Source organism: Notechis scutatus, chromosome Z (genome assembly GCF_049901735.1).
Source record: "Notechis scutatus isolate UNSWTSFEM ecotype Mainland chromosome Z, rNotScu1.2, whole genome shotgun sequence".
NCBI lineage: Eukaryota > Metazoa > Chordata > Lepidosauria > Squamata > Elapidae > Notechis > Notechis scutatus.
The window spans coordinates 139,940,914-140,013,002 of NC_142025.1; the positions used below are offsets into that span (position 1 = coordinate 139,940,914).

The 72,089-nt window shown below is 38.5% G+C and overlaps 3 protein-coding genes across 3 annotated transcripts; all 3 read right to left on the reverse strand.

The window, feature by feature from the left end:
- Nucleotides 1-1,081: 1,081 nt before the first annotated feature.
- Nucleotides 1,082-10,075, reverse strand: LOC148129339 (vomeronasal type-2 receptor 26-like). Its single transcript, XM_087947282.1, has 4 exons — nt 9,995-10,075; nt 9,480-9,704; nt 2,429-2,555; nt 1,082-1,986 (listed from the first exon to the last, which is right to left on the reverse strand). Exons 1-4 carry the CDS (start codon nt 10,073-10,075, stop codon nt 1,082-1,084), a joined length of 1,338 nt encoding a protein of 445 aa, XP_087803408.1.
- Nucleotides 10,076-10,083: 8 nt separating this feature from the next.
- Nucleotides 10,084-14,151, reverse strand: LOC148129340 (vomeronasal type-2 receptor 26-like). Its single transcript, XM_087947921.1, has 3 exons — nt 13,809-14,151; nt 12,830-13,121; nt 10,084-11,148 (listed from the first exon to the last, which is right to left on the reverse strand). Exons 1-3 carry the CDS (start codon nt 14,024-14,026, stop codon nt 10,282-10,284), a joined length of 1,377 nt encoding a protein of 458 aa, XP_087804047.1. The 5' UTR covers nt 14,027-14,151; the 3' UTR covers nt 10,084-10,281.
- Nucleotides 14,152-43,301: 29,150 nt separating this feature from the next.
- On the reverse strand, nt 43,302-55,097 carry LOC113426573 (vomeronasal type-2 receptor 26-like). The gene is made up of 6 exons (XM_026688952.2): nt 54,750-55,097; nt 53,251-53,542; nt 51,098-51,952; nt 50,285-50,512; nt 46,785-46,911; nt 43,302-44,206 (listed from the first exon to the last, which is right to left on the reverse strand). Exons 1-6 carry the CDS (start codon nt 54,965-54,967, stop codon nt 43,302-43,304), a joined length of 2,625 nt encoding a protein of 874 aa, XP_026544737.2. The 5' UTR covers nt 54,968-55,097.
- Between the last annotated feature and the right edge of the window lie 16,992 nt (nt 55,098-72,089).

Sequence of the window (72,089 nt, forward strand, 5' to 3'; positions counted from 1 at the left end):
TATTCTATTCTATTCTATTCTATTCTATTCTATTCTATTCTATTCTATTCTATTCTATTCTAAAAAATGAAATATAGATGTGATAAAATTATAATCTTATATCATAGGTATATGGGGCTAAAAGCCATATGATTGCTAATAGAATTATATACTGCTTCACAGAGCTTTACAGCCCTCTCTTAGTGGTTTACTGAATCAGCATATTGCCCCCACAATCTGGGTCCTCATTTTACTCACTTCAGACGGATGGAAGGCTGAGTTAACCTTGAGCTGGTGAGATTCGAACTGCCAAATTGCAATCAGCTGGCAATCAGCAGAAGTAGCCTGCAGTCCCGCATTCTAACCACGGCACCCTGTGGTTAGTAATATATGTTGAAGATGATCATTGTTAGTGAAGACAGCATATGTCCCTTCAGCTATACTGCTAGGGATAAGAATTAATCAAGACCTTAAGAACTTGGAAATGCTGATAAGAATGAACAAACATAAATGGAATAATAAATCAACACTTATAAAGAAAAAAGATGGGTTGCCAACTTGAATTACTAATTTTTATTTATTTATTCTTTTTTTCCCAAGAAAGAACCAGCAAAAGATGACTTTTTGGTCAACATTTTGGTCATTAAAAAAAAACTTTGTTGTTATAATTTATACAATTTCTGAGATTTTCCATGCCCACTTTTCTTAACATTTTTATCTTATATCAGATTATTAATAGCATTGTATGAATACAAAAATTCCTATCTCTTTAATTTAATAAAGAAACATTTTAAAAATGATATTTTACTGCATGCAAATAGCTATATCTGTGCATGTCCTTTGGGTGAAGTGTTTTGTACTGTGGAGGATAAATGGGACAAACTTCTTCTTACAATTAGCCGTCTTTAACCTTACATGTCTCTGTCATGGGCTGCTATCCCCTTATGCCATTTTGCTGCATATTTCTCGTAGTGAACTGAAGCAGCAATACCTACACATGGAAACCAGAAGTGCAGCTGTTAATAAAGCAGTCTTCAGATTCTGGAGAAAGATGACATTGTTTTCATAATTAAAAACTGCACAAGGACATTACAGATCAAAATCAGAATTGTTTTCTCTTCATTAAATTTTCTCTGTTGTTCAAGTCAGGCCTTACAACAATGATATAACATTTGGGAAGAAAGATGCAGCCCAGCAAACCAGCACTAGAGGCTAAGATGGAAAATATCTCCACTGCCACCATGTACTTCCCCTTGGTGCTCAAATAGGTTGGGACAAAAGATATCCAAACACTGCAGAAGAGCAACATGCTGAAAGTGATGAATTTGGCTTCATTGAATGTATCAGGTAATTTCCTGGCCATGAAGGCAACTATGAAACTAATAACAGCCAAGAAGCCCAAATAGCTTAGGACACTGTAGAACATAGTCACAGAGCCTTGATTGCACTGCAGAATAATTTCTTCGACTACTGAATCCATATCTTTGTCTGGGAAAGGGGGAGAAGTTGTTATCCATATCATGCAAATACCTATTTGAATAAGAGAACAAGAAATGACAATGGAGTTGGACAGTCTCTTTCCCACAAGCATTCTCATCTTGGATCCTGGCTTGGTGGCCTGGAAAGCTAGAACCACCGTGACAGTTTTTGCCAGCACTGAAGAAACTGCCATTGCAAAGACAATCCCAAAAGTTGCTTGTTGCAGGAGACATACCATCTTCTCAGGATGACCAATGAATAGGAATGCAGACAGGAAGCAGAGCAGGAGGGAGATGAGGAGAATGTAAGTGAGGTCTCGGTTATTGGCAATGATGATAGGAGAATTGTGGTTCTTTACAAATATTCCAAGCACCATCACCAAGAGCAAAGAAAACAAAATAACAAAGAAAACCAAACTGATTCCCAAAGGTTCCTCATAAGACAAAAATGTTGAAGTTTTAGGAATACAGGAATCCTGATTGTTGCTTGGATAGCTTCCTTCTGGACACAAGTAACAATCGTTTGTATCTGAAAAATAAAATGATTTGAGGAACATTTGTAGAATATAAAGTGTATCTTAATAATGTCCTTTACATATTATAAGTATAGTTAGAATGTTTTTATTTCCAGTTCATTAAACAATTGAATAGATTGTAGATTTCAGAAATGCTCCAACTCTTTAAATAATCTGTTTAATGGTGGTGATATTGTATTTTAATTTCAAAACTTTGATATATAAAAGATCTTTAGAATTTTAATTCTTTATATAATAATATAATTCTTTATATAATCCATGTTTTTGAACCAAATAGGATAGTAATGGTCACCTAATTTGTCTTAAGCAAGCCCTAAAGCTGCCAATTCAAAATATTGGACAAATACTTGGCAAAAAAGAATCTTCAGCTATACAAGTTTGCATTTGTTAACTGGTACCATTGTGTGAGATAAATCCCAACATAACATTTCTTACCCTCATTTTCTGAAATCTTCCCATGTGGGCATGAAATGCAGTCATAGCAACAAAAGGGCTGCCCTTCCTTCATTTTCTTGCTGGAACCAGGATTGCAACTCCCAGTGCATAATGAAACAGGCTGGGACTGAAGTAGAAACAACAAACAAACAAACAGACAAGAACAATGATGATATTAGTCTGAGTTAAGATATAGTTAATAATAAGTTACTAAATTTGTTTGCTATCCAAGTCAATTGCTCTTAACAATCAAACAAATGAATTACAATAAAGCTGATGATATTGATGATGATGATCTTGATGATGATGAAGAAGATCATGTTAATTTAGTTTTTCTGATGTCTCTTTTGGATGACTACCCAGATTCTCCTCAGATGTCAGCTCAGGGGAGGATGAGCCCATTCCTGGCATGTCAGGAACTGAGTTGATTGATGGCTCTGAATGGCCATCCAGAAACAATTCGGAGGAGGCTTCAACTGGGGAAAACTTGCAGTGGCAGACAGCCAGTGAAGAGGAAGAGGAACTGACTTCTGCTCTGATCTGAGAACATATATAGCAGAGAAAAGACAGGAACAGCAGAGGTCAGCCAGACTACTCAAGAGGAGAAAGCCTCACCCATCTTGATGGTCTGGAAGCTGGCTATTAATCACAGCAGACAGATGAAGGCATTGCTGGGAACAACATGTTTTGCTTTGGTCATCGTGTTTCCTGCTTCATTCTGGATTGACACTGTGTGTGGAATTGATTTGTGCCTTAGAGACACTGGACTTTTCTTACCTCATAAGATCTCTTGTGCATGGATTTAAGTTTTGCCTGGTGGATTTAAGTTTGTCTGGTGGAGTAATTTTGTTAGAGCAAATTTCAAGTGCTTTGTGGCCATTGTTCTGTGGACTAAACTTGGTCTGCTTGTGCTGGGACTTAATGGGGCAGTTGTTGGGTTTTGGTGAAGAGAATTGCTATGGAATATTAATAAACTCACTAAGCTACAATTACGTGAGTGTATGAGAGAGCAAAGCAGCATAATTATGTCCAAATCTGATTGATTTTTTTGGCCAGATCTTTCCACATCTTCTGACCTTGCACTACTTCTTTGAATTGTTTTATGCTCCAGCAGGTGTCAGTTATGATGGTGTCTAGTTACCATGTTGTTTGGCGGCTTGGTTTCCTTTTACTGCTAATTTTTCCAAGCATAATTGCTTTCTATAAAGTTGTTTAAATGCTGTGTTCTACTTATGAGGGCACTGGCCTACTTCCAGGGGTGGGATTCCAAATTTTTTTACAACTGGTTCTGTGGGCGTGGCTTAGGTGGTGGGCCTGGCTTGGTGGTCATGTGACTGGGTGGACATGGTTTGGTGGTCATGTTATTGGCTGGGTTTGGCCAACTCAATATCACTCACACTGAAGCACGCATCTCCTCACCTGGCCTCTCATGACTGTGGGGATGCTGCAAAAGTCGTAAGTGTGAAAAATGGTCATAAGTCACTTTTTTCAGTGCCATTGTAACTTTGAATGGTCACTCCACACAAGCAAAGTACCAGCAAAGGAGAGGAAAAAAACTCCAGAGACATTCCTGAGACAGGAAGTCTTGTCCTGCCAAGAATGTAATAAGGGTTAATAGAGAGGCAGTTTCTGTAAGCAACACCAAAATGTTTCCTTCCTGCCTTTCTTACAGGATTAGGCCAGTAATTTCTTTTAACAACCAGTTCTCCGAACTGCTTAGAATGTTAACAACTGGTTCTAGCGAATAGGTGCGAACTGGAAGAATCCCACCACCGCCTACTTCTACAATATTGTCTATGGAAACATGCATCATCTATGGCAGATGTGTCAAGGCCCAGGTGCCAGATTCAGGCTATGGGCTGCTTAGATCTGGCCCATGAGACCATTCTGGAAACAGTGAAGGAATGACTGCGAAAGACTATGTCTCTGCCAACAAAAATGGAGCTCACAAGGACTATGTGCAGCCCTCCTGATCTCAATTTTTGCTGGCAGAGGGTTGCAGTAGGCTGTCCCAGCCAAAAACAGAGCTCATGAAGGCCGCGCACAGTCCCCTGAGCTCCGTTTTCACTGATAGAAGGTTGCAGGAGGCTATCTCAACTGAAAGCAGAGCTCGGTAGCCCATTTTCGCTGGCAGAGCACTCAGAACACCACAGGCTCCTCCCTGACATCAGTGATGCCATACTGGCCATGCCCATCCTGGCCACATACATCCCAAGGTCAAACACAACCCTGATGCAGCCCTCAATTAAATTGACTTTGACATCCCTGATCTATGGTGTTCCACTTTACAACTACCGTATTTGCCGGCGTATAAGATGACTTTTTTGCCCTGAAAAACATGCCTCCAAGTGGGGGTCGTCTTATACGCCGGTAAATACGTTGTCACTCGGTGCAAGAGCGACGGGGCGGAGCTCCGCAACTGGCGGAGCTCCGCAACCTGCGAAGCCCCTTCAAGCCCAGCCGGAGTCTCTCTTCCTCCTCCTCCCCCCCCCCTCACCCTCCGCCCGGCTCGGGCGCATGGAGGCCAATCTGGAGGTGGGGTGGGGGTGGAGCGGGAGGGTCTCTGGTGGGCCGCTTCGCCCAGCCAGCCCCGAGCCGCGTAATGGCCTGGGGAGTGGGGGGAGAAGGTGGTGGGGTGGACTGTGGCACCCCTCCTTCTGGGCAGCGGGGCGGTGGGCGGCAATTTGCTCCTCCCACTTCTCCCTCCCTCTTTGAAAGACCGGGAGGGCTGTGCTTGGGGCGAGGGGGGTGTCCTCGGGAAGTTCCTGATGGGACCCCGCTGGGCAGGGCCACCCGGCTCCCGAGCTGCTTTCCAGGGTCCCCTTGGGAAGAAAAGGGTCCGGTGGGTGGTGGAAGAAGGTGAGGGACCTCCTCCCGCCCCTGTCCCGTCCCGTCCCTCCTCTTGTCCCCTCTTCCCCTCCCGCTTAAGAGAGAAAGATCCGCCTCCCGGCACCGAGCTGCCACCCGGCGCCGCGTCTCCCGGCCAGCGTGCGCTTGCGACTTGGGAACCGGCCAAGCCACTTTAAAACCGAGCGGAGGCCAGAGATAGCCGGAATTACCCTCCACACCACACACACACACACACACACAGAGAGAGAGAGAGAGAGAGTTGGCAGCTGTCTATCCCCCACCCTTGGAGTCCCGATGGCACGCACGCGGGGGCTGTCACAAAGAAAGGAGAGAAATTGAGTGCCAGCCTGAGAAAGGCGAAGCTGCCTCTCTAAAGCATTTTGGTGGCTTTGTAAGTTTGGGGGAAAGGGGCGGGGTGTCAATCAAGAATTATATCCAGAATACCCCAAGTGTTACAACTCACCGTATTTGCCGGCATATGAGATGACTTTTTGCCCTGAAAAACATGCCTCCAAGTGGGGGGTCGTCTTATACGGCGAGTATATAACAAACTCTATATTTTGAGTGAAAATGTTGGGGGCTCGTCTTATACGCCCAGTCGTCTTATACGCCGGCAAATACGGTATTTGTAAAGAGGAACTGCAGCATCCATTCTTGAATCTGATCATTTTTGGTTTCATAAAAATAATGTTTAACCCATTATATACAAAACTTCAATACTATACCTATTGTTACAGTGAGAAAAATATAAGCACTGTTAATATCCTTGACCTACAACCATTTGTTTAATGACTGTTTGAAGTTATGATGCTGCTGACAAAAGTAACTCGGCTAGAACAGAGTTCTCTCTCCCTGTGTCTGATCCTTTCAGCATTAGTTTGAAAGTGTGAAGAAAAAACCCAGACTGGATCCTGCAACATTATCCTGAGATAGTGACACTTACATTCACCTCCATTTGTGAAAGTGACTTATGGTCAATCCTTACACTGTCACAGCATTCTCATTAAACTTTGACCTATTCTTCAAAGCAGGACAGGACAAGAATTAAGGGATGGAAGATTCCTTAATTACCTAGAATTAAGAATAAATTTCCTGATAGTTTCCTGATAGACAATTATTAAAAGGAATGAGGTTGTGGTCGCTCTATCACTGGAGGTTTTTAAAAAGAGCCTGGACCATTTGTTTGGAATGGTAGCAAGCAGGGGGTTGGATTACAAGACCTTTAAGGTCACTTCCAGCTCTGTTATTCAATATTCTCAGAGAGCTATTTGCTTTCACAGGCAGTGACTTAATGCTTTCACAGCTTTTCGTGATAACTTTACCAAACTTCTCATTTATTGCTAATTTGTTTTTTCTCTACAGTCAATGCCCACATTTTTTCTCCTATGTATTCTTTCTCTTAGAGTGATATGGGGATCCAATAGCAATAGCAATAGCACCTAGACTTATATACCACCTTATAGTGCCTTACAGCCCTCTCTAAGCAGTTTACAGAGTCAGCATATTGCCCCCAACAATCTGGATCATTTTACCCACCTCAGAAGGATGGAAGGCTGAGTCAAGCTTGAGCCTGGGATTTGATCTGCCAAATTGCAGGAAGCTGGCTGTCAGCAGAAGTAGTTTGCAGTACTGCACTCTAACCACTGCGCCACCAGGGGAGTTTTTCATTCTTTGAATGTTTGAGGAAGCATTTTGTTGAAGGGTTCCTATATGATATCTTGATGCATTGCTACTAACCAGTTTTACAATTTTCAAAAATTTTCTTTCCATGTACATAACATTTATTTAAGAGTTATTGTGGAGTTGTCCAGGAGCAGTGATGGTTTTTTTCCCTGAAATCTTCTTCTAGGTTTCATTTTTTATATCTTACCTTGCTATAGTATGTATCCAATCCTCATTTTACTTTAATAAGTCTAATCATGATTCTTTCTAAATAGTTGGAATAATAGTTGGAGTAATAATTTTGGTATTGATTGATATGGTTTTGGCTTTTTTCAAAAACCTCTGATGGAGTGCTATTGTTGTGATGTGATGAGTTTTTAATCTGGGACATCCCACAACTACCTTACAGACTGCTAATGGAAGCATATGCAACTAGGTAGGACTTGCAAAAAATCTTCATTGATGAAGAATTACTTATGTAGATCAATGTAGAAGAATTACTTATGTAGATCAATGAACCTCCATTTCAGGTTATCTTTCATGTGATCATATCCCACATCCAAAGTCTCCTTGGGGATAAGATCACGTTGTACCATATTTTGCTGAGACCTAATTTCCTGGGTGTAAGAAAGGAATCAACCAGAATCAGTGAGGCCAAGCTCTGATGTAGGAAATTCAAGTTTATACATATTAAACAATCTCATTCACCAAAATTTTAAGTTTGGGCAGATTTGTTCCAGGCAGAGTCTTGGAGATGTACAGCATTTTTCTTTCAGACTTTTCTTACATCTGGATTGTATAATCTCAAATAGAGATGGGCTGTTTGTTTCAGCCTTCTGGGTTGCATGAAGAAAATGAGCCATTAAATTTGCTTTGAATTAATATCCAAAAATAGTTAAAGCAGACCTCATTGCTCAATTTCTGTCTAACAATTTAGTTCAGAAATTTGGGTTAAGAACCATTTTGTACAGTTGAAATTTAATTGTAAGAGTTGAGCCAGAAAGAACTTTTTGTAAAGTGTGATATTGAAATAGCCAAAAATCAGATTCAAATAAGATTAATCAAATCACTCTGTTCATTCACTCTATAATTTATACATTAAAATTTGAAGAAAAGGAGGTACAACAGACCTACAGTTATGCAATACAATCTTTAAAAAGCAAAACTTCAACTATCTGGATCGGGGCGGGATTCAAGTTTTTTAACAACCGGTTTGTGGGCATGGCCAGGTGGGCAAAGCCCTGTGACTGGGTGGGTGTAGCCTCTGTTTTTTGCACCACCACCCTGGTTTTTGGGCCACCTGGGCCTCAGGGGAGCCTCCTGGGGGCATTTTTCCTCCCAGAAGGCTTCCTTGGAGCCCAGGAAGCCAAAAAATGGAGTCGAGGGGGCATGCAGCACCCCCCCCACACACTCCATTTTTGGGCTTCCTGAGCCTTAGGGAAGCCTCCTGGGGGGTGTTTTTGCTCCCAGGAAGCTTCCCTGGGATCCAGGAAGGCAAAAAATTGAGCGGGGGCGCAGCTCCCCCGCATCCCTTTTTGCTTCCTGGGCCTCAGGGCAAAGCAGTAAGACAGCAGGGGGATCCCGGCACAGTTGATCATTGGGGAAAGAAATACCTTAAGGAGTGACTGGGCAAGGGAGAATGCAGTCAGTGATGTTGGGCATGCATGCGAAGTAGCGCATGCACGACAAGGACTAACTGGGCAGGGAGGGGAGGGGCAGGTGGAGAGGGAGGAGCCAGCCAGGTTCTCTGAACTGTGCAGAATAATAACAACCAGTTCCATATAACTGGTCCGAACTGGTAGAATCCTACCCCTGATTTGGCTTTCCTTTTAAATGAACTGTCATAATAATGATGAATTGTTCTAAATAAGCATGAACTATGCAATAGAAATTTATATCTCTAGAAAATTGAGTTCTAGGTTTTTTTAAAGAATATGAAATATCAATTTGTTTGTCTATCCATTAGACCTTGAGTGGCTTACAACAACAACAACAAAATCATAAACAAGTTACAATTATAAATATAAAATCAGATTAAAATTACAGAAATCAAACTAAAAACAACAAGGGATTGGAGGGTGAAGGTAGGGGTACCTTCTCTGTTAGTGCATCAACCACCTCCGGCCAACAGCTTCTCCTTCAGGAGCCCATGCTAGCCAGTACAACCAGATTTTAAAGCGTTTCCTAAAGGCTAAATGAGAGAGGGCAGATCTTATCTCCTTTGGCAAAATGTTCTAAAGGGCAGAAAAGGCTCTTCTGATGAGTCCCACCGGCTGAAGTTCCTTTGCCGATGTGATCTGAAGTAGGCCCATTCTGCCAGCACAAATGAGGTAGGCCAATCCAATTAGGGGAAGGCAATTCCACATATATCATATCAGATATTTTCTTTCATCATTCTAACTAAGGAATTCATAAAAAGCCCAACTGAAGCAGCAACATAGTTGCATTATAGTACAAGTTCTTATTTGATCAGGTCTGAATTATTCATTTTATGCATCTAGCTACAAAATAGATTTGGTATAAATTCCCAGGATCCCACCTGGTTAAACCAGCGGTGCCAGGTTATTACATCTTCATTTATAGTGAATATTTGGTCTGAAGCTTCAGGGTTTACCCTCCCAACTTTAACGCTAATGAAAGTTTCGTTAGAAGAAACAATCCAGTTCAGTATATCATATCCAGCTATTAACTCTCCATTGTAGTCAATAGAAATCAGATTCCCAGCACAATTATTAAATGAGAGGCCTTTTAAAAAGGTGTGCAGCTAGATGAAAAAGAAAAGATAAAAATTAGAAAGTGGGGTTTAATTTTTTTTGGGGGGGGGACCTAAGAAGAATTTGGTGCAGTGAAAGTCACAGAATAAAATAGAATGGAATACTTTATTTTGTCAAATATAATTAGACACACAAGGAAATTGTCTTTGTTGCAGAAGCTCTTAGTATACAGAGCAACAATAATCATCATAATAATACTAATAAGAGACAGTAGTGGGAAAGATGAGAAGGATAACAACAATGCTGTCATACCACATAGATAAATATACATGGACAGTACTGTGTGAATTAGGTGTTCAGCAGAGTGATGGCTGAGCGAGGGAAAAATGTCTCTGTGTCTAGTTGTTTTGAACTGAAGCATCCTGAGGACAGGAGTTGAAACAGTTTATGTCTAGGATGTGAGGGGTTAATAATCAAGATGTGAGGGGTTAATTAATCATGATGGGATGTGACTAATCAAACCAGAGACTCTTATGTTCCTTTCCAGTGATGGGAAAAGAAATCAAAATTTATTCCTATAATTGATGTTATGGAGCTCATTTTCCTTTATACAAATAAAGATGATGCTCAATCCATTACCTGCCATGAATCCTGATTCTGAAACACCAACTTCACATTATTTGCCCCTGATCGCTGGGCAAATCTGGATGAAATCAGGGCATGCAATGCATGGGCAACTGCATAGACAGAATTATAAATACTGTAGCTAAGACCAGTCATACTCTTTTCAAAAAAAGTTACAGGAAGATCTTCCAATTTCTCTTCTCCTGTGCAAATATCACCAACTACTTCACCTACATTTGAAGTTTTGAATGCACAAACAAAGGATTGCTGCCAAAAATCCTTGATAAATCCATCTTCTCTCATGGAAGGATGTCTACTTTCAGAAAATGACTGGAATCCTGGTGGGTCATTGGCATGAATAGTGAAGGATAGAGCACCATTCATCGTGTCAGTATCCCAATTTCTTTGATATACATGTGAATTGAGCTCCATTTGTGCTGTTAATATCCACACTTTACCTTTGACAATATCTGTTGTGTTTTTTCTTGATAAATATGCTAGCCATCTCACTCTTACCATAATATCAGACTCTCCATAAAATATCAGAACATTAGCCTTGCTATCCATAATTTTATCATGTATTTCTGCACCTTCATTGAACAAGTCATATATTTCATTAGGAGTTGTTAATTCACTGAGTCTCCCTATATATGAAAAGCAGATGTTGTGTTGGGACAATAATGGAACAATCTTTTCTATAATCCTTTCTCCATTATCATTGGCCATCACAACTATCCCAACCCATGACCATCTGAAATGGAGAAGCAGAGACAGAATCCCTTCATATTGAAGTCTTTCCAGTGGGCTCATCTGCAAGAAAAGAAGACCTGGTGTTTTATAATTCATGATGGGGCTAGAGCCATAGACAATCTGCATAGGATTGAGTGCAAAGGAAAGAGATGGAGAGAGAGTCACATTTAATTGTCATTGTCAAGTTTTTTTTAATAAAACATGTCATATATTTATATAGCAATATCAGAATTGCTTATGTAAATGCATAAAACCTAACATTGCTGAAGTTAGAATGAAAGGATAGAAAAGAGAGATAAAGCAAAGACCTCTGTGAGAGAGACAGGAGAAGGCCACCCTACTTAATAGGAAAAATTGAGAAAATGAAGGAAATATTCAGCGAAAATTCTCATTGTCTCTTTGAGGAGACTAGGTTCACCCAAACTAACATCTTCTTTCACATATAAGCATATTCTGAGCAATTTTAAATGCAGTGAAGTGCTATGAATTGAATGAATTAATGAATGAATTATATTTTATAATAGGTATCTATGTCTATTAGATTTAGGCCTTAAGAGAAGTACTTCAGGAAATGTGATATGATTATCACATTTGTGATAATCATATTGTACTGTTGTATTGTTCGTATGCCAGAAATATGTGAGAGAGTTTTGTGTGCAACTAAGGGTAGTTGTAAGAATTATTGTTGTGCAGAACAGATCCCTTCCCTTTTTGTTATCGTGAATCTGGTTTGCACATTCACGTCCATGAAGGACTTAAAATAGGGAGAATCCTGAGTTGAATTGAATCTTAAAGTGGCCCTTGTTCCTGCAAAACTCTTTGCAGGTCTTTCAAAAGGTCTTGGACTTTAAATTGTTTTGGACAGCTAACATCAGCAGTGCTAGTAAGGAGTTAATCTTTTAACTCCAGGGTTAACTTCAGACCATAATGAAGTAAGCAATATCCCAGTCAAAAGCTATCTGTAAACAGCCCAACCAAAGCATTTCTGAAACCACCCACTGATACAGGCGATACAGGCGGGCAAGATACCAGAATATAAACAGATAGCAAACAGCATTCCTTACTAGAACTGATAATGTTACCTAATTAAGGTAATGAAATGTCTGCAAGAAAAGAAGCAAACTCAGAGAGCACCAAAGACCCATCATTTCAACCATGAGCTACAAATATTGTCCTTTATTGGAGCCTTTCCCATGCTTGATTTCCTATTTCCATTTTCCTTTATCATTTCTTCTTTCCATTGGTGTATTACTTGCATTTTTACTACTTATACAATGCATACTAAACATTTTCTACATATGTCTCCAAGAGTAGTTTTGATTGTGGTTGCTTAAAATACATTTAATCAATAAAATATTTATGTACTGCAGGAACAATAGTTGATGTATACTGGACTTTTCCCCCATTCACCTTTTCTGTAACCTCTTTTGTATTTAATTTGTTTACTCATGTCTAAAATTATCTAATGTACTTAACCAAATTTAATGTGACAATATTTTGAGAGACTAAACTATGTTAGAAGACTTTTTGGTATTTAAGATATAGATTTCTAACATGACTGTGGAAATACTTCTAGGTCATTTAATCAGATTGCATATTTTCCAGTCATACTATAGAAGTTTCTTAGGTTAAGATTCTCTAGCTTGTCATTGTCCTTTAAAAAAAAAAGTGGGGTAAAAAGACTTTAACAGAGAAGAAGCACATCAGGTATGATGTTATTTAGAATAATCCCAATTTCTGCCTCTAATCTACCAAATGAAATCTAGAAGTTCTAAAAAGTCAGGTATCCTCTGAATTTTACCTGTGGGGTCTTATAGATATCCAAGAGATTAGCAATGTCAATGGAAGTTTTGGTGTCTAGTCCCCCAATCACTGAAGTCAGATGATTCTGGATACCACAGATATAATTAGGAAAAAAGTTTTTCATGCTGTAAATCAGTAACATTGTAGCATGGTATGTTTTCTGTGCACTGAAGTGACTGTCATAGATGTTGAAACCAAGAGTGATATTGGATAAGATCTCTGGGTTTTTATTGATCTCCTTGACTGCAAATACCAGGGCCACAATATTTTGGTAGTATTTAGGTACTAATCTGAAATAGAAGAAAAGTTAAATCATCAATAAATATTTAAAATATTTTTTTAAAAGAAAAAGTACTAATTTTGCAATTCATGTTATAATCTTAGAATATTGTTATTAGTAAGTATGTGAAATGAAAGCAATGATGGTCCTCATAAACTAATTATTTCATATATATGGAAACTTAAAAATAGTATTTTGTACATGTCTACTTATTTGTGCAAAACATCAACTTTACAACTTTTAAAATATCTACGACATCCATACATTTGTATTCTTCCTTTATTTTTGGAAATAACTCTGTGGTTCTTAGATATGGAATAATATTTTCATAATGTATAAATAACAGTTATACACATCATTAAAAGTATGAACAAATGCCACATTTTATAACAATTATCTCAATGGTATATAAATCAAAATTAAGAAAACGATAAGGAAGAATGTGTAAAATTATCAGAGTAGATGCAGACTATTAAACTTTTCCAGGAATATCTATATAGAACAATAAAGATTTTAATGAAGTTTTTTCCTTAATATTCTGGCCCAGACTTATCATTAAACTTTGGTTTACTGGCTGGGTAAAATAGTCAAAATTTACAAATATCCAATGCCTTGATACCACATTAAACAGAGTAGACTAATTGAATTACGATCTAATAGCAGTTAAAATACACAGAACTAAGCATAAAATCCTTACAAAAGCTCTTCAGGCAATGGTGGTGGTGGTACTTCGCTGAACTCTAGGGTAGCACGCAGGAAAGCAGCTAGAGTGACAATGCCACCCACGATGACATCACCTGGCTGATAGTATATATGATAGGGATCATGAGGACTTTGAACTCTACATTGGATATTATGTGACTTAGAGAGTGGGAGATAAAGAAATGCTAGTGAGAATATTATTAAGGCTAACATTGTTGGAAAAAAGCCATGTCTTTCCTTGACATCTAAATTCTTTTTGCTTCTTTGATGACAGTGATATTACTAGTAACAGAAGGTGGTTGTAATGCACCTTAAAAAAGAGTAAGATGCTTCCACAAACTGTGCTGTATAATTGAAGTCTACCTAACATGAAAAAAAAATTGAGACATTTATAATATTCTTCATGTTTTTTTGTTGGACACTGAAATTTTGTATGTAGTTGAACATAAACAAATTAAATATCATCCTTTCAAAATTAAATAGGTAGGCAATTACCTTATGGATCCCATGAGAATTGAAGGAAACATGTTTTTACTGAATACAAAAAATATTTCTATCTCATTGAAAGGAAAACACTTAAAATGAACAAGATTTTTTTTTAAAAAAAACAGACTCAAGACAATTGTCCCTCGGGTTTGTGATCTCCAGAGAGGTCGGATGCAGCTTTTGGCTGTTCTGTTGATCATGTTGTATTAGGATGATGATGCTGTAACACTGCTATTTGTGTCATCATTAATGTAACACTAAAATTTGGACAGTAGCATAGCAGATAGACCAAATGAATGAACTATGGATAGTCATAATCTGATAGTCCAAAGGTAGTATTCAGCAGGTTCTGACCAGTTCTGGAGAACCGGTAGCAGAAATTTTGAGTAGTTCAGAGAACCGGCAAATACCATCTCTGACTGGAGATTTTACAGTATCCTTCCCCTGCCATGCCCACCAAGCCACGCTCACAGAATCGATAGTAAAAACAATTGAATCCCACCACTGTTCATAGTCCTAAGCATAGCTCACTTCCATCTTCCATAGGTCCTATGTTCTGTTGATTTCAGACAGATCTTTAAATCCTTATTCCCCAAAATTCATGCAAATACTCTGGTCCTCTTTGAATGGAGTGTTGTGCTGCTTTTAATACTGGACAACTTTTTAATTGCATGAAGCATTGTTTATTAAACTGAAAGTTTTCTTTCTATCATGTACTCTTAGATTTCTGGACATACTGTAATATCAATAAAGCACAGAGACTTTTTTATTCAAATTATTGGTAAAATGTAGGACTATTTAATATTGAAACCATAGCATCTGAAATATGTAAGCAAGGAATATCAGCAACCTCTGGATAATTGTCAATGAGGAAATGGAACTAATCCCCTCAGAAGAGCTTTTTAAGATTTTGAGAAACCATCATGTCAGGCTTGGAATGGGCATCAATCTATTTTTAAGGGATGATGTTAATTTTTTGATGTGGATTATTGGGTTTTGTGAGATGAAAGAGGATCTTGTTGACAAGATCAGGCTCTACTTTCAGCTACTCTTCGTCTCACATGTGCTGGTGGTTTTAGGATTGTAGATTGCTGGCAATACCCATGTAAATTATTTACAATTAGCTAATTAGAAGAGAAAAACAGGCCAACATATTTTTAAGGGATGATGTGTGTTTTATGGCTTTAATCATTGGATTTTGTGAGGTGAATTAAAATCTTGTCGATAAAATCAGGCTCTAGTTTCAATAACTCTTAATCCCTCACATGATCTGGTTGTTTCAGTATTGTAGATGGCTGGCACCTCCATGTAAATTATTGCTGGCAATTTCATGTAAATTATTTACAATTACGATGTATGCTGGGTATTAAACGCTTTATGGTCCACCAGGAGACCATGGAGAGGTAGGAGCCAGAATCTACCTCCATGGTGCATGGTTGGTTTTCGATACCAACTTCGACGCGTATCTTATTTATTTATTTATTTATTTTTATTTTATTTATTTTATTTGTCAATTGTTTACAAGATAATAAGTATAAGTGTATACATAGTTGTGAATACATGAAATGGGTACATATAAGAAAAATAAAAGAATAAGAGAAACAATAGGACAGGGACGGTAGGCACGATGGTGCGCTTATGCACGCCCCTACAGACCTCTTAGGAAAGGGGTGAGGTCAATAGTAGACAGTCTAAGGTTAAAGTTTTTGGGGTTTGGGAAGAGACTATAGAGTCGGGTAGAGTATTCCAGACATTGACCACTCTATTGCTGAAGTCGTATTTCCTGCAATCAAGTTTGGTGCGGTTTACTTTGAGTTTGTATCTATTGTGTGCTCTTGTGTTGTTATGGTTGAAGCTGAAGTATTCATTGACAGGTAGGACATTGCAATGTATGATTTTATATACCATGCTTAAGTCAGACCGAAGACAGGCGTAATTCAAGGTTTTCTAGTTTTAGAATTTCAAGTCTGGTGGCATAAGGTATTCTACAACGAGTAGAAGAGTGGAGAACTCTTCTTGTGAAATATTTCTGGACTTTCTCAATTGTGCTAATATCAGATACACGTAATGAGGGTTCCAGACTGATGAACTGTATTCGAGTATTGGTCTAGCAAATGTTTTGTATGCTCTGGTTAGTAGTGTGATATTACTGGAGAAAAAACTACGTAGGATTAGGTTAACAACTCTTAATGCCTTTTTGGCTATGTAGTTGCAGTGGGCTCTAGCACTTAGATCATTAGAGGTGAGTATTCCAAGGTCCTTTACAGAGCTTGGGTCATCAACAAGATCTTGACTATTCAGCTTGTATTTTATTTTCTGATTTTTTTTGCCAATATGTAAGACAGAGCATTTATTTGTTGAGATTTGAAGTTGCCATTTGTTTGACCATCCAGATACATAGTCAAGATCTTTTTGTAAGGTAGCAGTATTGTCTGTGGTATTGAACAGCTTTACATCATCAGCGAAGAGAACGCATAATTGCTCTTAATATGATCACAGAGGTCGTTTATGTAGAGTATGAAGAGAGTTGGTCCTAGAACACTGCCCTGGGGGACACCACTATTGACAGGTACTGGATTTGATAGAACGCTCGATTTTGACCATTTGTTGTCTGTTTGACAGGAATGCTTCTATCCAGTTATTCAGTTGTCCAGAGATACCATAGGATTTTATTTTTAGGAGTAGTTTGTCGTGTACCACTGAATCAAAGGCTTTACAGAAGTCTATGTAGATTGCGTCAATTGCTTTGTCCTGGTCGAGTTGTGTCGTCCATATGTTTTTGCAGTGTAAGAGTTGCAGATTACAGGATAGTTTTTTCTGAAACCAAATTGTTTATTGGAGAGTAGGTTGTTTGACTCTAAGTGGAGGATGATGGATTGGTTAATAATTGATTCCATGACTTTACAGGTGACGCAGCATAAGGAGATTGGCCTGTAATTTTCAACTAGGCTTGGGTCTCCCTTTTCGAAGATGGGGATGACTGTGGCTTGTGACCATAGGTTAGGCAAGGAGCTGGTCCTGAAAGATTTTTCAAAGATTATGCTTAGAGGTTTGGCTATGGCAGTGGATAGCTTTCTTAAGAAGTAGGCACATATTCCATCCGGTCCAATAGATAGAGATGGTTTTAGATTGCGTAGTGATTTTTTGACATTGTCTTCTGTGAAATCGATATGTATTAGATCATTGTTGTTTTTATTTTATTTATTTATTTATTTGATTTGTCAATTGTTTACAAGATAATAAGTACAAGTGTATACATAGTTGTGAATATATGAAATGGGTACATATAAGAAAAATAAAAGAATAAGAGAAACAATAGGACAGGGACGGTAGGCACGTTGGTGCGCTTATGCACGCCCCTACAGACCTCTTAGGAAAGGGGTGAGGTCAATAGTAGACAGTCTAAGGTTAAAGTTTTTGGGGTTTGGGGAAGAGACTACAGAGTCGGGTAGAGTATTCCAGACATTGACCACTCTATTGCTGAAGTCGTATTTCCTGCAATCAAGTTTGGTGCGGTTTACTTTGAGTTTGTATCTGTTGTGTGCTCTTGTGTTGTTATGGTTAAAACTGAAGTATTCATTGACAGGTAGGACATTGCAATGTATGATTTTATATACCATGCTTAAGTCGGACCGAAGACGGCGTAATTCTAGGTTTTCTAGTTTTAGAATTTCGAGTCTGGTGGCATAAGGTATTCTACAACGGGTAGAAGAGTGGAGAACTCTTCTTGTGAAATACTTCTGGACTTTCTCAATTGTGTTAATATCACATACGTGATAAGGATTCCAGACTGATGAACTGTATTCGAGTATTGGTCTAGCAAATGTTTTGTATGCTCTGGTTAGTAGTGAGATATTACCAGAGAAAAAGCAACGTAGGATTAGGTTAACAACTCTTAATGCCTTTTTGGCTATGTAGTTGCAGTGGGCTCTAGCACTTAGATCATTAGAGGTGAGTATTCCCAGGTCCTTTACAGAGCTTGGGTCATCAACAAGATCTTGACTATTCAGCTTGTATTTTATTTTCTGATTTTTTTACCAATATGTAAGACAGAGCATTTATTTGTTGAGATTTGAAGTTGCCATATGTTAGACCATTCAGATACATAGTCTAGATCTTTTTGTAGGGTAGTAGTATTGTCTGTGGTATTGAACAGCTTTACATCATCAGCGAAGAGAACGCAATTGCTCTTGATATGATCACAAAGGTCGTTTATGTAGATTATGAAGAGAGTTGGTCCTAGAACACTGCCTTGGGAACACCACTATTGACAGGTACTGGATTTGATAGGGCGTTCCCAATTTTGACCATTTGTTGTCTGTTTGACAGGAATGCTTCTATCCAGTTATTCAGTTGTCCAGAGATACCATAAGATTTTATTTTTAGGAGTAGTTTGTCGTGTACCACTGAATCAAAGGCTTTGCAGAAGTCTATGTAGATTGCGTCTATTGCTTTGCCCTGGTCGAGTTGTGTAGTCCATATGTTTTTGCAGTGTAAGAGTTGCAGATTACAGGATAGTTTTTTCTGAAACCAAATTGTTTATTGGAGAGTAGGTTGTTTGTCTCTAAATGGAGGATGATGGATTGGTTAATAATTGATTCCATGACTTTACAGGTGACGCAGCATAAGGAGATTGGTCTGTAATTTTCAACTAGGCTTGGGTCTCCCTTTTTGAAGATAGGGATGACTGTGGCTTGTAACCATAGGTTGGGCAAGGAGCTGGTCCTGAAAGATTTTTCAAAGATTATGCTTAGAGGTTTGGCTATGGCAGTGGATAGCTTTCTTAAGAAGTAGGCACATATTCCATCCGGTCCAATAGATAGAGATGGTTTTAGGTTGCGTAGTGCTTTTTCAACGTTGTCTACTGTAAAATCGATATGTATTAGATCATTGTTGTTATCTGTGAGTACGCTAGGAAACATTGGGCATGATCCATTACTGTTTACAAACACTGAGCGAAGAATGTGTTAAAGATGTTGGCTTTAATGGTGTCGTCGCTGCAGTCTTTACCATCAGGTCCTATCAAGGGGAGGGATGGACCTTGAGTCTTTTAGTTTGTTGTTTACAAAATTGTAAAAAGCACGGGTGGAATTGGTGCTTAGAAGGTTTTCCTCTTGTTTAATGTGGTAATTGGTGCATTCGGTCTTTATCTGGTGGCATAAATTTTTGTATCGGTTTTTGAAATTAGCAACGTGACCAGATTTGTTTTTCCGCCAGAGTGATCTCTTTTGGATTGAAGTTTCCTTATTGATATGGGTAATCTGCTTTTTGTTTTGTTTTTGGAGTTGTTGTTGGAACATATAGTTTGATGACTCTTTTGACTTCAAGTAAAAATATGTTGTAATGGTCTTCAACAGTATTGCATCCAGTGAATAGAGATTGCCAATCGAGGGATGAGAGATCGTTATCTATAAGATCATAGTTGCCTTTTTGAAGTTACAATTAGGGATGACATCATTGTGGTGATTTTTTGTGTGGACGTATGTTGAGGCAAAAGTCAATCATATTGTGGTCACTACTGGAAAAGGGTTCTTTGGTTTGTATTCCGTAAATTAAATTCAAACTATTGCAGAAGATGAGATCGAGGCAGTTGTTCAGTCTAGTGTTGTTGGTTACTAGTTGTTCAAGACCTAGATTTGTAATAGCATTGTAGAAGGTTGTGTGTATGATTTCAGTTGTACAATTATTTAGGGTCCAGTCGATATGAGGTAGATTGAAATCTCCAAGAAAGATAAAAGGGTATGGGCAGGATGTAGCCCATGTTAGTAGTGTATTTAGCTTGTTTACATGTTCGATGTCATAATCAGGTGCTCTGTAACATAGTAAGAATCGAATTGTGATATTTAAGGATAGTTCACAGATGATGGTTTCAGGAAGGGCAAGCTCCTGGGTAACTTGGATATTTTTTAGATGTAAGGATTTTTTATAGAATATAGCAACACCACCTCCTCGGCGATTTTCACGATCTGATCGGTAAACATGATAGTCTCTTACTGTGGTAATGGAGTTGGGAGAGATGCATTGAGCCATGTTTCACAGACAAATATAATGTCGAAGTTAGCCATATTTAAGAGGATGAGAAATTCAGGTATTTTATTCACGAGGCTTCTTGCATTGAGTAGTTTGCATTTAAGTCCGGCAGCAGTTGGGATTGAGGTAGTTGGGGCGTGCGTGCCTAGTCTTGGGTGATGGTGGGTGGTGGGTAGTTTTGGGTGATGGTGGGTGGTGGTAGGTGGTTGAGGTAGGGTGGTGGTTGAGGGTAAAAGTTGGGTATTGGGTTACGTATCTTACTTTTGATTACAGTCAGCATGGTAGTCAATGTACAGGTCCTTCTCTCCATTGTCTAGACGGGTTTTGAGTTCGATGCGGAGTGCACGGGAGCGGGCACGTTGCTGTATGGTTAAGTCGAGGCTGCAACGGAGGTTTTTGTGGTTGGTGTTGGTTTTGGCGAGTGAGTTTATAGTGTAAATGAGTTTACGTTTGCTTGATTCATTTTTGCAAATGATCCTGCACAAGCGATGGGGCCACAAGAGCCGTCTCTATTTTTGAGCTCTCGGTCAATGCATGGAAATGTCAAGTATTTCATCACCGGAGATGGTTGATGCTTGGTAATCTCTGATGATGTTTCGGACAGTTGTGATGTCATCATTGACAATGCTGTCTTCTAGTCCAAATAAGATGGCGTTTGGACGTTTCCGTTCACGCCAACAGCTTCTCTGATGAGGATTGGGATATCAATATTTGTCTGGGTTGCGTTTATTTGTGGATTGGGTTTTGGATTGGATTGTGGTTGTTGGGTGGAGATGTGGTTTGTGGCTATTTGATGTTCAGGTTTTTTGTGTTGTGTCTTTTTTTTTCAAGGTTGGTTATTCTTTCTTTTACGGCGTCCAGGGATGCTAATATGGTGTTGAGGGATGTTTTAATGGTTTCGATGGTTGAGGATGTTTCAATGGTTTCAATGTTTGGGGATGTTTTGATGGTTTCGGCGGTATCATCTCTTTTAGACAGATCTAGTTTGGATATGCATAATTTGCAGAAATATGGAAACTCATTGGATGATTCTAGGTATCGAATCATTTGCTCAGGTAATCCCAAGCAGTCATGGTGGGTGTATTTTTTTACACAGAGAACATTTGATGGAGTATTTATTATCTTTTAGATTTTTGCAGCATTTAAGGCATGTGCAGGAGTCTTGAAGTTCATTGGTGCAGGAGTCTTGTAGTTCATTGGTGGGGATTGTCTTCTCATTGAGTTGTGGTTTGAGGTAGGATTTTCTTTTGGCATGGTAATATTGGTAAAATAGTACGTTGATTGAATTAATTAAATGAACAATTTAGGGTAATCTATATAGTCAATATTACATCAAACAATATCAAACAATCTATTGTAGTAATCTCTCAAGTCAGATAATATTCCTAAGCAACAATCAGCCTGGTCAATTAATTACTCTAATCACTAGTCAATTATTTACACTAATCATTACTCACACTGTTCATTTAAATCCACTAAATCAAAGATTTTACTATTCAATTAAATTGCATGAATTTTGGTCTTTTAAACTAGTCAGTAATCATACTATTTGTACTAAACACTCTAATCACACTAATCAGTTAAAAACAATAAATCAATTAAACCATTAATAAAAATATTTTATAGAAATTGATTATCTAATCGTTGATATAGGTGATGAGGTAGAAAAGTTGTAAGTTTTGAGGTGATGAGGTAGTATTAGGAGTCTTCTTTGTCTGCGGGCTCGTCCTAGTTAAAATGGCGTACCCCTCCACTCTTATTTAAGGGCTTTTAGATCGTGAGGAAGGGATTACCGTCCTCGGAGCTCATCAATTTTTTCAAGGGATGGAGAACGTGGCTACCGAATCATCCTTTCTCTGGATTCACACGGGACTTAGAACCAGAAGGAAACCTCTCCGGAGCGACCCACAACAGGAGACCGAATTGGGAGAGAAAGTTGGAGCGCTCTCACCCAGCGATCCTCCCGGCCAGCGCTTCTTGGATTTTCTTCCTTCTCTCTCCAGTCCCGGAGCTCACGGCGAATTGCAGCGGCGGACACAAGAGTCGGAGACGGCAGCTTTAGTGGGGACCGGAGCGAAGCGGCAGCAGCGGCAGCGGCGTCTCCTCCGTCTTTTTCTTCCCTCGCTGCCCGTCGTCTCCCTCAAGTTTTTCAGCAGATCGCTCGATCTCCTTACCCGACAAAGGAAAGCGGCGGTCACAAGAGTCGAAGACGGCAGCTTAAGCGGGGACTGGAGCGAAGCGGCAGCAGCAGCAGCGGCCTCTCCTCCGTCTTTTTCCTTCTTCTCGCTGCCCGTCGTTTTCCAGCAGATCTCTCGATCTCCTTAACCGACAAAGGAAAGCTGCTCAGAACGGGATTCCTGGACCCTGGCAGGATCTTCTTATTCCAGATCGGCTGGCTGCCTTTGTCCGAGTCCTTACGCTGCTACTTGTAGATCCCGAGGACCTAATCTGTGAATTTTGTTACTTTGTTACTTCTATTCCTGCATCTATGTATTTTTGTTACTTCTGTAACTTATATTCCTGTTGATACTGGTGCTTTTCTCTCCTACGGGCTCCCAGCGGCATGACTATGCAGCTGCCTTGGTCGCCATCTTCTTCAAGATCCTTGTTATCTGTGGTACGGCTAGGAAATACTGGGCATGATCCATTGCTGTTTACAAATACTGAGCCGAAGAATGTGTTAAAGATGTTGGCTTTAATGGTGTCGTCGTTGCAGTCTTTACCATCAGGTCCTATCAAGGGAGGGATGGACCTTGAGTCTTTTAGTTTGTTGTTTACAAAATTGTAAAAAGCTCGGGTGGAATTGGTGCTTAGAAGGTTTTCCTCTTGTTTAATGTGATAATTGGTGCATTCAGTCTTTATCTGGTGGCATAAATTTTTGTATCGGTTTTTGAAATTGGCAACGTGACCAGATTTGTTTTTCCGCCAGAGTGATCTCTTTTTGGATTGAAGTTTCCTTATTGATATGGGTAATCTGCTTTTTTGTTTTGTTTTGGAAGTTGTTGTTGGAACATATAGTTTGATGACTCTTTTGACTTCAAGTAAAAATATGTTATAATGGTCTTCAACGGTATTGCATCCAGTGAATAGAGATTGCCAATCAAGGGATGAGAGATCGTTGTCTATAAGATCATAGTTGCCTTTTTTGAAGTTACAATTGGGAATTACATCATTGTGGTGATTTTTGTGTGGATGTATGTTGAGACAAAAGTCGATCATATTGTGGTCACTACTGGAAAAGGGTTCTTTAGTTTGTATTCCGTAAATTAGGTTCAAACTGTTGCAGAAGATGAGATCGAGGCAGTTGTTTAGTCTAGTGTTGTTGATTACTAGTTGTTCCAGTCCCAGATTTGTAATAGCATTGTAGAAGGTTGTGTGTATGATTTCAGTTGTACAATCATTTAGGGTCCAGTTAATATGAGGTAGATTGAAATCACCAAGAAGGATAAAAGGGTATGGGCAGGATGCAGCCCATGTTAGTAATGTATTTAGCTTGTTTACATGTTCGATGTCATAATCAGGTGCTCTGTAACATAGTAAGAATCGAATTGTGATATTTGAGGATAGTTCACAGATGATGGTTTCAGGAAGGGCAAGCTCCTGAGTAACTTGGATATTTTTTAGATGTAAGGATTTTTTATAGAATATAGCAACACCACCTCCTCGACGATTTTCACGATCTGATCTGTAAACATGATAGTCTCTTACTGTGGTAATGGAGTCAGGGAGAGATGCATTGAGCCATGTTTCACAGACAAATATAATGTCGAAGTTAGCCATATTTAGGAGGAAGAGAAATGATGTTTCGGACAGTTGTGATGTCATCATTGACATTGATGTCTTCTAGACCAAATAAGATGGCGTTTGGACGTTTCCGTTCACGCTCAACGGCTTCTCTGATGAGGATTGGGATATCAATATTTGTCTGGGTTGTGTTTATTTGTGGATTGGGTTTTGGATTGGATTGTGGTTGATTGGTAGAGATGTGGTTTGTAGCTATTGGATGTTCAGGTTTTTGCGTTGTGTCTTTTTTTTCAAGGTTGGATATTCTTTCTTTTACGGCGTCCAGGGATGCTACTATGATGTTGAGGGATGTGTTAGGTATAACATTGATACCAAATATGGTTTGGGTGAATAAATATATAAAACTTAGATATCATGGTTTAAGTGCTTATCACTTTAAGCACAATGTTGCAGGCAATTAGCCGATTAAGGGTGCGGTTTGAAGTTACAATATAAGGAAGCATTAGAAGCTGGAAAGCTTACTGCGACTAACTGTGTGTTACTGTGACTGTGCCTGTGACTGAGATGTTCCTGTTTGCTACTGTTTGCTGATTTACTGCGTAATTCTACTGTTCTACTGTTTGAACGTCTTGCTGAATATCCAGCATTTGTTCCTCTGGAGAGAGGCACCGGAGGAGGAGAAGATATCTTTATCGGCTGATAAAGATATTGCAAAGACTCTTAACTTGGACTATACTAGTGAGTCTTACTGGATGGAAATACTGTGAATGACTTAATGGACTGAATGACAATGCTTTAAACTCTAAATGGATTAAAAACTATTTAAACTACAAACAGTGTTTGTGTTCAGTGTGTGTATACTCTGGGGCCCTTCCACTCTCGTTTGGCTGTCTGGTTTGACTACTGCTGCAATACTCTGCTAGGGGTTAATCCCCAAACACTAACATTGGTTATGGGCCCAGCAGCATAGTCTAACTAACCAGGATATAGCAGAGAGAGTTGGTTTGAGTTGCACATTACTGTAAAAACAAACTGTTTTAATTAGTTTAAAATAGTCAAAATATCTGAAGAGTAATGGCACAAGTAAATTTGTCACAACTGTCCATGATATCCAGGCTGGACGGAACAGACTATGTTTCATGGTCAATGAAATGTAGTTTACTTCTACGTAAAGAAGGTTTGTGGGACATTATAGCAAACCCACCAGATGTGAGTAGATGGGATCCTGCTGATGATGATGATAATGAAAAGTTACAAGACTTTAAACTGAAAATGAGCAGGCTTTATGCATCATAGGACTGACTCTCTGTGATCAGCAGCTTGTCCATATTCGTGGAGAAGAAAATGCTGCAAACTGCTGGGAGAACCTCAGGAAGATTTATGTTCGGGACAGTGTAGGAGCACATATAAATCTTACACGGAAGCTTTTTCGAACGCATCTTCAGAGGAATGGAGATATGTTAGTTCATTTAAACTGTATGAAGAGCATTTTTCAAGAATTGCAAGAAAAAGAGCTTATATTTAATGAACTGCAACAAGTCTACATAATATTATCTTCATTAGATCAAAGCTATGATGACTATGTGACTTCGTTGGAAGTATTGCCTAAGGATAGACTCTCATTAACCGAGATTACAGGCAGGCTACTAGAAGAAGCCAGAAGAAGGCGTGAGCGTGACGAGCTGAGAGAAGATAAGAAAGAAGAGAAATTATCTTCAAAGCTTGAAAGAAACCAGCTTAGCAAAGTAAAGCACCCGGAAGAAGAGAATTTATCTTCGATGGCATACACAATTAAAAAGTGTTTTAATTGTGGAGGCAGAGGACATTTGGCAAGATTCTGCAAAAGAGAAAAAGCCAGAATATAAAAAAGCCAAAGAAAGCATTTGAACTAGCCACGTTTAGCAACTCTGATGTGAAGAATGATATATGGGTGGTTGACAGTGGCGCATCCCACTGCATCACAAGAGATAAGACAAAATTTATAAAAATGTCTAAAAGCTCTCAACATATATCTCTTGCTAACGGCTGGAATCTTAAAGCGAAAGGAGAAGGTCTTGCACATTGTCCGTGCATAAACCAGGATATAAAAATGTTGTATGTACCGCAACTAAAGTTTAATTTGCTTTCAGTAAGGGTATTAGATAAATTAGGTTATGTAATTACTTTTAAAGATAATAATTGCATAATTGAAAAAGATAACAAAAGGGTAACTGCAGCTTTAAATGGAACATTATATGTCTTAGATAATAGTAAGAAAGGGGAGGCACAAACTGTATTTAATAATATAAAGCCTCATAATGAATGTATCCATTTATTGCATAGGCGTTTGGGGCATGTAAATTTTAAAATGCTAAAACGTACAGTTGAGTTATCTGAAGGAATAAGGTTAAAACCTTGTGATAAATATTTGCGTTGTAATGTTTGCTGTGAAGATAAGAGCAAAGTATTGCCTGCAAATAGGCTAAATGGTTTCAAAACAAAAGAACCTTTAGAAGTGGTATTTGCAGACATCATAGGTCCAAAGAAACCCAGTATGGGGGTGCTAGATATATACTGAGCATTATGGACCATTATTCTAGATATGGGTTTTGCTATTTAATGAAAAGCAAAACTGAAACATATCAACATTTTTTTCAATTGGCTTAAGTTTGCTGAAAGAAAGTCTAAACGGCAACTGATAACCCTGGTGACAGATAATGTACGGAATTTATTAATAACAAATTCCAGAACAGACTTAAGGTAGCTGGAATAGAGCATAAGAAGTCTGCTCCATACAGGCCAGAACATAACGCTTTTATTGAAAGAAGAGGCCAAACACTACAGGCAATGGTTAGAACAATGTTAAATGATTCTGGGTTACCTGATTCTTTGTGGGGGGAGGCTACAATGTGTGCTAATAACATATTGAACAACGTTGTTAATACAACAACAGGTGAAATACCATTTACCAGGTGGCATGGCAGGAAACCTGACCTAAGTTACCTGCACACATTTGGTGCACCAGCATGGGTGCATATTCCTGCACAACTCAGAAAAAAAGGGCAACATAGAGCTAAAAGATTTTTCTTCGTTGGTTATCAGGCAAACCATAGGGCATATAGATTTTGGGAGAAAGGCACATCTAAAGTGTTATGTAGTGCTAGTGCCCAATTTCTAGAACATGAAGGATGGGAGAAATTAGAACAGGATGCCAATAAAGATGTAATTATTGAATCCTATAGAAATCCCATTAGTTATCCCTGTAACTTTAAAAATAAAGTAAAGAGACAAATACAGGATGAAATAGTGCCCATAAAGGAAGAAACAGATTCAATAGCTGAACAGGATGAGGAAGATGAACAGGTAGTAGTTCAACAAAGTCCTCCTGTAAGCCCTGTAATTCCCAGAAGAACTACACGTGTATCTAGACCGCCTGATAGGTACCAGGCTAACACAGTGTGCCAGATTAATCAAGTTCCTAATTCTGTTGAAGAAATTAAAAAGTATCCTACTAAGGAAAAAGAAAGATGGTATGCAGCAATGAATAAGGAACTGAATTCATTAAGAGATATGAAAGTGTATGAGAATGCCAAATTACCTGTAGGTAAGAAGTCCATTGGCTGCAAATGGATATTTAAGGTAAAAACAGATAAAGATGGTAATTTAATCCATAAGGCAAGGTTAGTAGCTCAAGGTTTTAGGCAGAATGCCAATGACTACGATGAGGTGTTTGCACCTAGTCTTAAGGCAGCAACCTTGAGGGCAGCTTTAGTGTGGGCAGCTAGTAAAAACTATATAGTTAACCATCTAGATGTGGAAACTGCTTACTTGCACGCCCCATTAAAACATACTATTTATATGAAAAACCTGTTGGTATTAAAAGTGAAAATAAGGATAATAATGATTGTTGGTTGTTAAAGAAAAGCCTCTATGGTCTTAAACAATCAGGCTATGAATGGAACCAGTATATTGTAAAGGAACTAGACAATATAGGATTTAAAGCTGGTTTAGCCGATCCATGTTTGTTTAAGAGGGAGACAAATGGGAAAGTATCATTATTATTACTATTCACAGATGACATTGCATTGATTACTAAAACTAATGATGAAGCAAATAAAATAATAGCATCATTAGGAAAGAGAATAAAGATCAAGCAATTAGGGGAGATAAAGAAGTATCTCGGTTTGAATATAAAGAAAACACGGAAAGGTTTTAAGATATCTCAGGAAGATAAGATAAGCAAATTGCTAAAAGATTACAAGATGGAGCTTTGTAAGCCAGCTAAGACTCCAATGAGTCAGGAGTTTAGCAACACTGATGAACAAAGCCCGGAGTTTGATAAGGTGATTTATCAATCTTTAATTGGTAGTTTGAGTTATATTAGTAATTGGTCTAGACCAGATATATCGTACTGCGTGAATCAGTTGGCTAGATTCAATTCTGCACCATGTGAAAGACACTGGATTGCAGCTAAGAGGATATTAAGATATCTTAAAAAGACAATGAATTATTCATTGTATTTAGAACCAAAGGGTGATTTAATCCTAAGTGCTTATGCAGATGCTAGCTTTGCATCAGAAAGAGACACTAGAAAGTCGACTTCAGGAACAGCCATAATGCTGGGTAAGACATTAATAGGCTGGAAGTCAATAAGACAACAGCATATAAGTTTGTCTACTATGGAGGCAGAATTCTCCTGTTTATCACTGTTATGTACAGAATTAATAATGTATAAACAAATGTTAATTGATATAGGTATAACTGTAGATTATCCTATAATTATACATGAAGATAATCAGGCAGCAATTCAAATGGCCACAAATATTGCAGTAAAAACAAGGAGCAAGCATACAGATCTAAGATACCTAAACGTGAGACAATCTGTAAGAAGTAAGATGATTCAGCTAGAGTACTGTATGTCGGAGGACAATTTAGCCGATAATTTTACTAAAGCCCAAGGTGCCAGTAAGCACCAGGAGAGTTGTGAAAAATATGGGATTAGATTGTAAAGGTATTATATATTTATTTCACCCAAAAGGGGAGTATGTTAGGTATAACATTGATACCAAATATGGTTTGGGTGAATAAATATATAAAACTTAGATATCATGGTTTAAGTGCTTATCACTTTAAGCACAATGTTGCAGGCAATTAGCCGATTAAGGGTGCGATTAGAAGTTACAATATAAGGAAGCATTAGAAGCTGGAAAGCTTACTGCGACTAACTGTGTGTTACTGTGACTGTGCCTGTGACTGAGATGTTCCTGTTTGCTACTGTTTGCTGATTTACTGCGTAATTCTACTGTTCTACTGTTTGAACGTCTTGCTGAATATCCAGCGTTTGTTCCTCTGGAGAGAGGCACCGGAGGAGGAGAAGATATCTTTATCGGCTGATAAAGATATTGCAAAGACTCTTAACTTGGACTATACTAGTGAGTCTTACTGGATGGAAATACTGTGAATGACTTAATGGACTGAATGACAATGCTTTAAACTCTAAATGGATTAAAAACTATTTAAACTACAAACAGTGTTTGTGTTCAGTGTGTGTATACTCTGGGGCCCTTCCACTCTCGTTTGGCTGTCTGGTTTGACTACTGCTGCAATACTCTGCTAGGGGTTAATCCCCAAACACTAACAGGATGTTTTAATGGTTTCGATGGTAGGGGATGTTTCAATGGTTTCGATGGTATCAACTCTTTCAGACAGATCCAGTTTGGGTCTGCATGATTTGCAGAAATATGGAAACTCATTGGATGATTTTAGGTATTGAATCATCTGCTCAGGTAATCCCAAGCAGTCATGATGAGTGTATTTTTTACACAGAGAACATTTGATGGAGTTTTCATTCTCCTTTAGATTTTTGTAGCATTTAAGGCATGTGCAGGAGTCTTGTGGTTCATTGGTGGGGATCATCTTCTCTTTAGGTTGTGGTTTGACGTAGGATTTTCTTTTTGGCATGGTAGGATTGTTAAAATAGTACGTTGATTGAATTAATTAAAGGAACAATTTTGGGTAATCTATATAGCCAATATTACATCAAACAATCAATTGCAGTAATCACTCAAGTCAGATAATATTCCTGAGCAACAATCAGCCTGAACAATTAATTACTCTAATCACTAATCAATTAATTACACTAATCATTAATCACACTGTTCATTTAAATTCACTAGATCAATGATTTTGCTATTCAATTAAATTACATGAATTTTGATCTTTTAAACTAGTCAGTAATCACACTATTTGCACTAAACACTCTAATCACACTAATCAATTAAAAACAATAAATCAGTTAAACCATTAATAAAATATTTTATAGAAATTGATTATCTAATCGTTGATATAGGTGATGAGGTAGAAAAGTTGTAAGATTTGAGGTAATGAGGTAGTATTAAGAGTCTGCAAGGAACGGGTTAATTGTTTAACTGGCAGCTGAATGGGAGGAATTTATCGCTGTTTGAAAAGCAGATCCCTATTACTCTGTAAACAGGAAGTTGTAACACAATGATCCAAGGGTTTTTATCTGACTGAAGGAAAGATTGAACAGCTCACAGGAAACTATTTGTTTTGTTTTCCCTTGATGAATGAGATGGCCCTCGCCCGCTTGCCTTTGCGGCTCCGGGCTGTCTGTTTGCGCTCTTTCGCGGGTCGTGAGAACGCTCGCTCCGTGCCCGAACGAATCTTTGTATCTTTGTCTTCTCTTACTTTTCCCTTCTCTCGTGACGATCGAGGATGCTTTATCCGCCGTCCCGTTTATCTCTAATTACTTCTTAGTCCAGGTTTCTTCAGCTTTCACGTGGGCCGATATTGTTTTGAAAGGCCAGCAATCCGCCAAACGTTTACTCTAAACTAGTTCTATTCGAGTCTGAGCCCCGAGGGCGCCAAGCAAGAGGTCCCGTCGGACTATCTAGGCGAATTTCGCCTGATGCCGCCATTTCCCTCACCGTCTTCTTGCCCCGCCGATCACGGGCGCCACCATCCGATCACGGGCGCCGCCATCCGGGGCAGATTCTTGGGGCGCTGATAAGATTGCGCCTGCAGTCCCCACTTTCTCTTGGGGGAGATGATTCTGCCGGCCCTTCGATCGTTTCCCGGCACTTTCTCTTTCCCCTCTGGGGCTGTTTCCTTTCCCCTCTGGGGCTGTTTCCCCAAACTCCACTCGGGAAATCCGCTGCTCGAAACACCGCTGGGATTCCGAGCTCGATTCCTCCGTGGGCTCTTTTCTCTTCGGGCCGAACCCGGGACCTTCTCGAGACTCGGCGCCTGCCTGCGGTCCGATTGAAAGCGCGCTCTCGGCGGCCCGCGTTTCTCCTGGACCCTGACTGGGTATTCAGGACTTACCGAGCTTCTCCGCCGAGCTCCCGGACTGCTGCTGCGGAGGAGAGGCCGCTCTGTCCTGCGCAGGTGGACCCGCCGAGTGCTCTTTTTCATCAATCGGTGAGGAGTGAGCAATGATGACTGTTTGGTGTGTTTCTTCTCTATGCGGTGCCTCATTGAATCTTTTGTTTTGGCTGTCCCGGCTCCACCGGCTGTCAGTCTGGCGGTCCCGGTTTCTGGTGGGGGTGCCATCTAGTCTCCTCGGGCTGTTGCCTCGATGCCGGGGGCTCAAGTTTCTTTTATTGCGGCATACTTTAGCAATATGCCCCCGCTTCTCTGTTTGTCGGCAAACAGCGTCCTGGAACTTGCATTCGGAACGCGGGTGATTTCCTCCGCAGCTGGCACACTGGTACCCCGACTTGCGACCGCGCCGGTCTCGCCGTTTGCGTTCTGACTGAAGTTGGTGAATTTCTTCTTCGCTGTCAGAGGGGGATTCAGTGTCGCCATGGTGGGTGGTGGCTGTGAGTTTTTCAGGTGTGGTAGTTGCCTCGCTAGTCAATTGACGATCGGTTCTGTTTGAACGCCGCATTCGGGCTGCTGACTTGCGGGTGGCTTCGGCTGCAGTCGCTTTGGCTATAGCGTCGGGGAGGGAGATGTCAACCTTAGCCATTAGTCTGCTTTGGAGTGCTGGATCTTTCAGGCCGAGAACGACCCGGTCTCGCATGGCCTCATCCAAGTTGGTGAATCCGCACAACCCTCCAAGGTCCCTCAGGTCGGCCACGAATTCACCAATGCTTTCGCCCTCACACTGGTCTCTTTGGTAAAAATCATGCCTCCGGATAAGAGTTGGTACGGCCGGAGCATAGTGGTTTCGAGGGATTGGAGCTAGGTTGTCCCAATCCATTGTTTTGACGTCTGCGGGCTTTGCTAGTGCCTTGGCCATTTTGAAAATGGCGGGTCTGCAGTGCATTAGAAATACCGCCCATTTCTTGCTGCCTGTGGCATCTTTCAAGTTGTTGGATTCCAAAAACATTTGGAAACGATCAATGTAGGACTCCCAGTCCTCGCTGGCAGGGTTGAATGGTGCGGGCGGCGTGGTGCTGCTGGCCATTTCGCTGGTCATCTTGGCACCATTTGCCGCATGCTGGTTAGCCTCGTTGTCTCAGAATCCCACCCTCGTCACCAGTGTTATGTTCGGTCGGTGGGTCCCAAGGATAGGCGAGGCATGAGTAGTGAACAACAGCTCTTTATTAAGTAGATAGATTCTGAGACAAAACCCCAGCACGTGGCAGCTCTTCTTATAGAGCTGGCCGCGGCTAGGCAGCCAATGACAGTTCTTTGAGTTTGCCGCGCTTGGTTTTAGCCAATCGCGGCAAACCCTGTATGAGCCAATCAGGAACGTTCAAGCCGTCCAATCACGATCTGGCTTGTCTGGACCAATAGGAACGCAGGGTTTCAAGCCGGCTAATATGGAACAATTACCAATAACAATATCACTTAGACTAATATACTGCTTCACGGTGCTTTACAGCCCTCTCTAAGCAGTTTTACAGTGTCAGCATATTGCCCCCAACAATCTGGGTCCTCATTTTACTCACCTCTGAAGGATGGAAGGCTGAGTCAACCTTGAGCTTGGTGGTATTTAAACTGCCAAATTGCAGTCAGCCGGCAGTCAGCAGAAGTAGCCTGTACTTCTGCACTCTAACCACTGTACCACCGAGGCTTCTTTTCTTCTAATTTAGCTAATTTGAAGACAGGAAGAGGCCAATAAGACTGCTTTTCTGTGAGGTGAGAAATATAGTTTCATACACACATATAATGGAGATAGAACAAATTAAACACAAAAGCACAGCTCAGATCAAAGTATTTTCTTAAATTATTTCAAATATATTAATATATCTCAACTTCAACATTTACTTTAATCATCTGACATTGCTCACCTTGTCAGATTAAAATATATTGACCACTAATTTCTGGCAAGTTTTGGAATTTTGGTTTTTAGGACCGTTTCTTTAATACTGCAAAGTGAATATGATAGATATTCTATGGATATATATGTAACCATCTCAGCCATAAAAATATGATATCATCAGATAACACCAAATTAAACATTGCAGACAAATCTGGGTGGGGGAGTAGGTTTCTTACAGAATATTATTATTCCCATCAACTTAGTTATGACAGAGCTTTTAAAATCATTTTTAGTATATATGTAGATTCATAAATTACTGAGATTTCCCAAACTTCTGAAAATCTTCACAATATGTTTGTCCAGGAACACTCACTTTACGCTTCATTTGCAAAGCAATATAACGGTCCTGATCATACACAAACAGTCAAAAAGTAACGTGCATATTTTCCAAAGCAACTATGCGACCCTAATGAGAGAAGAGTTGGCTAACATATGTACTGCTAAGTGTTGAAATAACCCTTCTGAAGGTCCCCTTAATAGCCGTTCAACAACTGCTTTATCACAAAATACAAGAAAATCATTTTTTGACATAATTTCCTTCTCTTCATTAGATGATTCCTGTTGTTCACATTGGACATCAGTACAATGACATGACATTTGGGTGGGAAATGCAACCAGCAAATGAGCCCTAGAGGCTAGAAAGGAACATGTTTTCCATTGCTGCCATGTATTTCTGGTTTATGGGAGAATTAATGTTAATCCATGTTCATAATATCATATGTCAGATATAGACAATATTGGGCTGCAGATAGAATGTTGACCTTTTAATGATTAAAATCTTATAAACACATCTATTCAAAATATTTATATAATTGCCTATATAGTGAACTACAACCCTGGTTGGTTCACAAAACATTAAAAACAGGGAGGAAAAACCCCAATGGAACAAGAAAACTGGTGTAGCAGTGATTAGAATGCACTACTGCAAGCTGCTTCTGCTGACTGCTGGCCAGAGATGGGCTGCTATCAGTTTGCCCAGATTTGGTCAAACTGGTTGTTAATTTTATGGCCAGTTTGGCAAACCAGCAAATCCCACCCATGGCTGGTCCTGCCCACCTCCACCTCCCCTCCAGGAGTCCCCACATAGCCTGTTTTGGATCCCAGGTAAGTGCAGAACCTACGTGAAGGCTCAGGGAGGACCAAAATGGGCCTATTTCCAGCCTCCAAAGAGTTTTTGGAGCCTGGGAGGCCATTTTCACCCTTGCAGAGGCTCCCAGGACAGGATGGTGCAGAAGGCCGACTAGGCCACTGATAAGTAGGTGGTGGGAAGAACGGAGGCAATGCAGAGTAACATTCAGCAAGTAACTTTATTTAAAAATAAAGGGTTGCCATGGCTGCTGCAAGCTAACAGGACAGCCGGCTGACAGGCAACAGCTGATGCCATTTGACAGCTCCCTTTTATAGTCAGCTGTAAAACGGCATCAGCCAATAGGAGCGGTCCACATTCCTGCTGGAAACACGGACCTAAGTGAAAACTTCAGCACAGTCTTAGAACACAATACTCCTTTCTCCCAGAACGGAACATGTGTAGTCCTTTAGGTATGCTGGGTGCCTGCACAGATGGCCAGATCTTCTCAGTTCTGCTTGGGCTGCCAAAGTGTGAGGATCTTCCGCTGGGTGTAGAATCTCTGGTGATGGTGGCATGGGAACCTCGACCTCCGGCGACTCAGGATGTGGTGTGGTTGACTGCCTGGGTAGGTCAGCGTTATCATTGGGTCTGTGGCGACTTGCTTCGGGCGATGATGGGCTTGAGGCATCATAACCATCCAGAGGGCCACCTGCGGGAGTACTCCAACACCCCCTTAGCTGATCAATATGGCGGCGCCAAATGCGGCCATCCCATAACTGGATCCTATATGATTTAGGGCCAGTTACTGCCATGATTTGACCGGGTAGCCATAGGGGATGATCTGCATAGTTCCTTGTTAAAACCAGGTCATGTTCTACAAAACTTCTGGCCTGGCTATTGGAGCCCAAGGGCATGGCAGGGGAATAATTTGGGTGCAGTCTGTCCAGGGTTGTCCTCAAATGGTGGCCCATCAGAAGTTCTCTGGGGAGCAATTGGTAGCAGCCCTGGGAGTAGTATGCTGAATTAAAAGGTATTTTGCCAGTCTAGAGTGCCAATCAGCAGGGCCAAGCCTTTCCAGGGCCCCTTTTGTAGATCTGACAGTTCTCCCAGCTTGACCATTACTAGCTGGGTGAAAAGGAGCTGTCAGAGCATGCCTTATTCCTTGGTTAGCAAGGAATACCTCAAATTCATTGGATGTGAATTGGGAGCCATTGTCTGACACTAAGGTGTCAGGTAGGCTGTGGGTGGCAAAGATTCACAACAGGGCCTTTACTATTGCTTCAGAAGTAGTGGTTGGCATTAAGGCTAGTTCCACCCACTTTGAAAAGAAATCCACTACTACCAAAAATGTTCACACCTGAAAGGGGCCAGCCAAATCAATATGGAGTCTGGACCAAGGTGACTCTGATCTTTCCCATTTTCCTGGGGTGACTGCAGGAGGGACTGGTCTGGTGACCTGGCATGGTTGGCAAGTGTTCAACCAGCTAGTGATCTGGGCATCCATGCTAGGCCACCACACATAACTGCATGCTAACGCTTTCATCCTGACAATCCCAGGATGTCCCTCATGAAGCACTTTTAAAACAGGGGTCTGCAGCTGAGAAGGAATGACCACTCTGGCTCCCCGTAGCAGGCAGCCTTGTAGGGATGACAATTCTTGCTGATGGATTTTAAAAGGCAAGAATTCAGGTGAAAAGGGTCTTTAGGCCATCCCCTTCCCACCCAGTCAAGGACTTGGGATATTACCTTGTCCTTGGCAGAGTGGGCAGCGATGCCAAAGGATGTGATGGGTAGGTTAAGGTCTTCGATCAGGAACACAGCATTGGTTGGTTCCACTGGCGTAGGCAGAGGGCAATGGCTGGGAGCATCAGCATGGCTGAGGTGCTTGCCTGCTCAATGTAGGAATATGCTGCTAGAAACAAAGTCCACCTGGTCATCCTTGGGGACACAATATGAGGTGTTTGCCTGTTGCCTGATAGAAGTCCCAACAGGGGCTTATGGTCAGTGATAAGTTCAAAATGGTGACCATAGAGAAACTCATGAAACTTCTCCACTGAAGCAACTGTGGCTAAAGCCTCCTTGTCAATTTGGCTATATTACTTTCGGCTTGAGAAAATGTCCTTGAGAAAAAGGCAATTGGTGCCTCATAGCCATTGGACAGCCTGTGTCTTAATACAGCACCAATGCCAAAAGGTGAAGCATCTGACACCAGGACTAGAGGGAGGTCCTTGTTAAACTGGACCAAGACAGAATCTGAAGTTAGTAATGATTTGACAGCCTTGAAAGTGAAGGCTTCTTTAGGGCCCCAATGCCAAGTGGCATGTTTGTCTAAGAATCTATGAAGTGGCTCTGTTACAGGAGCCTTATGGGGCAAAAAGGAAGTGTAAAAATTAAGCAGTCCCAGAAAGACAAGTTCAGTCTTGTTTGATGGGGTGGGGGCATTGTGGATTGCACGTACCTTGGATTCTATTGGGTGGATGCCAGAGGAGTCAATTTTGTAGCCCAGAAATTCTACTTGTGGTGTGGCAATAGTGCACTTCTCCTTCTTCAATTTGAGGCCTGCTTTTCTGAAACAATTGAGAACCCTTTGAACTCTTTGCATTAGTTGAGGTTTGTCAGAGGCAGAAATTAATATGTCATCGAAATAAGGTATTACTCCAGGTAACCCTTGTAATAACCTCTCCATTAATGACTGAAAAATTCCTGGGGCCACATTGACCCCAAATTGGAGATGCTTGCATCTGAAGGTGCCCCTGTAAGTTATGATAGTCTGTAATTCAGTAGTTGTGTTGTCAACAGGGAGCTGCTGGTATGCTTGGGACATATCTAATTTCGCAAAAATGGTCCCTGGTTTGAATGAATGCAGAAGATGCTGGATCACTGGGACTGGGTATGCACTGATATGCAAATATTTATTGATTGAGCACTTATAATCCACACAAATTCTTAAGCTGCCATCTTTCTTGAGAGGTATGACTATTGGTGTTTCCCATTTTGAAAAGTCCACAGGTTCTAAAATTCCCTGGGTAATTAGCTTATCCAGTTCCTTGTCCAGCTTTGGGCAGGTGGCAAAAGGCACTCTGTGAAGCTTCATGTGGATTGGGACTGCTAGGGGGTCTAAATTGAATGAGATTGGGGTTCCCACATAACACCCAAGGCCCTCACTGAATATATCAGCATAGTCGTTAAATAAGGCATCCACCTCCTAGTTGTTAATAGAGTGAATACCTCGTATATGAAGGCCAAGGGCAGGGAACCAGTCCAGCCCCAGCAGACTTGGGAGGGCCCCATCCACTACAACTAAAAGCAAGCAACCCTTAAAATTTTGAAAATGAATGGAAAACTTGCTTTTTCCAATGACTGGAATGGGTCTGCCCTGGGAATCAGGCAGAATTAGAAGGCAGTCTTGGAGCCTCTTCTTTGCCATGTGAGGGAGGATTCGCTTCAAGGTGCTCCATGAGATGATGGAGAGTGCTGAGCCGGTGTCTACCTCCATCTTGCAAGGTTTAGCTTCTAAGGACATAATGACATTTATTTTGTTAGAATTTTTGTTAAGTGACTTAGCTTGGTAGCACGTGAAGCAGTCTTCTACTTGTTTCTGAAAATGTTGTGTTGGCTGAGGAAATGGCTGTTGAGGCTGTTTGAAAGACTTCCCAGCCTGACAAATTCTGGCCAAGTGACCTTTCTTTTGGCATTTTAAGCAATGGCATTCCTGAACTTGCAGGATGCCCTGAGGTGATTTCCCCCACAGCTCAGGCAGGTGGGCTGAGACCATGGGGGCTGGTTGGTAGAGACCAGTTTTTTCTCTGAGTGGCTTTTGGCTGTCTGAGGCAATTTATGTCACCAGCTTTGTCAGAGCTTTCCTCAGGGAAGGCTTCGTTGTAGTGAACAACTGAGCTAGTTTGGCTGACAGGGTTTCCTTGAATCTCTGCCGCTGAGAGCGTTGACAGCTCAGCGGCTTGAGATTCTTCTATAGCCATCTTAAGGGTCAGATTGCCTTTAGCAAGAAGGCGTCTCTGCAGCGTTAGGGCCCTAACCACACAGACTAATTGGTCTAATAGCATATCATCAAGGTGGTCCCTAAACCCATAGTGTAAGGCGGCTGTCCGTAAGGCTGCCATATACATGCTAATAGTCTTTCCTTCAGCCTGGGTCTGTCTTCTAAAAGTGTGATGCCTGGCAATTCAAGAGGGTTTAAGGGAATAGTGGTTACAGAGGATTTCCTGCAATTCTTCCCATTCTTCTTTCTTTACTGATTGCGGTGCCAGAAATGCGGTAGCAGTGTCAAACACCGTGGCTCTGCAAAAACTTAAAAAGTAAGCCTTTTTTCTGTGGGTGGAAATTCCGGCGAGGTCAGTTGCATCTAGAAACAGTCAAAATGATTTATATAGGATTCCCAAGTCTCTGATGTCAGTCTGAAAGGTGGGAACATAGGGGTTGAAGTAATCTTGTCTTCTGGTCAGCCGGCACTGCTGAGAGGAATTTTATTCATGCTCGCGAACAGTGACTTTCAGCTCAGATAGTGACTTTCAGCTCAGATAGTGACTTTCAGCTCAGTGATCATGCTTGGTTGTCTCTTTAGCTGAATCCCATCCTCGTCGCCAGTGATACGTAGGCAGTGGGAAGAACGGAGGCAACGCAGAGCAACATTCAGCAAGTAAATTTATTTAAAAATAAAGGGTTGCTGTGGCTGCCACGAGCTAACAGCGAGGCCGGCTGACAGACAACAGCTGATGCCGTTTGACAGCTTCCTTTTATAGTCAGCTGTCAAATGGCATCAGCCAATAGGAGCGGTCCACATTCCCACAGGAAATGCAGACCCGAGTGAGAACTTCAGCACAGTCTTAGAATGCAATAGCCTCACCCATCATGGCCACACCTACCCAGTAACTGATAGAGAATCAGTTGCTAATTTTTTTGAAGCCCATCCCTGCTGCTGGCTGCAGTTCAGCAGTTCTATTCTCACCAGCTCAAGATAGACTCAGCCTTCTATTCTTCTGAGGTGTGTAAAATGAGGACCCAGATTGTTGGGGAAAATATGCTGACTCTGTAAACAGCTTAGAGGGGGCTTTAAAGCACAAACGATATACAAGTCTAATACTAATGCAGTATCAGGGGTTTTCAACTCAATTGTATAGAATGTGAAGGATATGTGTTTTTGTTTTATTTTTATAGTTTTCTTATGTATGTTGTACACTGAAGATGGCATTTAATTTCATTATATGAGGTGCAATGACAATAAACTAAACTAAATTATTGCTAAACAACCATAATAAAATTATTGGTGCCTAGAGCAACACTTTTTCATACATCAGTTGCAAAGTTGCTGTAGCCTTGGTCCACTCCAGTAATTGTTAGAAAAGCCAAATCTTCAAGGAGACAAATATATCCAACAAACCTTCCACCTCTTACAATAGCCCTATGAGGTAAGTTGGACCAAGAGAGAGTGACCTAAAGTCACCAAACAGGCTTTCATGCTAAACTGGGATTTGAACCCATGGTCTCCCGCTTTCTAGCCTGGTGTCTTAACCACTAGATCAAACTGACTCAGTTCATTTATATCAATTCAACAAAAAATATATAATATTTATTTTTTCATTGAAAAGAATGTTGAATAATAATTAGTTGCAATTTCTTGCTCTAAGAAATGAATTACCCATACGAAAAAAATTATATCATTCCATAACTATATTTGGTGCTAAAAGTCAAATGATTGTTAATATATGTTGAGGGTGATCATTGTTAGTCAAAACAGCATATGTCTCTTTGGAATTAACCAAGATTTAAGAAACTGGAGATGCTCATAAGAATGAATATCACTCAATGGAATAATAAATCCGCAATGCATAATGAAAACAAATAATTTATTCTTTTTTCCCAATAAAGAGTGAGAAAAGAAGCAACTTGGTCACAATTTTTCCAAATTTGTTGTTTTATAATTGTTAAATTTCCATACACACTTTTCTATATATTTTTATATTTCCTCGCATTCTTAATAGTATTGTATGAATACAAAAATTCATATTTCTTTAATTTAATAAAGAAATATTTTAAAAATTATATATCCCACTGCATGTAAATAGCTATGCAAGCTCTTTTGGTGAAATGTTTTGGACAATGGAGCTGTCAGATATGGCTCCATTCCAAATCAAAGAAAGAAAGCTTTAAACTCCATTTTTATAGAGAAAAGTACTTTTATTAAATATGAAGTGGTAGCAACAAAAGAAATACAAGATCTGAGGCAAAAGGCACAGAAATTACATGTAGAAAGTTATCCCAAGTCCCCACCTCCAACAATTCAAACTGGACATCCAATCTGAGGGGCAAAGAGGGGGAGCGCATCCAACGCTTTCTCACTAAAGACCACTCTGAGGTCCCAATATTCTTTAGGAATTTTCTCCTCCCTCACAATGTGTTCACTAGCTACCGATGCCCACTCCTTAGGATTCTGAGGCCTTACTAGGGAAAGCTCCTCCCCTTCCGGTGGTTGGTTGGAGCATATGCACAGCAGACCTTTCCTCCTGTCCTCTTGGGGATTCCTTTTCCTAAGCCAGAGTAATAGGGGCGCTCCATCCCAGGGGCCACAGTAAAACACAAAGCCACTCGATGTCTTCCCATCAACATTTCCACTGGTCCCATTACAAAATGAGCAGGGTCACCCCCAGCCACTGATCCAGCTAGTTGGCAAAATGCTATGGTTTTTTAAAAAAGTTCTTAGCCTCAATCCTAGTTTGTCCACAACTTCTGAGCTAATTACACATCTAATACACTCAGAGTCTAGCAGATCCAACATCCTCCCCTGGGACCCTGATGTAGGCATCCTTAATTCCATTGGGATGGTCATGGAGCCCTTTGTGGACTTACCAGAGGATCTTGTTGAAGTCGGACTCACTCTTGCCAGAAGGGGTAGGAGTTCCCAACTCTCTCTTCCTGGAGGAGCGAACTCAACAACTTCCACAACCTTCATGGCTGTTTCACACAGCTTGGCTGGGGTTTTTTCAACTTTCTTCCCTCCTGCCGGTGTCCTTTTGTATCCAGTTTAGTGTGGCAATCTGCAGCCCAGTGACCCTCCTTCCCACATTGGAAGCATGCTGTGGTTTTGGGTTTCACAGCCAATCCATCCTTTTGAACTTTGGGTGCCTCACAGGGGTTGGTAAGGAGAGGGCTTGCTCCAGCTGGGGCCATCCCTGCATCTGTTTCTGGTCAGATCAATTTCCACATCAGCAGCCAACACATACCAGAGCTGTAGGTCTCTAGCATCTTTTTTGGAGATACAGCTTTGATAAACGTCCTCATTCAGCCCATCTTTGAAAGCTTCCATCAGGGCCCCTTGGGACCACCCTCTCTAAATTCCTGAGTATATTCATGATGAGCCTTCATTCCTGATTTATGGTTTTCATCCTAATCCTAGCCTTGTGTTCAGCAAGGGGATCTTCAAATTTGTGTGCAAGGCTGCCATGAACAGGTCATAGTTCCTTAATTGAGGGGCATCATAATTGTGAAGAGTGACCACCCATTGGGCTGCAGTCACTTCTAGGGCTTTGGTGACACATTTCACTTTGGCTGACTCTAAGGTGAAATCATCCCCATATTCTTTCATATGATTCTGGACTTGGGCTAGGAAGAATCCCTATTCCTTGGGATCCCCTCCGTATTTTACTTCCAGTGGATGAACTTTTGGAATTCGGTGCCTCTGTGGTGCTACCCTCCTGGGGAGGGGGGGCTTAGGCTACTGCAGCCACTTGAGCTGGCCCTGGCTGAGCTATGGGAATTGCTGATGGAGCTTCAAAGGCTTTTGCCCCCCTTCTATTCCCCAGGGTCTTCGCATGCTGGCAATGCATATCTTTCTATAGTCCTCCATCCCTCCAGGGCTTCATTCAAGAGATGCAAAGCTTGGGTCAGCAGGAGATCTTCTCGGCCTTCCTCCTACCACACAGCTTCTCCATGCCAACATCCCGGATGGAATCTCCTCTGACTCCCAGAGACTATTTGGGTTGGACCACTGGTTTCTCTTCAATCTGCAGCCCTGCCAGCAGCTCGGCCTCCTCTTGAGTGTCAGGAAGCAGTGAGGTGGTGGTTCCAGCAGCCCACAGTTCTTGATGGCTGGTTGAGTTAGACATTGTTTTCAAATCCTCTTGGAAAATAAAGAGGTAAATCTCCAGATGGGCTGGTAAAAACAGAGATCTTGTATAATGTCAGATGTGGCTCCATTCAAAATCCAAGAAAGAAAGCCTTAGATTCTATTTTTATAGAGAAAAGTACATTTATTGAATATGAAGTGGTAGCAACAAAAGAAATACAAAATCTGAGGCAAAGGCACAGAAATTACATATATAAAGTTATCCCAAATCCCCACCCCCAACAATTCAAACTGGACACCCAATCTAAGGTGTGTCTAATGTCATATGGGTTACATCTTCAGGTGGCGTCTTACACATCTGGTATACTAAGACGGTTGACCTTGGCCTAGAAAAGATAAGTGGCTGCATTTGTATAGTAAACAGGAAAGCATCCCAACTTTTACAGTTCATACAACTTCAACCTTCAGCACCTTTCCCCCCATGAAGCCCAATTATTCCCCCCACCCCCATTTCTATGGCAGCTGGAAAGAGTCCAGCAGAAGAAGAAATCTTGGAGGCTGACAGGAGCATAAATGGGAGAAATTTCTATGATCTAACTTTAGCCTTGCATGTCTCTGTCATGAGCTGCTCTCCCCTTATACATGTGCACAGGTATTTTGTTGCACATTTCTCATAGTGAACTGAAGCAGCAATACCTGCATATGGAAACCAGGAGTGTAGCTGTTGATAAATCAGCCTCATAACTCTGGAAAAAGATGATATAGCTTTACTAATTTTAAACTATGCAAAGGACATTCTGAATAAAAATCAGAATTGTTTTCTCTTCATTAAATTTTCCCTGTTGTTCAAATCAGGCCTTACAACAATTATATAACATTTGGGAAGAAAGATGCAGCCCAGCAAACCAGCACTAGAGGCTAAGATGGAAAATATCTCCACTGCCACCATGTACTTCCCCTTGGTGCTCAAATAGGTTGGGACAAAAGATATCCAAACACTGCAGAAGAGCAACATGCTGAAAGTGATGAATTTGGCTTCATTGAATGTATCAGGTAATTTCCTGGCCATGAAGGCAACTATGAAACTAATAACAGCCAAGAAGCCCAAATAGCTTAGGACACTATAGAACATAGTCACAGAGCCTTGATTGCACTGCAGAATAATTTCTTCAAGTACTGAATCCATATCTTTTTCTGGGAAAGGGGGAGAAGTTGTTATCCATGTCGTGCAAATACCTATTTGAATGAGAGAACAAGAAATGACAATGGAGTTGGACAGTCTCTTTCCCACAAGCATTCTCATCTTGGATCCTGGCTTGGTGGCCTGGAAAGCCAGAACCACTGTGACAGTTTTTGCCAACACCGAAGAAACAGCCACTGTAAAAACAATCCCAAAAGTTGCTTGTTGCAGGAGACATACCATCTTCTCAGGATGACCAATGAATAGGAATGCAGAAAGGAAACAGAGCAGGAGGGAGATGAGGAGAATGTAGGTGAGATTTCGGCTATTGGCTATGACAATGGGGGTGTTGTTGTTCTTCAAAAATATTCCAAGCACAATCACTGAGAGCAAAGAAAAGAAAAGAACAAAGAAGGCTAAACTGATTCCCAGAAATTCTTCATAAGACAAGAATGTCAAAGTTTTAGGAATGCATGAATCCTGATTCTTGTTTGGATAGCTTCCTTCTGGACACAAGTAACAATCATTTGTGTCTGAAAAATAAAATGATTTGAAGGCCATTTCTAGAATATAAAGTATATCTTAATAATATTATTTATGTATTTTAAAAATATTTAGAAATTTTTTATTCCCAATTCATTAAACCATTGTGTATTAGTCTGTAAATTTTAAGAATGTTGTAACCATTTAATCTGTTTAATGGTAGTGCTGTTGTATTTTAATTTCAAAACTTCTATGTGTGAAATCTTTAGAATTTGAATTCATTATATAATTCTCCATATAATCTATGCATTTGAACTAGATAGGATAATAATGGTTACCTGATTTTTCTTCAGCAAGCCCTAATATATCAGTATCTCAATCCCATTTAAAATAATGCACAAAATACTTGGGCAAAAGGAGTCTTCAGATGTACCATACATTATTTACTTTATTTGCGGTCATAGACCAAAACACAAGTACAACAAAAGAAGAACATGGGAAAATTAATCATGAACAATTGGTCACCAAAAACTTGACTAAGGGGAATTACAGCATTCTCCTCTGATGGTTACAGCTCTTAAATTTTTTTTTGGAAACCTAAGAAGTGATGTGTGAGGAGCCATCCCATAGACAATACAAGAACAAATTACTAACACTGGGTCTAGAAGGGTCTGTTTCAAGGAGAGACAGTAACTTAGATCTGCCTGCATTATACATAGGGCAATATAAAAGGACATGATCCACAGTTTCAACCTCATCTCTGTCACAGGGGCATAGCCTCTCATTAATCAGGAGCCTCTTAAATCGCCCATCCAGTAGTGCTGAGTGCAAGACATTAAAGCGAGCTAGGGAGAAAGCTCTTCTATACTTGGGAATGGTTAGAGTGGAAAAATAGGAAGCCATCCTCAGTCTGTAATTATTAAATTGGCTGAAGATCAGAGGGGAGCAAGTTTTGTTGGCTCTGGCTTGTAGATATTGCAAGTCAATGTCCACAAGCCTTTGGACTACCCTACATTTATTTATTTTATTTTATTTATTTATTTATTTATTTGATTTGCCAATTGTTTACAAGATAATAAGTATAAATGTATACATAGTTGTGAATACATGAAATGGTTACATATAAGAAAAATAAAAGAATAAGAGAAACAATAGGACAGGGACGGTAGGCACGTTGGTGCGCTTATGCACCCCCTACAGACCTCTTAGGAAAGGGGTGAGGTCAATAGTAGACAGTCTAAGGTTAAAGTTTTTGGGGTTTGGGGAAGAAACTACAGAGTCGGGTAGAGTATTCCAGACATTGACCACTCTATTGCTGAAGTCGTATTTCCTGCAATCAAGTTTGGTGCGGTTTACTTTGAGTTTGTATCTATTGTGTGCTCTTGTGTTGTTATGGTTGAAGCTGAAGTATTCATTGACAGGTAGGACATTGCAATGTATGATTTTGTATACCATGCTTAAGTCAGACCGAAGACGGCGTAATTCAAGGTTTTCTAGTTCTAGAATTTCAAGTCTGGTGGCATAAGGTATTCTACAGCGAGTAGAGGAGTGGAGAACTCTTCTTGTGAAATATTTCTGGACTTTCTCAATTGTGCTAATATCAGATACGTAGTGTGGGTTCCAGACTGATGAACTGTATTCGAGTATTGGTCTAGCAAATGTTTTGTATGCTCTGGTTAGTAGTGTGATATTACCAGAGAAAAAGCTACGTAGGATTAGGTTAACAACTCTTAATGCCTTTTTGGCTATGTAGTTGCAGTGTGCTCTAGCACTTAGATCATTAGAGGTGAGTATTCCAAGGTCCTTTACAGAGCTTGGGTCATCAACAAGATCTTGACTATTCAGCTTGTATTTTATTTTCTGATTTTTTTGCCAATATGTAAGACAGAGCATTTATTTGTTGAGATTTGAAGTTGCCATTTGTTTGACCATTCGGATACATAGTCAAGATCTTTTTGTAGGGTAGCAGTATTGTCTGTGGTATTGAACAGCTTTACATCATCAGCGAAGAGAACGCAATTGCTCTTAATATGATCACAGAGGTCGTTTATGTAGAGTATGAAGAGAGTTGGTCCTAGAACACTGCCTTGGGGAACACCACTATTGACAGGTACTTGATTTGATAGGACGCTCCCGATTTTGACCATTTGTTGTCTGTTTGACAGGAATGCTTCTATCCAGTTATTCAGTTGTCCAGAGATACCATAGGATTTTATTTTTAGGAGTAGTTTGTCGTGTACCACTGAATCAAAGGCTTTACAGAAGTCTATGTAGATTGCGTCTATTGTTTTGCCCTGGTCGAGTTGTGTCGTCCATATGTTTTTGCAGTGTAAGAGTTGCAGATTACAGATTACAGATTACATTGGGCATCCTTAAGGCATCATTGGGCATCTCCCAGGGCATCCCCCATAAAACCTAGCAGGTGTAATTTCTTCATCAGCTCCCTCTCCCAACGAGAAATATGAGAGTCAGCAAATGCCAGGGAAAGGTAGCTACCAGGAACTGCCAGAAAGAGCACCTGAAACCACCATTTAAAGGTGCTAATCCACGCCAGTCTTCAGATGTATAAGATTGCATTTGGAAACTGCAATCATTGTGTGAGAAAATTCCTAGCATAATATTTCTTACCCTCCTTCTCTGAAATCTTCCCATCAGGGCAAGGAATGCAATCATAGCAACAAAAGGGCTCGCCTTCCTTGATTTTCTTGCTGGTACCGGGATGGCAACTTCCAGTGCATATAGAAACAGGCTGGGACTGAAACAGAAACAAAAAAACAAACAAAGAACAATTCAGAGGTATCATATCAGTCTGAGTTAGAATATAATTAATAATATATTTTTAAAATGTGTATGCTGCCCAATTCAATGGCTCATAACCATCAAACTAAGGAACTACAATGATGTTAATATGCATTTAATTTACAAAGTTGTTTAAATGGTGTCTTTTACTTATATATAATAACAGTCTTGGAAGGGACTTTTGAGGTCTTCCAGTCCAGCTCCCTGCTCTAGCAGGAAACCTTATACCATTTCAGACAAATGGTTATCCAATCTCTTCTTAAAAACTTCCAGTGTTGGAGCATTTACAACTTCTGGAGGCAAGTTATTCCACTGATAAATTGTTCTGTCAGGAAATTTCTTACTAGTCCTAGGTTGCTTCTCTCCTTGATTAGTTTCCACCTATTATTTCTTGTCCTGCCCTCAGGTACTTTGAAGAATAGCTTGACTCCCTCTTCTTTGTGGCACAGGCTTACTATCAACAGTATTGGCCAAAGAAAGGTGCATCGGATTTCTAGTCTTTCCAAATATACATAACTGTTACTGTGACAATCTATGGTATTCTACTTTGCAACTATATAGTCCATTATATGAATAAAATTCTTATAATAGGATTTATACTAGGTTCTACTTTTTGGCTGTTTTTAAAGATAATCTAGAATAAGATATTCATGACGCTGCCACACTGACCATATTCAATTGTGTTAAAAATGAGTGGCAAGCCATTTTTCTGGACTGGTATAGGATCTCACACTTGAGCAGGAGGTTGGACTTGAAGATCTCCAACACCCTTCCATTTTTGTTATTTTGTATTCTCAGAGATTTATTTGTAAATTACTGGCCTTCATAGACTATGATTTTAAAGCTTTCACTGCTCTTCAAGGGGGTTTGGTGGCTCAGTGGTTAAGACTTTGGCTTTGTTGGATGGAAAGCTGGCAACCCAGTTTGAGACCTGACAGGCTGAATCCCAACCTCGCGCCAACTCCTGTCAACCTAGCAGTTCAAAAGCACGCAAATGTAAGTGGAACAATAGATAAATAGGTACCAATTTTGTGGGAACAAAAAATGATGTGTGCTGGTCACATGACCTTGGAAATGTCTTCAGATAGTCTTGGTTCAATGACCTTGAAATGGGGAGGAACACTGGCCCCTATAGCCACAATGACCAGCAGAGTTAAATCAGTAGTGACTCCCCGCTCCTTTTTTTGCTCTTCATGTGAACTTTACCAATTTCTATTTTTTGCTAGATTTTTTTTTCAGTACACTTAATGCTCACCTTTTTTCTCTCTAATGCATTCTTTTACAGTGGTAGAAGGATCCATAAATGGCAGTTTGTCATTCTTTACTATTTAATGTTTTTTTAATGTTTGATGCAGCATATCTTGATTCATTGCTACTAGACCAGTTTCAAAATTTTGAAATATTTTTTCTGATTCTTTCAATGTACAGAGGTCATATTCAAGGTTATTGTCAAGTTGTCCTGGTGTTGTAATTGTTTTTTCCTGAAATCTTCTTTCAGGTTTTATTTTCTCATGTCTAATCATGGTACGTATCCTCGCTTTTTGACAATAATAATCCTAACCATGGTTTTTTCCATATAGTTTGAATAATAATTTTTTTATTGGTTATGTGGTTTTGGCGTCTTGCAAACACCAGTGATAGAATGCTATTGTTGTGATTTGATTTAACTCTGGGTGATCTCATATCTATCTCATACCTACTTTAAGGATTGCTGATGGAAGCATATGAAAATGATGAAGGTTGAAAATTTTCCAGAACTTTGAGGAATTGAGATATTTAAAATATTGAGCTGCTTGGAGAACATATACCAAGACACTTAACTAGCTAGGACATTAGCAGAAATTCTGCATTGATCTACCTACTTAAATATATCAATGAACCTCCATTTCAAGATATGTTTTATGTGATCATATCCCATATCCAAAGTCTTTTTGGGGATAAGACTGTGTTATACCATATTTTGCTGGGACTTAATTTCCTGGGTGCAAGAAAGGAATCAACAAGGATCAGTGGGACCAAGCACTGATATAGGAAATTCAAGTTTACACCAGTGATGGGATTCAAAACTTTTTTACTACCAGTTCTATGAGTGAGACTTGGTGGGTGTGACAGGGGAAGGATACTATAAAATCTCCAGTCAGAGATGGTATTAGCCAGTTCTCTAAACTACTCAAAATTTCCACTGCCGGTTCTCCAGAACTGGTCAGAACCTGCTGAGTACCACCTCTGGTTTACACACATTAAACAATCTCATACATATGAGATCATAAATGTTTGGGCAGATTTATCTCCAGGTAGAGTGCTAGAGATGTACAACATTTTCTTTTTAGACTTTTCTTAGATCAGGATTGGATAGTCTCCAACAGAGATGGGCTGCTTGTTTCAGCCATCTTGGCTGCATGAAAAATGAGCCATCAAATTACAATTTGAATTAATAACCATTCAAAAATAGTTAAAGCAGACTTCATTGCTCAATTTCTGTCTAAACATTTAGTTCAGAAATTGGGGTGATAACATAATAAATTTGGTACGATTGAAATTTAATTATAAATATTAATCCTGAAAAAGCTTTTTGTATGTGTTACTGAAATAACCAAAGAACAGATTCAAAAAAGAACCAAATCACTATCTTCATTCAATCTATAATTTATACATTAAAATTTGAAGAAAAGAGTATATGACAGACCCACAATTATGGAATACAATATTTAAAAAGCAAAACTGCAACTATTTTAAATAAACAGCCATAATGATGTGTTATTGTAAGTCATCATGAATAATTCAATTGAAATTTATACTATAGAAAAATAAGTTCTAGTTTTTTAGAAGAATATGAAATGTCTATCTGTCTGCCCATCTACTTATCTATCTACTTATCTATCAAATTTATTTCACAGTTCAAGGCAACTCTCAGTAGCTTATAACAACAACAAAATAGCCACACAAACACCTGGCAATTATACAATAAAAATAGATTAAAATTACAGAAATAAAAACTAACCAAAAAAACCCCAAGTAATTGGAGAGGTGGGGTGGGAGTACCTTTTCTGTCAGTGCACCAACGACCTCCAACCAATAGCTTCTCCTTCAGTACCCCATACCAGATTTTAATGCTTTTCCTAAAGATGGTTCCACAGATATCATATCAAATATTTTATTTCATCATAGTAAATAATGAATTCAGAAGAAATCCAGCTGAAGCAACAACTTGGAGACATTATTGGTTGCATTATAATACATCTTCTTATTTGATCAGGTCTGAATTATTCAATTTATGCATCTAACTACAAAATAGTTTTGCTATAAATTTCACAGAAGTAGAATCCCACCTGGTTAAACCAACTGTGCCAGGTTATGACATCTTCATTTATGGTGAATATTTGGTCTGAAAAAACTTCAGGGTTTACCCTCCCAACTTTAACTCTAATAAAGGATTCATTAGAAGAAACAATCCAGTTCAGTATATCGTATCCAGCTATTAACTCTCCATTGTAATCAATAGAAATCAGATCCCCAGCACTGTTATTAAATGAGAGGCCTTTTAGAAAGGAGTGCAGCTAGATGAAAAAGCAAAGATAAAAGATTAGAAAGTGGGGTTTAATTTATGGGGAAAAGTCTGAGTAAATTTGGTGTAGTGGAAATCAGAATAGATTAGAATAGAATAGAATAGAATAGAATAGAATAGAATAGAATAGAATAGAATAGAATAGAATGGAATAGAATGGAATGGAATGGAATGGAATGGAATGGAATGGAATGGAATGGGATGGGATGGGATGGGATGGGATGGAATGGAATGGAATGGAATGGAATACTTTACTCATGAAGGTAAATATACTTATATATAAGACCTTACTGGGTGAATTAGGTGTTCAGCAGAGTGCTGGCATGAAAGGGAAAATGTCTCTGAATCTAGTTGTTTTGGCATGCAATGCCCAAGGAGACAAGTTGAAACAGTTTATGTCTAGGATGTGATGGGTTAATCCATGAGGATATGATGTGGTTAATCAAACCAGAGAACCTTGTGTCCCTTCCAGGGATGGGAAAGGAGATTAAAAATTAATTCCTTAATTGAAATTATGGGCCTCATTTTCCTTTATACAAATATTTTATTTTCTTCATGATCATGCCCAGTCCATTACCTGCCATGAATCTTGATTTTGAAGTTTCATTTTTATTTTATTTTCCACTGACCATTGGGCAAATCTGGGTGAAATCAGGGCATGCAATGCATGTGCTGCTGCATAGACAGAATTATAAATACTGTAGCTGTGACCAGTCATACTCTTTTCAAAAAAAGTTACAGGAAGATCTTCCAATTTCTCTTCTCCTGTGCAAATATCACCAACTACTTCACCTACATTTGAAGTTTTGAATGCACAAACAAAGGATTGCTGCCAAAAATCCTTGATAAATCCATCTTCTGTCATGGAAGGATGTCTACTTTCAGAAAATGACTGGAATCCTGGTGGGTCATTAGCATGAATTGTGAAGGACAGAGCACCATTCATTATGTCAGTATCCCAATTTCTTTGATATACATGTGAGTTGAGCTCCATTTGTGCTGTAAATATCCACACTTTACCTTTGACAGTATCAATTATGTTTTTTCGTGATAAATATGCTATCCATCTCAACCTTATCATAATATAAGACTCTCCAAAAAATATCAGAACATTAGCATTGCTATCCATAACTTTATCATGTATTTCTGCACCACGGTTGAACAAGTCATAGATTTCATGAACTGTTGTTATTTCACCAATTCTCTCTATATATGAAAAACAGATGTTGTGTTGGGAAAATAATGGAACAATCTTTTCTATAACCTTATCTCCATTATCATTGGCTATTACAACTATGCCCATCCATGTCCACCCAAAATGGAGAATCAGAGACAGAATCCCTTCATATTGAAGTCTTTCCAATGGGCTCATCTGGAAGAAAAAAAGACCTGGTGTTTTATAATTCATGATGGGGCTAGAGCCATAGATGAGCTACATAGGATTGAGAGCAAAGGAAAGAGATGGAGAGAGAGTCACATTTAATTGTTATTTTCAAGATTTTAAAAAACATAATACATTCATACAGCAATAAAAGATATCCTTATGTTGATGAGCAAAAACTATTATTGCTGAAATTAGAATGAAAAGACAAATATAAGGCTAAAGCAAGGACACCTGTTAGAAAGATTGGAGTAGTCCAAACAAGTGTCCTCTTTAATAGAGAAAAAATAGAGAAAATATTGACTACCTATTTGAGCAGACTATGCATTTTTTCATTCACAAATAAGCATGTTTTGAGCAATTTTAAATCCAGTGTAGTGCTTTCAGTTGAACAAATGAATGAATGAACAAATGATATTTTATGATAGGTGCCAATGTCTATTAGATTTAGGCTTTAAGAGAAGTACTTCAAGAAATGTGATTTAGATGATATTCTGACTGTATTTTTTGTATGTCAGAAATTTGTGTGAGAGAGAATATGTGTGTGTAATTAAGGCTAGTTGTAATTACCATTGTCCAGAACAGATCACTTCTCTTTTTGTTATTGTGAATTTGGTTGGCACATTTATATCCATGAAGGACTCTAAATAGGAAAATTCTGAACTGAATTGAATCTTAAAATAGCCTTTGTTCCTGCAGAAATCTTTGCAGGTCTTTCAAAAGCGCTTGGACTTTGAACTGTTTTGGACAGTCTTTCCCAATTCATATTTCTTGTATTTTTTCTACTTATATTGTGCATGCTTTGTATTGTACATTTTCTACATAAGCCTCCAACAGTAGCTTTGAATGCGGCTGCATAAAAATACATTTAATCTATCAATAAGATATTTATTTTCTGCAGGAGCTGTAGTTGATGTATACTGTACTTTTTTCCCCCTTTCCCCTTTTTTGTAACTTCTTCTGTATCTAATTTGTTTACATATCCCTAAAATAATGTAATGTACTTAACCAAAGTTTATGTGCAATATCTTTGAGAGACTAAAGTTTGCTGGAAGACTTTTTGCTATTTGGACTATAGAGTTTTAACTCTATTTCCAGTGACTGAGGAAAAAACCTCCATGTCATTTAATCAGAGTGCCTATCTTTCATTCATGCTATAATAGTTTCTTTTGCTAGGTTAAGATTTTCTAGCTTGTCATTGTCCTTGTTTTTTTTTAAATGGTGTAAAATATTTTAAAAGAGAAGAAGCACACAATAAAAACAGTTACTTAGAAGAATGTCAATTTCTGCCTCTAATTTACCAGATGAAATGTAGAAATTCTAAAAGTCAGGTATGTTCTGTTTCTCACCTGTGGGATCTTATAGATATCCAAGAGATTTGCAATGTGAATAGAGGTTTTAGCGTCTAGTCCCCCAATCACTGAAGTCATATGATTCTGAATACCACAGATATAATTGGGAAAAATGTTATTCTTGTTGTAAATCAGTAACATTGTGGCATGGTTTGTTTTCTGTGCATTGAAGTAACTGTCATAGATGTTGAAACCAAGAGTGACATTGGATAAGATCTCTGAGTTTTTATTGATCTCCTGGACTGCAAATGCCAGAGCCACAATATTTTGATAATATTTAGGAACTAATCTGAAATTGAAGATAAATTATCATATAAAATTGTAAATGATATTTTAAAGAAAAAACTATTTATTTCATCCCCTGCAGGGGTGGGATTCTACCAGTTTGCACCTTTTTACTAGAACTGGTTGTTAACATTCTAAGCAGTTCGGAGAACCAGTTGTTAGAAGAAATTACCAGCCTAATTCTGTAAGGAAGGCAGGAAGGAAACATTCTGGTGTTGCTTACAGAAACTGCCTCTCCGTTAACCCTTACTACATTCTTGGCAGGACTAGATTTCCTGTCTCAGGAACTTCTCAAGTTTTTTCCCCTTCCTTTCCTGGTACTTTGCTTGTGTGGAGTGATCATTTAAAGTTACAATGGCACTGAAAAAAGTGACTTATGGCCGTTTTTCACACTTACGACTGTTGCAGCATCCCCACAATCATAAGAGGCCAGGCGAGGAGATGCGTGCCTCGATGTGCGTGATATTGAGTTGGCCACACCCAGCCAATAACATGACCACCAAGCCATGTCCACCCAGTCACATGACCACCAAGCCATGCCCACCACCTAAGCCATGCCCACAGAACCAGTTGTTGAAAATTTTGAATCCTACCCCTGATCTCATGTTATAAGTCTCAATATTTTTATTTTTATTAGCACATCCATGAAGCTAATATAATGAAGTTTTCATAAAGTAACATCATACTATATAATATATGAAAACTTAGCAAACATTATTTTATATATGTCTACTTATTTATGCAAAATATCAACTTTAGTGCAAATATCTACATCATCCATGTCTTTTTTCTTTATTTTTGGTAATAATGTTGTTCTTCGATATGATATTATATATTCATAAATTATATTAATAATAGCTATTCACATCATTAAAAGTATGAAAAAATGACACATTTTACTACAATTATCTCAATGGTATATAAATCAAGAGGAAGATAACTACAAGGAAGAATATGTAAAAATCTCAGAGATGACACACACCTTTGCCAGATATATCTATATAGAACAGTAAAAATTTCAGTAAATTTTCCCCCTTAATATTCTGGATCAGACATATCATTAAACATTGAAAACTTGCTGGTGAAAATAGTGAAATTTATACTTATCTTCAATGGTTCGATACAATTTTAAACAGAATAGACTAATTGAATTAAGATCTAGTAGCAGTTCATAATGTTAGACAATGTGGAACTAAGCATAAAATCCTTACATAACATCTTCAATCAATGGTGATGATGGGATTTTGCTGAACTCTGGGGTAGGATGCAGGAAAATAGCTAAGGTGATAATGCCACCCACAATGACATCACCTGGCTGACAGTATGTATGATATGGATCCTGAGGACTTTGAACTCTACATTTTATATTATGTGATTTAGAAAATAGGAGATTAAATAATGCTTGTGAAACAATTATTAAAGCTAACATTGTTGAATGTTAGCCAAATCTTTCCCTAACATCTAAATTCTTCTTGCTTCTTTGATGATAGTGATATTAGTATTCTAGTAACAAAAGGTGATTATAAAGCAAATCTTGGAAAAGAGTAAGAAGCCTCCACAAACTGCGTTGTATACTTGTAGTGTTTTTATTCTGCCCAACATGAAAAAAGTTGCAATATTTATAATATTTTTCATGTTTTGAAGTGCTGTATCTGGTTGAACATAAACAAACTAACCTCTATTCTTTCAAAATTAGATAGTATGCAATTGCTTTATAGATCTCAAGAGAATTGAAGGAAACATGTTTTGACTAATAAAAAAATGTTTCTATCTCGTTTGAAAAGAAAACACTGAAAATGAATGAGATTATTTTTTAAAAAATACTCAGGACAATCCTCCCTCAAAGTCAGATGCAGGATTTTGTTATTCTGTTGCATATATTGTGCTAGGATGATGTTACTGTAACATTGCTGTCCTGCATGACCATGAATGTGATTCTAATATTTGGACAGTATCATAGCTTATATATCATATGAATGAACTATAGGTCTTATGATCTCTGATTTCACATAGACCCAAAGTCCCTATTTCCCAAAATTCAAGTGCTATAATAATCTTTGAATGCAATGTTGTGCTGCTTTTAATACTGCCCAACTTTGCAATTGGACAGAACATTGTTTGATATTTATTAGTATGAATGATTTCTGTCATGTATTCTTAAGAGTTCTGGACATACTGTAATATCGATAAGAAACATATGGGTTTTATTTAAAAAGTGAGACATGAAATTATTGATAAAATGTAGGACTATTTAATATTAAAATTAAAGATACAGCATCTGAAAGACACAAGAAAGCCACTTCTGGATAGTTGTCAATAATCTTCTCAGCAGAGTTTTAAAAAAATATTTTTAGAATCCAGCATGTTAGTCTTGGAATGGGCATTAAAGTAATTTTAAGAGATGATGCATATTTTCTTGAATCATTTGGTTTTGTGAGGTGAAAAAAGATCTTGGCTCTACTTTCAACTACTTTTTGTCTCTCATATGAGTCAACTGTTTCAGGATTGTAGATTGATGACAATACCATGTAAATTATTAAAATTAGTTAATTAGAAAACAAAAACAGGCCAACTTATCAACACAGATAGCTATAAGATTACTTTGCCAAGAACTGAGACATGCACTTTTACACACACATATAATAGAGATAAAACAAATTACATACAAAAGGATCAGCTCAAATCAAAGAAAGAAGTAAGACAGTATTTTAATAAATTATTTCAAGTATATTAATATATCTCAACTTTCATTGACAGAAACATCCTTTGAGACTTTAACAGAGTATAGTATATTTAGGAAAAATAGAATTACAGTCTTATCGTTCAACATTTACTTTAATTATTGCATCCCTTTGAGAAAGGAATTCCAGATTGCATTTTTGCATTTCACTTTTGCTCACCTTGTCACTTAACTAAATTCTGGCAAATTTTGGAAACCAGGTTTTAAGATTCAGTTTCTTTAATGCCGCAAAGTGAATATGATTGATATTGGGCTATGGACACATATGTAATTATTTCAGCCATAAAAATTTGATATCAACAGATAATACCAAATTCAACATTGCAGATAAATCTGGGTAGGGAGATAGTAAATGATTTTTACACAATGTTATTATTCCCATTAACTTAGTTTTGATAAAGCTTATTATCGGTTTCAGTATATCTAGATTCATAAACTACTGAGAGTTTATGAAGCTTCTGAAGACTTTCACATTATCTTTGTGCAAGAACACTCACTTTTCTCTGTATTTTGCAAAGCAAGATGAAGATCCTAATCACACACAAGCAAACAGAAAGCAATGTGCAGGTGTTTTCCAAAGCAACTATACGACCCTGATAGAAAAGATGACTTTCATATATGCTGCTAAATGTTGAAAAAAAATATCCTGATGCTTCTCAACAGCCACATCACAATGTACAAAAAAGTCATTTGTTAATATCATAATTTCTTTCTCTTAATTAGTTGTTCCCTGTTGTTTGTGTTGTGTTTCAACAAAAGGACATAACAACTGGAGAGAAAAATATAACCAAACCAGTCCTAAAGCTGCCACCATATAGTTCTGGTTTATGGGAGAATTAATTTCAATCCCTGTTCTTAATAACACACAACAGCTGTAGAAAATATTATGAACCACAACCCTGGTTGCTTCACAAAATATTAAAAACAAACAAACAAAACCCCCAAACAACTAAAAACTATAATAACAATTTATTGTGTCCAGAGCAACACTTTTTCATACATCAGCTACAGAATTGCTCTAGTCTCAGTTCGCCACAGTAATTGTTAGAAAAGGTGACAACGTATCTATTCAAGGTGGCAAATATTTCTGTTAGGATATTGAATTTAGTAGCTAGAACAGTAAAGTATGCAATAGGCCAGAACACAGAGTTAGAGAGTGCTGACTCATGCATGATGCAATCTATGCTATGATTGGTTGCTGTCAGTATAAAGGGGGAGTTTCCCTTTTTTCCCTCCTTTTTTTCTTCTATGTGTTCTATATACAGTAGAACCTCGGGTTGCGACTGTAATCTGTTCCAGGACTATAGTCACAACCCAATTTGGTCATGACCAGAAGCACAACTGACTGTGCATGTGCAGGCACAAAAAAAATTGTGGAAGGGGAAATAGGCATAGAAAGGAAATCTTTCCGCACCAATTTTGTTTGCCACCTGATTTTTGAATTGTTTCCTGATTCAAAAATTGGGTGGATTTTTCAATTTGGTCATGCATTCACGACCCGAGGTTCCACTGTACTGTTTAATGTATCTCATTATTTTTCTTTCTGGGTGATGACAAAGACTGCTGTAAATTTGACTGTTAAATATTATGTATGTACTGTATGTATGCAATATGTATATAGTATAATACAAATTTGTGTTAGCATCTCCAATTTCTTCTGCTATGCAATTTCTTGACAATCTCCTCCTCTTATTTTTCCCACAACAGCCCTCTGAGGTGGATTGGGCTAAGAAAGTGTGACTGGCCCAAACTCACCAAACCAAGTTTTATGGGTAAAGTGGGACTTGAACTCATAGTTTCCTGTTTTCTAGCCTAATGTCTTAATCGCTAGACCTATCACATGATAGCAGTATTCCAGTATTTGAAAGCTATCACAAAGAGGAGGGGATCAATTTATTTTCCAAAACACCAGAGGGCAGGGCAGGAAACAATGGATGGAAACTACTCAAGGAGAGAAGCAACCTGAAATTAAAGAGAAACTTTCCAACAGTGAGGATAATTAACCAGTGGTACAGCTTGCCTTCAGATGTTGTGGGTGCTTTATCACTAGAGCTATTTAAGAAGAGACTGGACAATTACTTGTATTAAATGGTATAGGATCCCCCACCTGAGCAGGGAATTGAACTAGAAGACTTCCAATGTCCCTTCCACCTCTATTCTGATTGATTGATTAAATCACTTGAATGAATAAGATTTCCAGAAACAATTGTTGATGCTTATTAAGTTGGAAAAGTTCAGTCAGCAAATCGTGTACAAATCCAAGCAATTCAACATGATTGTTACCCTGAACAACCGAGATCACACCAAGATTAAGAATCTCTCCTACACTGGAAGAAAGTCAGTGTTCATGGGACCCCCATCAGAAGAACACTGAACAACAATTGTGTGCATGACAGGGTTGCAAAGAGAAAGTCATTACTCTCCGAAAACCACTATGTAGGACAAACAGATAGAAGACTGACAGAACGCATCCATGAACACCAACTGGCAGTCAGAAGACTTGACGAAAATTCTTTACTTCATAATATATAGATAGATTTAACCATAGTTTCAATTGGGAAAATGTGACAATCCTAGACAAGGCCAAAAATGCCAGGGAATTTCTAGAAGCCTGGCACTCTGACAAATCAGCCATCAATTGACACATAGATATTAACAACATCCGTAGACTATGAAAAAGTCACCAGTAATCAGCACTCAAATCAGCATAGATTAACTCCAAGGTTAACTTCAGACCCGGGATGAAATTCAACCACCTCGGCCCGGCTCGGGAGAGGTGGTAGGGACGATTTGAATCAGTACAAAATTGCCCCTGGTTGCTATTATACCAAGCCATGCCCACAAAGCCAACAGGGAAAAAATTTGAATTTCACCCCTGCTCCAGACCAACAACCAAGTAAATAATACCCCAGTCAAAAAACTGCCAAAGAGCCATCAGTAAACAGCCTGACCAAAGAATCACTAAGACTGCCCCCATCCACACAGACAGGCAAGACACCAGAATATAAACTGACAGCAAACACCATTCCTTACTAGCATTGATGATGATACCTAGTTAGAGTAATGAAATGTCTGCAAGAAAGCAAGCTGCTCAGAGAGTACCAAGGACCCTTCATCTCTCCCTGCCTCTGTCTCTCTCTCTTTCTGACAGTTGGCCTTATGGATGAAATATAGATGGTGCTCTATATTATATATTCTATATTGAATTTTATCCAATTATTTGTAAATGATTGGAAATTCTTCAAGCTATGGAGTCTATATACCTGGAGGATGCCATATTGGACAAGGATGGCCTAGATATTTCCAGCTTTTTTTTTTTTTCTGTTAGATATTTCTAATATACAGTTCTTTTTGATAAAGCTGGAGGTCATTAAAACTTGAAAACAACATATTTTCCTCACATATTGTGGGGTCTGAAGTGGTCAATATCTTACTCTTTAATTACCACAAGACTTGTAATTAATGTCTCTCTTGGTTCCATCTCCCTTGGATTCTCAGTTTCCAAGTACAAAAGAAGGAGAAAATACATGTATCCATTTGAAGTGAAGAAAGAATAAAAACAGATATGGATTTTTTTTTAAACTTGATCTGGAATATGTCTTTCTTTTTTTGAATCTTCATTCCTTCATTTTTTTAAAATCACAAGAAGTCTAATTGTGATTAAAATCTGTGAATTAAATTTATATCAATTAAATTTCTGTGAAATGAATAAGAATCCCAATGAAGAAGGAAGATTTGACCTGCGCTGAAAATGGAGCTGGTAATACTTTTGCTGATAGCATTGTTCTCTTCTAAAGCATGCAACGCTTATAATATGAAATGTAAAATTCATATTCCTTATAAGCCACAGCATACATATTGTGAATCAGGAGATGTTATAATTGATGGCATAGCAACTCTAGCAACTTTCTTGAACAATGGTTTACCTTTCAGGGAAGAGCCCCCACCACCATTGCTTGAAGATCTGATGTAAGAACTTTTACTTTCATATATTTTCTGGGAAGATTTAGAAGTCCTAAACCAGCAGTGTAATAAGTTTAATTAGCTTATTATAGAAAATTCTCATGGAATCATCAATATTGAATTGTTCTTAAAGTGTTTATTATATTGCTGTAAATCTTAATACAGGTAATTCTCAATGTACAACAGTTCATTTCGTGACTTATGACCATTTTTCAGAATTATGATCATTGCAGCATCCCCATGCTCATGTGATCAAAATTCAGATGCTTGGCAACTAGTTCAAATTTATGACCATTGCAGCATCAGAGTTATGTGATCACTTTTTGAGAAGCAAAGTCAATGGGGTAGCCAGATTCACTTAACAACCAGGTTAGTAACTTATCAACTGCAGTGATTCACTCAACAAATGTGGCAAGAAAGTTCATAAAATGGAGCAAAACTCAGTTTACAAATTTACTTATTTTACTTTATTGTCATTGCACCCCGTACAATGAAATCAAACCCCATTTTCAGTGTACATCATGACCATTGAAAACCCCGACACCACACCAACACCGCACTATGTAGTAGAATTCAACAGAGGTACTGCCCTGGGATAGAAGCCATTTTTCAGCCTATTTGTCCTTGTAATTTATTATTCTGTACCATCTGCCAGATGGTAATAGTTCCAAAAAAAAAAAAAAAGGTGCCCAGGATGAGATGGATCTTTAAGAATGTTTTGAACTTTCTTAAGGCAGTGGGAGCTATAAAGAGGGGAGAGGGCAACCAATGATCTTCTGGGCAATGATGTTAACCCTCTGGAGTGCTGTCCTATCTGCCACTGTGCAATTGGCAAACCACACAGAGGTGCAGTAAGTTAAGATACTCTCTATGGTTCAGCGGTAGAAGGTCACTAGCAGTTTTTCATTCAGTTGTTGTTTTCTGAGAAGTCTCAGGTAATATAATATCTGCTGGGCCCTTTTGACCAGTGCTGCAATGTGCACACCCCAGGTCAGGTCCTCTTTTATGGTAACACCCAGAAACTTCAAACTGGCCACTTGCTCCACTCGGTCTCCATTGATAAGCAAGGGCTGGATGTCTGATCTGTTCCTTCTATAGTCCACTATAAGCTCCTTGGTCTTATTGGTGTTGAGGACCAAGTTATTGTCTCCACACCACAAAAGCAACCGTCCACTTCATCTTGGTAGGCAGACTCATCCCCCCCAGAGATGAGTCCCATCACTGTTGTATCATCTGCAAATTTAGCAATACTATTGCTAGCGTGAGTGGGAATGCAGTCATGCACATAAAGAATATAGAGTAAGGGACTCAACATGCAACCCTATGGTGCACCAGTGTTAAGAATAAGGGCTGAAGAGGTATGTTTACCTAATCTGACCCTCTGCAATCAGCCAGACAGGAAATCCATAATCCAAAAGCAGATTGAATAAGAAAGTCCAAGGTCCAAGGTTCCGGTTTTGCGTGGCTTCGGTGGCAGCAGGAATTCGCGACTGTCTGCGATTCCTGCTGTGCTTGCCGCCAAGGTGCCCCTGATCCAAATGGGTCAAGGGGGTATGGCTGCCCTGTAGAGGCAGCCGAAGAGAGAGGGGATCCGGACAGGGGTTGGGGGTGTCACAGACCCCCTCCTCGCCTGGAAAAACCCCTTTTTCCCGAGGTGGTGGAGCGGCGGTCAGTAATGGCTGCCACGAAGAAGCCTGCAGCCGGGTAAGATTGTGCTGGAGGAAGCAGGGAAAGTGAAAGTGCTGGCTGAGCCGGGTCAATCAACAATTTTTAAACATCCTGGAACTGAATCGTTTGAATTGCTGGAAGATACACTGTATCCCTAAGAAGATCGGAAAGCGGCGGAGTAAGCTGTCAAGGGGAAAAAACTTTTTTTTTCCTTCACTCTCCCACCCCATAGAAACAGCAGATGAAGATTTGGAAAATTTATTTGGGCACTGAAGGTAAATTATTTTGAAAGTTAAAGCCAAGGGACAAAGGATTCCTGGACATTGGATTTAACAACTTAAGAAATCGGAAACCCTTATTGGAGGTATGGATTTCTGAACATTTAAAAGAAAATTGTTGTTGTAAGTGGGAAGGGAGAGGGAAAAAAAATTGGAGCAGAAGTTGAAAAAGGAGGAGATTGCCTAGAACTTTAAAGAAAGATACATTGTAATTGGATCTCTTTGACTAAACAGTAACCCCAGAAAGAGAAATACAAGAAAGAAAAAAGTATTATAAGAAATAGTTTATTTGGATGCTTTGGTAACTTTGGAATTTTTTGGAATTATTCTTGATTAAAAATACTTGGGTGGTTGTTTTGGAAAAAGTTTTTCTCTTCATGATGGCATCGCTTGTGGATGAACTAAAAATTGAATATCAAAAATATAAAAAAGAAGAACAAGATGGAAAAGATACTTTGGACACTCTATTTCAATTTTTAGAAATGGCGGTATGCACTTATGAAAAGTTGACTATGCAGCAGGATGACTGGGACAAAGAAGAAGAAGAAGCCATCTTTGATGAACAATGGGTTCTTGTTGGGGAGGAGGAGAAAGAGGAAAAAAAGGGGGGGATTTTAAGGTCTGAAAAAACAACCAAAAAAGAGAAAAATGAGATGAAAGGTGGATACAAGGTTAGAAAACAACAGAAAGGGAGTAAGAAAAGGGAGGAGGAGAGAGAAAGGGGTAAAAAGGGCAAGGAGAAGAATAAGCAAGAGAGAAAGGAGGGGATGAGAAGCCTTAATGCTGGGAAGCAAGACTTAAAGAAACAAAGCTTATTTAGAAACAATGGGTAAATCTAATTGAAAAAAGGGATTCTGGAAGGTACATAAGATTGTGTTTTTATATGTGTTTTTAGAGTAAAATGTTTAAGATATAAATGAGTATTAATATATATGATTAGCTTTTTAATGATATGGATAGTGGTTATATATGATTTTATTTAGTTATTGTTGTGTTTTTACCCTTCTCATAACATTTATTGTGTAACATTAGAATGTACTAAACAGAATCCCAATATAAACTAAGTGTTATATTAAGTAATTTTAAGTTAGGAGAATGAGTCAAAGGTGTCACTCCAATCAGTGTACAGGAGAAGTATATTAAAAGAGATAAGAGGAATGAATAGCTGGAAATAGAACAGACAAAGAATGATAAGTATTATGAACTGAAGTGAGATAAGATAAATAAAATAAAATTAAGAAAGATAAAAGAGGGAAGAAGTTATATAGAAAATTGAAAATGGTAATAAGATATGGAATGATATATAAAGTGAATATGATTTTTGAATTTGTGTCTGTGCGAAGAGTTTTAACCCGGGATCAAGCAGCCTTCAGAAAAGATGTTTTTTTTTGTTTTTTTGTTTTTTTTATGTTTTATGTTTTGTATGTTTGTGTATTGTTTATGAAAGGCAATAAAACTTTAATTAGCAAGAAATATAATTTGGATAATAGAATGAAAAGGAGAAGTTGGGATAAGATATGAAGTTGAACAGATAATGTAAATATCTATATTACAATTTGGAACTATTTTGTATGTTCTGTTTTTTTTAGAAAAGATTTTTTATGTTATTATGCCTTGATTGTTTGTGTATTGTTTTTGTAAAACTAATAAAATTTGTTGGAAAAAAAAAAAAAGAAAGTCCAAGGTCCAGAAGTTTAGACACTAATCTATGTGGAAGAATTGTGTTAAATGCAGAACTAAAATCTACAAAAAGCATCCTCACAAAGTCCCCCCTCCCCTGTTCTAGATGAGTCAGAGCAGCATGAAGAGTGATCACTTTAGCGTCCTCTGTAGATCTATTTCTTCTGTATGCACACTGGTGTTTATCAAATGTATGTGGAAGACCAGAGAGGATATGCCAGCAGACTAATTTCTTAAACCCCTTCATGATAATAGGAATGAGTGCCACTAGTCTGTAATCATTGAGGTTATTGATAGGGAACTTCTTTGGCAGCGGAACAATGGTGGAAGCCTTCAAAGAAGATGGAATAGTAGACTGGGATAAAGACTGATTGAAGATCCTGGTAAAGACTCCAACTAACTTATCAGCACAATCTTTAGGCACTCAGCCAGAGATATCATCAGGACTGGCAGCCTTTTTAGGGTCCACAGCCCTCAGAATGCTCCTCATCTCCTGTTCCTCCACAATGAAGGGGGGGCTACAATTGGCTGGTAGTTGTATTTTATCTGTCTTTGATGTCTCCACTTCAAAGGGAGCAAATAAATGATTCAGTTCCTCTGACAATGAAGCATCCCCTCAGCAGGGATGACATGGTCAGTTGATGGTTGGTAGTTTGTTGAATCCCTCACCATACCTGCCTCATGTTATTGCTATAAAAATTATCCTCAATCTTCCTCTTATAATCAGTCTTGGCCTTCCGAATACCTTTCTTCAGATGTTTCACTTAACAACAGATATTTTGGGTTCAATTGTGATTGTAAATCAAGGATTGCCTGTACATTATATTATTTTGATGCAGTAATATTTTTAGTATTGATTGAGAATTATTACTAATATTTAGATAACTTTGAATGTGGATAACAAAATTAACAAAAATGTACTATATAAATATTAATTAAACTTTAGAACATAAAAGTTAAGTGAAATTTTTTATTTATTTAAATATTTATTTATGTGTAATATATTTATTTATTAAACTTGCATGTCACCCATCTCACCAAAAATAATTCTAGGCATTTTACAGACATACAGTTAAAATATATTGTAAAACATTAAAATGATAAATAGGGTTCTTAAATTTAAAACTGAATTAAAATATATTAAAGGAAAGAATAAATTAATGTTAGTGAATGTTAATAAATATAACAATAAAAAAACTCAGTACACATGAATAAAAATATTTGTTGTACAATAAAGTTTTAGATCGTAAGCCGATTATTTAGAATTAGATCTCTTTGGTACTATTAGTTATAGGTGTTTTTTTTAACATAGTGATAAAAAAAAGTAGAAAAAGAAAACAAGTTTCAGAACAATTAAAATACCAAACAAAATAAGATGAAAAAAGAGAGAAAATATAGGTTCTCTTTTCATAAACTAGATCTCTGACTCATCTCTTCCTATTACAATTAATTCTGAAGGATTGTCCCTTTTCCAATTAGATGAACAATTTTCCATATGAGGATAAAATTTGGGTATATTAGTAAAGAAAATACGTAGCTAGCCATGAGTTATGGTCCTATGACCTACAATCCATCTTGGATTTAATTTTTGTTAAGCAATATTGAGAAGCAACTTTAAATTATGAATCCAGCATCTAAGTTGCTTTGTTCAACCTTTATAAATAGGTTCAATGGAAACAATAAAATGTGTGGCTTAAATGTTTCTGAAATTCTTCTCTTTCTAAATATATTAAATTCACCTATGATGTGCTATTTCTATTAATGAGTGACATATATCTTTCTACGTGTTTATTTTGAATGTACGAAATATTTTGATTCTTTCTTTTGAGAATCAATTTTATTGTACATTCATATTTGTTTCTTAAAAGTTGCTTGCTCATTTCTTAAAATACTAAATAAAAAATACTTTGGGAAAATAAAAAGTTAAGAAAATAGGAAACTTACTCTAGTAAAGTCATATTATAAAATATGTTTTGTGAAAGATCAAAGCAATATAAAGGCAGAATCTTGTACAACAATATATTTACCTGATAAATATATCAAGAAAGAAAATACTGAAAATTGATAAAAATCTACTGTGTCTATACAGTCTGTGAAACATTTTTGTCCAGTTCAGCATATGGTTGTTTTCTCCTCGTATTCTCCTGATATCTACTCCATATTCAGACACAGTATTAGCACCAGGAGTGGGTTTCTACCAGTTCTCACCTATTTGCTAGAACCAGTTGTTAACATTCTAAGCAGTTCGGAGAACCGGTTGTGAGAAGAAATTATTGGCCTAATCCTGTAAGGAAGGCAGGAAGGAAACATTCTGGTGTTACTTACACTGCCTCTCTGTTAACCCTTACTACATTCTTGGTAGGACTAGACTTCCTGTCTCAGGAACTTCTCTGGAGTATTTTTCCCCTTCTTTGCTGGTACTTTGCTTGTGTGGAGTGACCATTCAAAGTTACAATGGCACTGAAAAAAGTGAGTTATGACCATTTTTCACACTTACGACTGTTGCAGCATCCCCACAGTCATGAGAGGCCAGGTGAAGAGATGCATGCCTTGATGTGAGTGATATTGAGTTGGCCAATAACATGACCACCAAGCCATGTCCACTCAGTCACATGACCACCAAGCCATGCCCAACAACTAAGCCACACCCACAGAACCAGTTGTTAAAAAATTTGAATCCCACCCCTGATTAGCACGTATTCCCGATTCTAGATTGTTAGATGGGACAAAAACTTGCTTCTTTTCTTTAGAGATTCTTTTCTTCTAAACTTATACTTATTTCTTCAAAGATACCATTTAACCTCCTAAAATTCTGTTTTATATATAATATATTATTTAATAAAAATTATGTATATGACTATTTATTGTATTGATGTCTTCTACTGATTTGCTGTATTTAGAAACTGTCTTAAGAATTGTAGAAGTCTGTCCGGAGTTAAAACAATGGGGCATGAGAAAGTGTATTAAAACATCAAAACCCACAAGAAATAAAAAATAGATCACATTTATCTAATATTAAAAAGCTGTATGTGGAATCTGCAACTTTTCTAATAGATAATTTCTGAAAATAAAAGATATAACTTTTTATGTTGACATAACTTTTTGAGTAAGTAAACCAATAATCATAAAGGAGAAATGAGGAATATAAAAAGGCAATTATAAGGAAGAGAAAGAGCTGGATTCATTTTGGTGCTTTTCTTTTCAGGGATATTTTCACAGAATCTATTTTCTATTGTAGTTTAGTGCTGAAGAATTACCAACTCATCCTGGCCTTGGTATTTGCAGTGAAAGAGATCAATGAAAACCCTTATCTCTTACCATATGTCACTTTGGGTTTCTATGACAGCCACTTCAGTGCACAGAAGACTTACCATGCCACAATGTTACTGCTTTACAACTTGAAGAGTTTTGTTCCTAACTACATTTGTGGCATCCAGAATAATCTGAAAGCAGTGATCGGGGGACTAGACTCCAAAACTTCCATTAACTTTGCAAATCTCTTGGATATTTACAAGATTCCACAGGTAGAGTATATCAGCTTCAGACTATGTATAAGTATTGGAGCACAATAGCATTTCTTACTTCTCTGGATCATCAATATTTTTTTTAATTTGTAAAACAGATTTTCTCTCCCTCCTCTCTTTTTCCCATCTCTCTCTCTTTCCCTTAAATGTGCTTTAACTCATCTATGGCTCTGTTCCAGTCATGGATTACAAAACCCCAGATCTTTCCTTCTTCCAAATGAGCCCTATGGAAAGACTTCAATGTGATGGGATTCTATCTTTGCTGCTCCATTTCAACTGGACATGGATTGGCATTACTGTGATGGATAATGATAATGGAGAACGCGTTCTAGATAGGATGATTCCATTATTTTCTAAGCATTGTATTTGCTTTACATTCATAGAAAGAATTGTCTATCTACATTCCATTAATGGTTTGGTTTCTGTATTTAAACAAGGGGCAAAAATACATGATAAAATCATGACAACTAAAAGCAATGTTATTATTATCTATGGTGAGTCCAATGCTTTGGTTTTCCTGAGATGGTTGCCATATCTTTCAAACAAAGAACATGATAGAGATGTAACAAAAGGAAAAGTATGGATATTGAATTCTCAAGCAGAACTTGCATCAATTGTCTATCAAAAGGACTGGGATACACAAATAATCCATGGTGCTCTGTCCTTCACAATTCACAGCAACAACCCCCCAGGATTCAAATCTTTTCTTGAAAACAAAAATCATCTTAATCCAAAAGCAGATGATTTTATCATAGACTTTTGGCAACAAGCTTTCAATTGTATATTTCAAACTTCCCTACTTGAGAAGGTGGTTGGAGATCTCTGCATTGGGGGACAGAATATCGAAAACCTTCCTAAAATTGTTTTTGAAATGAGCATGATTGGTCACAGTTACAGCATCTATAATTCTGTCTATCCGGTGGCCTATGCTTTACATGCCATGTTGTCATCCAGATTTAGACATGGAAAAGCAATAGATGAGGGGCATTTGAACATTCTCAATCAAGATGCCTGGCAGGTAAATAATAACAATATCCTCAGGTAATCAGTTAATTTACAATGCTCTTATAAATAATAAGAGCATCCACAGGTAACATATTCTAAAGGAAGTTGTAAACCATCTTTCATTCCTGTTTCCTGTCAACAGGAAATTTTATTACAATTGAGTTATAGGTTCCATATTCCTCCTTGGCCTACTAGACATTTTTCTACTTATACAAGATACAAGTATATCTTTTTAAAACTCTGCCTTTCCATTTTTATTCTAGGTGCATCACTTCCTGAAAGGTCTTTCATTTAATAACAGTGCTGAGGATATGATTTCTCTTGATTCCCATAGAGAACTACTAGCTGGTCTGGATGTAATTAACTGGATTGTTTTTTCAAACCAATCCTTTGTAAGAGTGAAAGTTGGGAAGGTAGATTCTGGAGTTCTCATGGGTCAAAGTTTCACCATTAACGATGACACCATAGCATGGCACAGCTGGTTTAACCAGGTAAGATTCAAAGTCAAAGCATTTTGGAAAGCTTCTGCTTCTTCACTGGACATGAAATCTTTGATCACGTGCCAATAACCTTAAAAGACAATAGAATACAGAGACCTGAAAATGACCATAACAAAAGAAATCAAAGACAGTAGTAATAGCAATAGGCACCTTGGTGCAATCCCAAAACACCTGCACTACCTCGGCATTCACAAAATTACATTAGTCAGTTGTAAAAGAAAACTTTACTTGAAACAGTTTACATACTGTGAAAATATCTGTAACACCATAAAATATCCACATCTTTCTTTTCCTATGTCCTTGGGAAGGACTTGGTAGACAGACAAAATTGCCAAATCCAGATGGAACATCTGGTTGACTGTGCAACAAACCATAATAATAATAATAATAATAATAATAATAATAATAATAATAATAATAATAATAATAATAATAATAATAATAATAATAATAATAATAATAATAATAATAATAATAATAATAATAATTCAATATTTATTTGTCTATGTGACAAAACTTTTTCTGATGATTATATTTTATGATTATGATCATGATTTATCATGTATTGCTTATATGTACTGTGATGACCCAGGGCATGACACAAAAATAACAACATCACAAAAATAGAATAAATTCCCTTTCACGGCCTCCAATTTGGCCCCAATGTCCAATTATCCTCAGCTGGATATCAAACTCTTAAAAAAAAAAACAGGCTATAGAGGGAGTAAATGCAATCCAAACCCAAAGTAAAGATAATTAGAAATAAAAAAAACACCCAACACAAACCACACTGAAGTAATTAATACAGCAGGCCAGGATGATAAATTTCAGATTTCCACCAGATAACGCAGCAACTACAGTTGGGAGGAAGCGAAAACCCAGATAAACTTTGACAAGAATAATGCATGCTTTGCTTCCAGCAATTTTGCCATGTCCTTTTAAACAGTCCTCCCAACTGCAGCCTATGAAGGGGATCAGGGCCCTTTCCTCCCCCATAGACCATGGCACTCACGTTTCTCCCTTATCCACTCCTCCCTGTGTGCCCTAGGATGAAGAGGGAATGAGCCTGGGTCTTCCTCTGAATGCCCATCTGGCCTGTGCCCTTCCCCAGTTTCCTCCACAACCACTGGAGCTACACTCCCACTCCCAGTCAGCTGTTCTACCTGTCCCCCAGAGACTGGTAGACATGACATGTACACTGGAAGTTTATGCACCTGAGACAAATTGCTTGTGTGTCCAATCACACTTGGTCAATAAAGAATTTATTCTGTTCTATGCTATGCTATGCTATGCTATGCTATGCTATGCTATGCTATGCTATGCTATGCTAAATAAAAATACTAGCACCTATTAAAGTGCATGAAATTGAGAACATTAATAAAAAATATCTCAAAAGATATATCAAAGCCAAACACTCAAGATTGCCATTCTTTTTTCTTATTTATAAATTAGTCTCAGCCTCTTTCCGCATGCAGTGACAGTTGTTGTCCTGGTTCCAGCAAGAAGGTGAAGGAAGGGGAACCCTTTTGCTGCTATGATTGTGTCCCTTGACCTGAGGGCAAGATTTCAGAGAAGGAAGGTAAGAAATGTGCTGCTTGGATTCAGCAAGAAAAATGGGGGCAAACTAATTTTAAGGACAATTCTAAATAAATCTGAATTTTGTTTTCCAATTTTCTAGCCAAAGAACCTTTATTTCAAAATTGAAAACCTTGGACTCTCAGTCTCTGTCCATTAATTGTAAATCCAGATGTCTTTCTTTCCAAAGCTGGTACATTTAATTTTAAAATCCTCACTTCAGTGGTTTTGATTGGTGGGAAGGATTCCAAAATTAAATATTTTTCTTCCTTTGACCAAATTTATCATTTCAATAGCCTTCCAATAGTTTCCATGCTCCATATCATCTCCATGCCCTGGTTGCCTTACAGAAGGAACTGAGCCCTATAGCACATTTTCCATTGAATGATCAGAAGACATCATATCCAATGTGACTCTTGTTAATCTGGGCAACATTCAATCTGGCATGAAATTTGAATCATGTATTGTCACTTATATGATGATGATGATGGTTGTTATTGTTATTATTATTGTTGTTGTTATTGTTGTTGTTATTGTTATTGTTAATCACTGCACAGTCAGCCAGATGTTTGGCATTTTTGTCTATCTATCGAGTCCTTACCAAGGACCTGGAATAGGCATATTTGGATGTTTGATGGTGTTACAGATATCGTAAGCCGCCTTCTGCAATTGTCCGATGGCATATTTGTCAATACCAATAGTGTTCAAGTGATGCTCCAGTTGTCGTTGTTGTTGTTGTTGTTACTAGTACTACTACTACCACCACCACCACTACTACTACTACTACTACTACTACTAATAATAATAATAATAATAATAATAATAATAATAATAATAATAATAAAACTGTTTTACATATACAAATGTGCACAGACATATGTATAATTACTATATATTATTTATTATATATGTAAATGCATAAGGAATATACACTATATATTATGGATAACATTCCCCCCCCATACAGTATCTAGCTGTCTATTGCTGAAATATACAGTGTGTTCTGGAAAAGTTCCTATGATGAAGAACTCATTGTCTACTTCTTCTTTTCTTTTTCTTTTCCAGATAGCAATGAATGCTATGCTTGTAAAGATGGAAGCTATCCAAACAGAAATCAGGATAGTTGCAAATCTAAAATTATCATATTTTTTTCTTATGGAGAACCTTTGGGGATTAGTTTAGCTTTCTTTGCATTTTTCTTTTCCTTGGTGTCAGTTATGGTGCTTGTAATTTTTATGAAGAACCACAACACTCCCATTATTATAGCCAATAACCGAGACCTAACCTACATTCTCCTCATCTCTCTCCTGCTCTGCTTCCTTTCTACATTTTTATTTATTGGTCGGCCCAAAAAGGTGATATGTCTTCTCCGACAAGCTGCTTTTGGCATCTCCTTCTCCATGGCTGTTTCTTCAGTGTTGGCAAAAACAGTCAAAGTGGTTTTGGCTTTCTTGGCCACCAAACCAGGTTCCAGAATGAAAATGTTTGTGGGAAAGAGACTTGCCAACTCCATGGTCATTTCCTGCTCTCTTATTGAAACGGTAATTTGTATGTTGTGGCTGGCAATATCTCCCCCATTCCCAGATTTAGACATGCATTCAATGGTTGAAGAAAGTAT

Coding starts and splice junctions, on each gene's coding strand:
- LOC148129339 (XM_087947282.1), bottom strand. CDS start 10,075: ATGCTTCAGTTCAAAACAACTAGACACAGAGACATTTTTCCCTCGCTC. Junction 9,705..9,994: donor CTGAACACCTAATTCACACA/GTACTGTCCATG, acceptor TTTTTCATCTAG/CTGCACACCTTTTTAAAAGG. Junction 1,987..2,428: donor GAAGATTTCAGAAAATGAGG/GTAAGAAATGTT, acceptor TTTATTTTTCAG/ATACAAACGATTGTTACTTG.
- LOC113426573 (XM_026688952.2), bottom strand. CDS start 54,967: ATGTTAGCTTTAATAATTGTTTCACAAGCATTATTTAATCTCCTATTT. Junction 50,513..51,097: donor AAAATCAAGATTCATGGCAG/GTAATGGACTGG, acceptor TTTTTCATCTAG/CTGCACTCCTTTCTAAAAGG. Junction 46,912..50,284: donor GGCACAGTTGGTTTAACCAG/GTGGGATTCTAC, acceptor TTTCTGTTTCAG/TCCCAGCCTGTTTCTATATG.
- LOC148129340 (XM_087947921.1), bottom strand. CDS start 14,026: ATGTTAGCCTTAATAATATTCTCACTAGCATTTCTTTATCTCCCACTC. Junction 13,122..13,808: donor CCATTGCCTGAAGAGCTTTT/GTAAGGATTTTA, acceptor CTTCTATTTCAG/ATTAGTACCTAAATACTACC. Junction 11,149..12,829: donor ATATCTATAAGACCCCACAG/GTAAAATTCAGA, acceptor AATCCTATGCAG/ATTGTCTATGGCTCTAGCCC.